Source organism: Equus caballus, chromosome 3, assembly GCF_041296265.1.
Source record: "Equus caballus isolate H_3958 breed thoroughbred chromosome 3, TB-T2T, whole genome shotgun sequence".
Classification (NCBI taxonomy): domain Eukaryota; kingdom Metazoa; phylum Chordata; class Mammalia; order Perissodactyla; family Equidae; genus Equus; species Equus caballus.
The window spans coordinates 76,219,306-76,291,394 of record NC_091686.1 but is presented as its reverse complement, the minus strand read 5'-3'; positions in this window follow the sequence as shown (position 1 = coordinate 76,291,394).

Below are 72,089 nucleotides of genomic sequence, written 5' to 3'. Positions count from 1 at the left end.
CTAAACAAACATCCGAAAATCACAGTGACTTAATACTTGAAAAGTTGGTTTCTTTCTCACACAATATGCCTTCTCTAGGTTAACAAGGGAGCTCCATTGATTTTAAGGATTGCAGGATTCCAAATAACAATGAAAATTATCACATATTCTCCAACCATCACCAAGGCAAGAGAAAAAGAACATGGAAAATTATGCATTAACTCTTAAATACCTTCCCAGAGTGAATAAGAATCAATTTCACTAATACTTATAATGCATGGCCCAAAGAAATTCACATGGTCATGCCTAATTTAAAAGGAAGAGGGAAAGTTCCATCCTATCACAGCCAGAAAGAAGACAAACAGACAAATGTGAACGGCTCTCAGAATACCACTGACATATTTTGCTAGACAAAAGTTGCACCTGCTTGAGCATTCAGTAAAATTGAATGTGTTAATTGATATTTTTTCTTTCTTAAATTAGACTTGAGAAAATATATTAAGACATTTCAACATTTTAGTAAGCACACAGATATTAACTGCTAGGAAATTACATGTGCATTATTCATTAAAAAAACACAGCTAGTTTTAATCTGTCACTGTTAATAGCAGGAGCCCATTGTTTGACAAAAGATGTAATATAGCAATTTCTCATCCTGTTTAAAATTCATGAACCCAGATTCAGACAGACAAATGCTTATTAATTTCTAAATTGCTTTATTGACTCGAAAGACAAAAATGCAGTTCTTGTGGGTTACAATACAGTTACAATTAAAGTGAATTTTCTATTGCCTATTTAGTTGGACAGATAGTTCTGAGTAGATTTACATCTTGCAGATTTTTTTTAGTAATACATTGGATTATTGAAGAAAGCATTCCTCAAGTAAGCACATTTCTCAAGAAAAGGTGCTTTCAGTTTATTACAATACTGCATTATATTAAATATATGGGCCTCTATGTATTGCTCTGGATAATAGGTACTCTGAGAAACTGGGGGAAAAATGTGATAGAACTGTAAATCCTACCCCCATTTCTACCTCTCTCTCTCTCTGTCTGTCTATCTATCTATCTCCTTTGCTTTGTGACTTTGAGCTCCTCAAATCACATGATAGAATCTTCATCCCCACTTCTTAAATCTGGGTTGGACTTGTGACTTTCATTGGCTAACTGAATGTACCACAATTGAAACAGTCCCATTTCAGAACCCAAAAAGTCTAAGAAGCTTTCTGTGCTTCAGCTATTTCTCTTTTAGCTATTTCTCTTTTAGTACTAAACAGAAATAGTTGAAGCACACTGTATAGAAGTAAACCCAGGCTAATATGCTAGTAGATGAGAGACCACATAGAGGAGGGCTGAGTAAATCCAGCCAAACTGCCTAGACCAGCCGGCCTGTATTTCCAAGCTATAGCCAACCCTCCAGCTGACCACAAATGCACGAGTGCGCCAAGTTGAAATCAGTTGATCCTGGCCTGCATCAGAAAAATCATCCAGCTAATGCATAAACTCCTGGGGATAAAAATAAACATTTCTCGTGGAATGCCACTGAGGTTTTGTGATTCTTTGATCTATATCATTAATTGTGGCCATAAATAATTCAAACAACTTTACATGCTTGTGAGAATTTGGCTCTTGGAAGTATTTAGTATTAGTTAATGAACACAAGCAGGAGCATTACCTCTATATGCATTTAGTGAATTAGTGAATTTAGCCCTCCAGTGAATTTAATTTTTATTAAAATATGTGCTTAAATAGACCAAGTTACATGATCTTAAAAAATATAAAGCTTTACGGACAACATAGATATAGTAAGGAGTACTGATTTTATTATATTTCAAGTAAACAGTTTTGTCCTTATTACCTGAGTCGTATTTTTTTGCTTTCCAGGATAATACATAATACGTAATACATGTGCATTATACAAAAACAAACTCTTGATTTACATTAAACCACTGATTTTATTAAATTGGAAGAAGAATGGCTTAATTCTGTGCTATTCTCATTAGTTCTTGCAAGAGTTATTTAGAATGTTTGATCTTTTACTGAGTGTATTTTTGTTTGTAAAGGAACGAACAGGATCATAGAAAAATATAAATGGGAAGATGAGAAGAAGAGTTGATTACTTTCTAGACTCAGCGCATATTTTTAATTGTAAACTTTTTGGAGTTCCTAACTCTACTAATGTCTCAAGTAATATTTGTTGAATGACTGACAATGAATAACTAATGAATAAATTTCAGGAATGTTCATATGTTATAGCAGAGCTGCTGTATCTTTGGAATGATTTCCAATCCCCTTGTTATTACTTAGCTGCAATCCACTTCATTATAGTAATTATGTCTGATATTAATTAAATACTTAGTGTATGACAGCACATTCTAAATGCTATGCAGGCTTATATTGTTAAAAGTTGCCTACTAAAAAAGAGAGAGGAAAAAACAACCTACGTAAAATAATATAAGAGATTTATTGGCTCATGAAATTGAAAAGTCAGAAGTAAAAATGAAACATTGAGAAAAAATGGATCCCAGAATAATCTGAGTGTTCAAATTGAGTTAACTGCTCCCAACCCTGATAGAAGTTATTCTCACCTGATTGACAGCCCCAAGAAAATTACATAGAGTAGAGAAGCAGAACTTCTAAAAGTAAAATAGTCTAAGAAGAAAATATATATATATATATTTACTACAATGTATTTCTTATTTAATCCTTTTGGTAACCTTATGCATTAAGTGTTTTTTGTTTTTTCAATTTACATATTAGGAGACTGAGTGAGATACAATTAGAATTCTGGTCTGCCTGACTCCTAAATGTTGCACTCAATTGAGTTTTTAAGTTATTATGAACTAGTTTTAATGATTGCTATTTCATTGGAAGAATATGGAGAGATTAGGGAAAAAATTTATTAACAGAATTTGGTATCTATTTTAATTAGTTTTGGTACAAATATATCTCTACCAAATATTTTTGGGTAGATGAATATTTTAAAATATTTTTTATACTTATAAAATGCAGAATTTTTTTAAAAACTTTTTTCCTTTGCTTGTCTTTCAATAACCTGCTCTTTGTCTTTGTTACACTAATCCCTTCAGGTAATATGGAGTTCTGTTACCCTAAAAGGAGAAAACAAATATCTTAAATAAGACCAGATGAAGCACTAACCATAAAGAAAAGCAAAACAGGTAAATTAACATACGGAAAAATGAAGACTATTTTTACCATAAAGAGAGTGATAAACAATTCAAAATACCTTTCCAGTACACAAGATTGGCAACTGACTTATTCCAGCAGGCAAATCTGCAAAAGGGACTGAGAAGGAGATGGACAGAACATGTTTTCTCTTCTCTCTCTAGCACAGTCTGTGAAGATGGATCGAGTTGGCTGAAACCATCCAGTGGTATTAACCACAGGACCCCCACACTGAAACAGGAGAGGAAAGGAAAGCAATCTTACCTCTTAGATTCCATACATGTGTGGGTATTGTATGTGTGTAAATACATATATACACGTATGTATACACACACATATTTATATATTTCTCTTAATCCATTGATCTCACTCATTGCACAGGAATATACAGTATATAAGGGATGTCTATGTCTCCTTTCTTGAGGCAATGCCCTTGGATAGCCTCCTGGGACCTCTGCTGAGCCATGTAGACCTTGCCCATAGAAGGCCCTAACAGGGTTCAGAATTGTACCTTATTTAATTTAGATTTAAGGGGACACACTACCCAAGATAAAAATAACCCCTTAATCCTATTTTCTTACTAAATGTTTACAAACATGTTATGCTATAGTACATATCTGAGGGTCTTCAGTGAAGAAAATCATAACAAAGATATTCTAGTGAATAAAGCGAAGTAGGGAAGAAATTACACTCAAAAAATATATCAGTAAACATTGAACAATTTATTTAAGCCAAGGCTCATAGGCAAAATGATAAACAGAATCATTACTTACAATTAATCTACCAGAAAAAAATTTTGAATTTTAATTAATGTTAATTTATAACATAATATCATAAACCATATCCAACTCAGCAAAAGAAAAATGAGTGATCAATAGAATTTACAATAAAAATATAAAGTGATTAATAGAATATAATTTAAAACACTTAACCTCATTATGCAGTTGGTATGGTTTCCAAAATTTTTGCTTGCATCTATCTTCAAGAATTTTTGGAAATTATGTACCTAACACATTTCAAGTTATCTAGATATTTCTCATAACTTGAAATAAGTTCAATTCTTGCTAATGACATATATAAATTATTAAAAATGTTATAGTGGTGATAAGATGATTTATATTTGAAACAAATATTTTATGACATATTTTGATGAGTACATTTTAACCACCTTATTGAGGTAAGCAGAAAGAACTAGAAGTGATTTGTGTAAACATTATACATGAGCTTTATCCAATGTGTCTTGAAGACTCTGGTAATCCTGCAGAACATTCCAAGTATATTTAAAAGAGTCACATCAGATGGTTGCTTTGTTGTTCTCAGTTCAGAGCACTCCAATGAGTACCACAACACTCTGATGCTAATGCTGAGTATCACTCTTTAGGTAAGTACTTTTAAATCAGACAATGATAAAAAGCTTTACGAGTTTATGGTTCTTAATTAGTTATCATAATAGTGTGTCCAAAACTAACCTTTAATAATATCTCTTTGCTTGGCATAAATTTTCACAACTTTTTACATTCCCAAATATGCACTGCATTAAGACTGGAAAAGGATGAGGAAGAGTATATAGATGAAGAAGAGTATGCCTTACTGTGGTAAACAGACTAAGGATGTCCTAAAGATGCCTATGTCCTTATGTCCAGAACCTGTGGATGTGCTGTTTTACGTAGCAAAGGGGATTGGCAACTGTGATTAAGTTAAGGATCTTAAAATAGAGAAATTATCCTGAATTTTCTTGGTGAGTCCAGTATAATCACAAAGGTCCTTAAGTGATAGAAGAAGGCAGAAGAGACAGAAGATGTGATGATAGAAGCAGAGGTTAGAGAGACACAACTGAAGTTTCTGCAGATAGAAGAAAGCCGTGAGCCAAGGAATGAGAATATTCTCTAAAAGCTGGCAAAGATGTGGAACCTATTCTTCTCTTAGAACCTCAAGAAGGAGTGCAGCCCTTCCAATGCATTTTAGGCTTCTGAGCTCCAGAACTGGAAGAAAATAGATTTGTGTTTTTCTAAGACATGATATTTGTGGCAGTTACAGCAGCGATAGGAAACTAATGCACTTCTATTAATAAAATGGGGAATAGACTATTGTGAACAAGGCTAACCCTCAGATGATGAGTTTTAAGAAACATCACATATAGAAGTTATGGATTTAGAAATTGATTTCTCCTGAAGATTATTTGTAGGTAGTGACAGAGTACATTTATCACAGTTTGGAGAATTACTCAAGAGTGTAAAGCTAATAAAAGCACAGAGTCTGTGGTCAGTGTTCCATAGTTAAGTTAAATCTTTGGTACTTTTTGGTTCTGGGACATCTTGAAAATTACCTAATTTCTCTGTGCCTTAGTTCCCTAATTTGTGAAGATTGGGATGTTAGGAGTTACTTGATAATTTTGATAAGATTAAATGTGAAAAAAGCCACATAGGCAAAACGCTTCTAAGAAAATCTGACACATAGCAATCAACCAATAAGTTAATATGATTTTATTAATAATTGAAAGCAATTTCTTAATTATTTATTATAAATATAAAAATATTAATTTTAGACACAGTTAAAACATGAGAAACAACTTTTTCTGCTAAAATTAGAACACAATTATATGCTTACAAAGGACGGGTTGGACAACAAAATCGGGCTGCAAATGTAAGTAAATGACCCATAGTTTATGGAAAATAATTTTTCATTTTGTATCATAGCTTTAAAATGCTCAATTTAGACCTGAATGATTTCAAGAATCTACTTTCGTGAAATAATCATACATTCAGATAAAATCATTTTCATAGTATTTACATAACAATAGAAACATTGTAAATTTCTACAATGAAATATTACGTTTTAAAAAATGCACTCTCAAAGACATTTTTCTTGCATGATTAAAGGATATATATGTAAATAAAATGTGCACAAATATACATTCCGGAAAGAAAAATAATAAAACAACACTAGCAAATATTTCTCAGTCATAGAATTCATGGAAAGATTTTTTACATAATTTTCATAGTTTTCTACCTGTAAATTTTGTCTTTAGCTTTTATTCATTATAATAAAAATTAAATATATTGATTAATAAACCATAAATCTTTTAAATTTCTTAATAGAAATTCGAAAGTGCATACTGGATAAAAACAAGACAACACCTGTGTGAGTAAGGTATATTATCTCATAGAAGAGCAGTAGTTCGCAAACATACTATGAAGTAGAATCATTTAGAAACCTTAAACCAAACAAAAATACAAAAAACAACCAAGTAAAACAACAACAGCCTGGGGCCCAGACCCGGGGATATTGATTCAATTGCTCTGGGGTGGGACAGAGATATATACCCACACTTCCGGTAATTATGATTGGTTCTGTGGAGTAGTTTGTAGTTTTACTAACATTTGTGACAAAACTATTAGTGAGTATTCACATATAAATCTCAAAAAATAAAGTATAAATTTTTTATTTGTTTTCAGTCAGATTTTTTTTTTTTACTATGCATTACAATATTACCCAAAACTTTTCTGAGGAAGCTTTACTGGGAACCACAATAATTTTTAAGAGCACGAAGAATTCCTGAGTCAAAAAGTTTGAGAACTACTGCCAAAGATCATAGTTTGGTAATCTCACAGAAAAATTTTAGTATATTTACTCTTTCTAGTAAAATTCAATTCTGTGAAATCATGTGTTTTAATAACACTGTTCTTGAGGTGAACAAGGTAAAAATATGATGAGTGGGAAGAATGAGAACTAAAATTTATAAAGTAACTAGGTCATTTAACTAGGTAAATGTTACACATTTCTAAAATACAAATGCAGCCAAGAACAGAACATAGGAAAAATCAATAGAAATACTTTTTTAAATGATTAGGTTAAAGAATATAAGCTATCTTATTACTCCATAAAAAGTATTATGAACTCATTGATATTTTGAAAAGTGTCGTTATATCCATAGACGATCAATTAAATAAATATTTAATGTTAAAGAAACTAACATGACAGTTAAACATTGGTACGTTTTCGATGAGCTTTTTGACAGATGCTGTTGATACAGTACTCTAGGGACGTTTTGGAAAATTATTAGCCCTTAGAGTCAGAGAAATTTATTATTCCATTTATATGAAGAAATACATTTGAGTTCTTCTCAGAAACTTAAATACTCTTACTGAGCAATGTAGAAAAGAGAACAAATTATATGCAAGTTTTTCACACAGATGTACTGCACATTTTTGAGGTAAGGTATATGTCCAAGTAACTGTCCTTCAGATGAAAACAAGGGAACAAAATTTTGTCATCTCTTACTGACGATTCCAAACACACACAAGAAAAGGTGACATTAACACAACTAGTATGTATTTTTCTTACATTAGTTATGTAACTTGAAATCTATCCTTCCTTCCTTTCTTCATTCCTTCTTTCCCTCCTTCTATTCCTCCCTTGCTCCATCTGGGCTCCCTTCCTTCTCTTTTTTCTTTCTCTCCTTTCTTTTTTCCTTTTTACCTTTTCTGCCTTCTTCCTTCTTTACCAAATGTCCACTGTGTGCAGGCCACTGTGATGATGTAACAGAAGCAAGATAGACATGCTATCACATCTTTTAGTATCTAGTGTTGTATACACACATTTAAAAGGGCTAATACAAAACTGAGAGAACATAAGTGCAAATAATGTTGGTAAAATAGATAATGCTCAGAATATTCTTTGAGAACATAGTGCCTAACTGTCACCTAAAATTACAGTGGAAATTAACTACATGAAACTAGATGAAGCAGAAGGTGAGGCTGAGGGAGAACAATATTAGGGGGACCACCCAGGCAGAAGGTACAAACAAAAAATTTGAAATAAGACATTTATGATGGGTAATTTTACGTGTCAACTTGACTGGGCTAAGGAATGCCTTGATAGCTGGTAAAGCATTATTTCTGGCTGTGTCAGTGAAAGTGTTTCTGGAAGACATTAGCATTTGATTTAGTAGACCAAGTAAAGAAATCTACCCTCACTTATGTGGGTAGGGATCATTCAATTGTTGAGGGCCCCAGAGGAACAAAAGAGGTGAAGGATGAGTGAATTCTGTCTCTCGCACTCTCTTTGCTTGAAGTGAGATGTCAATCTTTTCCTGCCCTTGGACATCGGAGCTCCTTGTTCTCAGTCCTTGGGACTTGGATTGAATCGCACCACAGGCTTTCCTCATTCTCCATCTTGAGATGGCAGACTGTGGGACATCTTAATCTCCATAACTATGTGAGGCAATTTCTACAATAAATCTTCTCTTGTATATACATCTGTGTATGTCCTATTGGTTCTGTTGCTCTGGAGAATCCTGACTAATGCAACTCTGGAATATCAATGTGACAAGGTCTGACTGAGGAATGAAATGATGGTTAGTGTACGTAGAGAATGAAGAGAACTGTGTTTATGATTGAAATTAGAAAAGCAATGAGTGGCGCAACCATATAGATGCTTAAAATAATACTAAATATTTTTTATTTTATTGTGACAAGGGGTGTAATTGAAAAATTTTGAGCAAGGAAATAACATAGTCATATCTCAAATTCAGAAAGATTCTACTCTGTATGTAGAATGAGGAGTTAATTGGAGTGAGTAAACAGACTAATGGGGGAATTGAGTATGGAGTATAATGGATCCTTTTGTAAAATCTCAGCTTTTTTGTGAATCTAAATCTACTTTAAAATAAAAAGTATATTTAAAAATGTGACCACTAAAAAAAAGTTAGCATTGCAAATTGATTCTAGCCCCAATACATTTCAAATACATTATTTGCCTTTATCTTTCCTCTCTCCCACAATAGTGTGAGAAGCCTTTAATTCATCCACTCATTGCTCACCTGTGTTGATCTCTCATCCTTAAAAGAATTCTCCAAAACTGAGTTCATTTAGATTACCAAAGAAGTTGAGAGGAAGATGTAAGAGATTGATTAGTGAAAGACCTATGAAGAAAAAGCGGCAAGAGACATAAAAGGTAAGGAGAGCTTTCAATGATGCTACCCTGACCCCTGTGAAAGATAAAGAGAATGGAGAAGGTTTGGGTAAGAATATTCTCAGACTACTGCACAATTCTATGAAAGCTGCAGCCAGGATAGTGGAGTCCACAAATCATTCTTCAGAGGAGTCAGACATCTCCCAGAAATGAACCTGCACTAGTATCCCATCGAGCCCAGGTGATTAGCTGGGAGCAGCTCACAGGAAGCATGGTCTCAGTGCCAACAAGGTGCTTTCCCGTGATTTTGCATCCATGCATAGTCTCCCTCTCCACCACTGGGGTTAAATTATTCACGCATCTGTGATGCAAGCCCTGGGATAACCCAGGGGAGAGGCTGGCCGAATTCAATCCATTCCTGGTTGCTCAGTGTCTCCCTCTGTCATGCATGCTCTCAGATGGAAACAAGGATCCCTAAATGTTGTGTGGATTTCCGTAGTTCAACCAACACTCTTCCCTAGACTTCTGAGTTCTCCCAATACAGAGAATTTCCCCTCACCTGATTTTCAGGGCTGTCCCAAGGGATGCCACGGAGTGGCAGCAGTCCATTTCAGCCCCCACTAATATATCAAGCCAACCCATCCCTGAACCAAATTCAGATTTTTCTTTTTACTTTCAACAATAGCTGATTGTAGGAAAACCATAACAATAGGTGTGATTTTACCGAGAGGCGTTGGAAAAATAGATAGGGGACATGTGTCTGAACCACTTATTCTGTAACTTATTTACGCTCTTCAAGTTTGCTCCAATACCCAAAGATCCATTTCACTCATGTTCTCCCTGTTCCATTGATATATATTAGCCAGGCCCTGCAGGTTTTTTGGTGACTGATTCTGAATATGCCATTTTCATTATATGGTGGATTGCTGACATGGCTGTCTGATATTGTGATTTAGGGATTGACAATAATCTAGCACCAGTTAATGCACAGTCAACTTGTTGTACCAAAGTCAGGAACTCAATCTCTACTTTTCATGCAAGAGCATAAAAGTGGTGATTTTTGAACAATGAGCAGATGTCTAATGCAGCCAAATGACTTTGTTCTGGAACCTTCAGCGACTGAGCTGTGACTCTTCTATTGGGATTTGTTAGAACCTCCATATTATCATCATCTGCCACCATTATTTCTATTGTCATATGATCTGCAAGACCAACTGGCTGAAGTGGCAAGGCCACTTAGTACAGAGTTATTTCTTGCTTTGGGCGTACTCAAAATTGGCCATTTTCCAAGTCACTTGATTAATGCCAGAGCAATATTTGCTATACGCAAAATCCAAAGAGGCCTACCAACAAGTGTTCTACCTTTTTCTTGGTGGTGGGAAGGGCAAGGTGCAATAATATATCCTGTAACTTGTGGAGAATATTTTGATGTGCCCAAGAGCAGTGGGCTTTTAAATCATTACTGATGTTGAGTTCCCCTAAATCTTGGTATTTTATAATATTGCACATGAGGCATTCATAGGTCTAATAGGGGCAACCAAGACAACTTGCTATCATTGTTTCCAGATCTAATTTACATGGTTCATGCATTTTTTAAGATAAATAACAACAAACTAAGTGCAGAAACAGAATTAATCTGTTATAGTAAAGGCACCACATCTGGAAAAGCTGCAATAATTGGTAGCACACAATTAAGTTCACAGTAGTCCTTTGGCAGCCACTATAATCCACATGATTATTGTAGGGTCAGACTGGTGAATTATAAAGGCTTGTGATTGAGAGCATCTTCCCCCAATTATTTAAATTTTTAAGAGTGACATTAATCTCTGTAATTTCACCTAAGTTGTAATGTTGCTTCGGATTTTCTACCTTAGGCAGAGATGGAGAAGTTTCAGGAGCTTCCATTTGATATTTTCTACCATAATGACTCTTCCTCATGACGGGGAACTAACTTGGGGGTTCAACCAGCAGTTAAGTATATACATCTTGATTATGTCCTGGGGCCAGTGAAGGAGCGCAGTGTGGGGCTGTGGGCTAATTACTGAGAAATGGATTTGAGTCACTCCATCTTTCATTTGGCTTCTATATGCCCCTATACTTAGTGAGGTGCTATGATATTATTTTTGTTCTGTTATCTTTGTCAGTTTTGCCCTTTATGTAAAAACCCTTGAGAATGTGAGACCTTATTTTCCCCCAATTAATAGTTATTCTGCTAAATGTTTGTGGGTGCCTTAAGAGAATGGAAACACTATCATAGATAGTTTCTGTGATGTTTTAGTGATCTTCCTCAATGGGGCTTAGCCTTCTGTTTAACTCATGTTCTCTCGTCCTGAGAAGTGGAAACTGAATGAGAGCCCGTAGTTTTCTTTTGAGGCAGCTGAAAGCAGACTTGGGTTCATTAGCTCTTGAACAGTTTTCGTTATACAGATTAAGCAATACTCTCACTGGCAGTTTATTTACCTAATCCCGAGAAACTCATGGCCTATTAGTCGTCCTCCATAGATTGCTGTGAGTCATTCCAGCTTTCCTACTTATTGCAGTAATTGTATACATCTTGTCTCTGACAGTTAACTGCTGCTATCAGGCTTCTGTTTTCTGAAATCTGATTATCACTATTAACACTTAGAAGCCTTGTTGCATAACAACTTCTCTCATTATCAACCCTGGTCTACAAAGGACAGAAAATACTACTTTTTATAATGATGCCAGGAGCTCTATCATTAGCACACTGCTTATTGCTACAGAGAAACAAGTATTTCCTGGGCCTTCCAAAGGAACAGAGTTAACCAATAGGTCCTCTAGACTTATGAAATAAATCTCTGCTAGCATGGGAGCAGAGGTCAAACTGAGATTTGACCTCATCCTCGATACCGTGCCCAGGCATATTTTGCATTTCTACTTCATTTACTGCAGATCATTCTCTGTGTCTGCTTGGTATTTGTTTTTTCATCTAAGAATCAAGAAATTATCCAAGCATCTTATTAAGACCAGCGCAAGGATGTTAAATCTTATGTTACAAATGGCTGATCCATATTAGTAAATTTCTCATATTTAGACATATTTGCCTCACCCGTTCACTCCAGTAACCCAAGATCTATTTCCAGGCATATTTTCCCTATCCTATATGCATACGTTAACTTGAACTTGTAGTTCTTTTGGTGGCTGATAACCTTACTCCTGAAACATGTAATGATTGCTGAGTCAGGCCATATTGAGATTTGATTCTATCTATTGACCTAGAAGGTCTTACAGAATATGAAGGCAAACATTGAAGAGGATAAGTATCATTGAAGCATCCACCTCAGTTGAGGTTTCTGCATATTGTCAAGGCATGTAAGAGAGTTTAGAGATCAAGTTTCTCAAGCGTGTCCAACTAAACGTCCCCATCCCAGATGTCAAGGTCTAACAGGGGCTGTCAGAACTGTGTCTTTAGTGAAGGAGAATTTTCAGAGCTTTGAAGAAGCCTCTTTTGCAACTCTGCTCTCTGAAATCAGGCTTTGTGAACTATTTCAGTCAATACGATATAGTATTTTTAAATTCGCTCATAGAGCACTTATGGCTTTCACAGAACTTCACATTTTCGCATAATTTACTGATTTGATGGTTGGCTTCTGCCTGTCATTTTATTACTTGAGTACATCAATGGCACTTAAAAACCAACTACCCTACGGTAGCATCTTCACAACTAACATTTGCATCATTTTCTCAAATGCAAGAAAGTTTACATATGTCAGCACAACTCTTTTCACCTGTATCTCATGCTAATTTCATATATGCAGGAGCCTTAACAATTGTAATCCTACAGCATGTCAGCATTTGTAAACACAGCACTTGCCACTAGAATGTGGTCTTGTTATCATCTTGCTGGCGAGTAATTCAATTCCATAATCTCCTCATGGGTATTTACTTCTTTGACCAATTTCCTGCACCAAATTAGTATGGGTGCTCCCAGAAGCAGACTCTAAGTCAGGTATTCAAGTCCAGGTTCTTTATTTGGGAGGTACAGAAAAAAATTAGTAGAAGAGTAGAGAAGGCAAGGCAGCCAAAACAGATGAGATGTTATTAAACCAGCTATCACAGTTGCTGATGAGCTTAATCTTGGGGTGGGGGTAGGGGCTGACAATTATTACTATTATTATTACTATCAAATAAGATAAAACATAAAAATAATCAGCATATCTAGTAAGACAGATCTGAAAAATTTAAAAGATTTTATTAGTACATTTAGAATAAAACATGAGCCCCAAAATATTGAATTATCATCTTTTATTTTGTGAAAACTGTTATAATGCTTAGTTGTGCTTTATAAAATGGAGCTTTATAAAGTTACTCTCAGCTGACTGTGAAATTAATTCCAAGGTTTAACAAATCTGAATGATAATAGCTCATATTAAAGAATATCTATGACCCTCTGGTCTGGCTCAGTAGAAAGAGGTTGGCATGTAGAAGATAACCATATTTGCTAGTTTAATCATATTAGCTTTGTTTCAGAAAGCATTAAAATTATTCAACTCATGAGTGTGTGTTTGCATTTGTTTGCTAATATGTGTTAATATAAAATAATTTTGAATAATATTTTATTGTAAACACATTAATTTGTTAAAGAGAATAATATTTATGTAATAGTATGTTGAGTATATTATGACTGTTATATTTTGATAAATGTCCCAGGTTCTCTAATACTGAAATCCATTTCCTACTAGACCAGTATATGGCCTCTTGTTCTGTGCTTTCTCTCTCTCTCTCACTTATTCTCTTTCTCTCTCTTTTTCACTCTCTCCTTCTAGTTTAGTTTACTTGCCCTCTTACATACATACAAAGAAAAAAAAAAAAGAATTGCAAGATAAAATTATAATTCTCTGGAAAATTACATCCATGACTGGAGCAAAAGTACAAATAATTATTTGTATGCATTTGTTATATTATAAAAAGAACATATTTGCCTTCCTAAAATAATGGTTATTCCTTTTGCTCATATTTGCATTTTCAATTTCTTAAGAAATTTTAATCTAGTGGTAGAACTTACGATTATTTTTAACATATTATCAAATACTATTTTACATCTCTACATCTCCATCGTTTTATCATACTTCCTTCCATCCATCACATCTTAAGGAAAGCACATATGCTTAGTTATGAGAAATTAAGGGTAAGTAAGCTATACTTAGTCATAAGAAGTTACTTGTAAGAAGTGCCTTTTTTTGGCATACTTAATATATTACAAATGCATCTTTTTTTTCTGTGTTAGAAATAAATACGAACCTGATAAGCCCACTCCATTGCTTTAAAACTTTTAATGGCTCCCCAGTGCTCTAAGAATTGGTTCTAAAATCCTTAACATGACCTACACTACCTGGTATAATGTTGCACCAGCTTACTGCAGCCTCACCTCCCGCCACTATGATTCTGTTTCCCTGGGTCCTAAGCGGTCTTTTAAAAAGCAAAATAAATTAAGCTTGGAAGGCTTTAAAGCCTTTCCAAAACATATAAAAAAGAAAATGCAAACTTCTTGGCATGAATTTAAATACCATATGTGTTCAGTCTTCTGTCGAATTCTCCATACTTTCTGCTCCACATTTTCTCCCATTTGCTCTGTGACAATCACACACAACTTCTCCCAGTTTCTCAAACCAGTTCAGCTTCTGTCGCCACAGGGCCTTTGCATTTCTAGTTCTAGCCCCTCAAGCTCTTGGTATGGATTCTTCTCAAAAGTCTAATGGAACTCAAAAGTCTCTTGTTCGGAGAAAACTTCATTGATCACTCTATTTACTGTGGAATTCCGTTAACCTGCTTTTATTTCCTTCCTAGAAAATAATACTGGGAATAATATTTGTGTGTTATGTGTGTACAAGTGAGTGTGTGCATGTGCATACACGTGTGAGTATATGTGTACACACATACAGGTAAGCTCCGTGAGGGCATAAGAGTATGCATTCTGTCTATATTGTTCACTATTATATAGCCCAGGCCTAGCAGAGAAAGGTACTTAATATAATATTGAGTGGATAAAAGAATTAAAATTATGGATGTATTCAGATGCTTCTCTCTATGCATCGCACCATCTGTTGTATCACCATGTATTGAGATTCATTAAAGCATGATTCTCAAAATATTAAAATTGTCATAAATTGAGGGTTTATATTTCATATTAGTGATTAAATGCAAGCTAAATTATTTTGATTTTAAATCAATAAAGAGCTTTATAGAGTCACAAAATTAATTCAAATTTTAAATTGTATAATCAGAATTAGTACAACTGAAAGTTTATTTATTCGAATCCATTTATTATTACTCAGTTGTTTACAGGAAGAGAAAAATGTATTTTGAGCATAAAATGATTATTCATTAATTTGTAAAGTTAGTCAAATAGATTTTATTATAAGAAAAAAATTCCTGTTAATAAGGGATGGATGACACTTTTGACGACGAACATCAAAATACCCAGTCAAGAGAACAGATGGTTCAATTAACAGAAAGAAAACCCCATACTTCCTTTATTAAATGCATTTTCAAACTACTAATGTGAATTTTGCACTAATTCAGAAAAAGTTATATCCATCCTAAGATTGGGATAAATTGGCAAGATAAGCATTCAGAAGTCTTATGCAGACTTTAGAAGGCCACATCTGTTGGTGCTCTCATGATCTTATTTAGAAAGATTATCTTGCAACAGATGTTCATGTGTATTTCTGGAAAATAAAATACTGCAATAGCATAATGTGTACTTATATCAAAAATTTAGGCCAGAGAAATGTTTAATAGATTGCTTATATGTCTGAAATGTCAATACGATGTGCGACTGTCACCAAATATTTTAGAATGTAGTTCCTACAAATAAGGTTATTTTCTACATAACTACAAAGCAAGTGTCAAAATCAAGACATTATTAACATATCACTACCATCTAATCCTCAGATATAAGTCAGATTTTGCCAACTTTCCTAACAATGGATTCTAAAAGAGAATGTTCCAGGTTAGAATCACGTGTTGCTTTTATTTATCATTTCTATTTAGTTTTCTTCAACCTAAAAAAAATTTCTGTCTTTATTTGACTTTTATGACCTTGACACTTTGAAGATTATAGGAGAGTTACTTTTAGAAAGTCTTTCTATTTGGTTTGTCTTATGTTTCCTCATGATTGCTTTCAGGTTATGCATATTTGGCAGGAAAATCACAGAAGAGAGGATGTTTTTCTCATTGTATCCTAATAGGTGGCACATGTTTTCTATTTCTAGTCACATTAATAGTGATGTTAACTTTGATTGTTTGATTAAGGTACGTCTACCAGTCTTCTGCATTGTAAAATTACTCTTTTCTCCTTTGTCATTAATAAGTAATTTTGAAATTGTGTAATATATCATGGTTGTCATCTAAATTTTAATTCATTCATTTATAGACTCAAGGTATCCTATTATTTGTAATGGGTTATTATCTGTTGCTATCATTATTTATTTTCCTGATGAAGTGCCCTGATTTTGTCAGTGGGAGTCTCTCAGAGTTGGCTTCTGTGTCTTTTTGATATGACCTCATTATTCTTTGTGTATTGCCTTGATATCTTGCATAAAAGATATTCTGGGGAACATATTTTCTCTATCCCAGTCTTCAAATCATACATTTCACCAAAAACCCCTGGTTCTGTCAAGCAGAGAATGGTATTTTGAAACCAAGTTCTAGATACTATGTGTGCTCACTCTTATTAGATTGTCACTGCTCCCAGGTGCACCTGCCCACATACATGTGTGCAAACACATTTATACGTTTGTTTATTTATATCAGTGCTGACCAATAGAACATTCTGTGATGATTTAGAATATGTATATATGTAAATAGATAAAATACAACAATAGAGATGGAAATAAATATGCACAAAAAGCAGTATACCTAATTCAATATGTAGATACGTTTATGCAGATGGATAAACGTTCCAGTTGTCAATTTGTTACTTCTGGCCTCTAAACCACCCTTTATTATCTTGTAATACTGAAACATTTCTCTTTTTTCAACCAACATGATGATAAGATTCATAATTAAAATACGTTGGAGATAGATTGTAGGATGTAGGGGATTTTCATCTGGGTTCCAGCAAGCTTCTCCTTTTCTTGCTTCTGTGGTTCTGGGACACCCAGTGAAACACATCTTCAGCAGTTTCGTGGCACCTCTGCAGGTGACTTCTTAAAGCTGAATTGGATGACAATCCTATGGGAAGCTTCCCAGTGAATTCCGTCAGTGTTCCACCTGGCTTTCTGAGAGTGAGTTCCAGGGGCCTCCCTGCTTGGCTTCCAGGCCACTTCCAGGCAACAGCTTCTTTGAGAGTTCCACAGATGCCCAGCTAGCTTCCTAGAGTTCAACAGCATCCCTCATGGGAGCTTTGCCAGTAGCTTTCTGGCAAATCCAACCTATCCTTCAGCTAGATTTCCAGCAAATTCAGCGTCCGCTTCCCTGTGGACAGTTTCCCAGAAAGTCATCAGCACTCCAGCAGAAGACTGTCTGCCTGTTAGCCTGGGACCAATGCCTGTAAGTCAGCTCATGCTCGGGACAACAGAACAGACTTCTTCACCATCCGGGGGACCATAACTATATCCTGTCCAATAAGATCGGAATTCCAGGCTTGGAGAGCCCCCTACCCCCTTTCTAAGTTTGTGTTTTTCTTGACTGCTCTCCCCCATCCCAGGGTATTGTTTAGAATTTTATTACCTTTATATTAAGCCTTTACCATTCCAGTTACCATGTGGTTCATATCTCCTGACTGAAACCTAACTGATAAAATACAGAAAAAAAAACAACTCATGTCTAATTAGCTGTATTTATAGGTCCATGTATATATGCAAAAACACTGCAAAGTACATATGTACATATATGTATGTTTTTAGGCGTACATATGTGTATATATATATATATATATTCTACACTGTCCAATATACAGCTAACCTCATGAAACTACTGAATACTTGAAATGTGGCTGTGATGATGGAAAAACTGGATATTTAATTTTATTTAACTTTAAATTTAAATAGTCGTATGTAGCTAGTGGTTACTATACTGGAGAGTGCATAGATATATGTGCCACAGCACACCAGTTTACAACTATATTTATTTCTATATCTGTCTATAGCTATGTCCGTTCAACACATGGGGATTATTCTAGACAGCATGTTTTCTATATTTGTACTCCGTTGCTCCCAAAATCCTTATATATTTACTTATTTGGTCAATCTTCTTGTATGTATTCAGTGTCTTATCATTCCTTACTCACCTCAACTGTGCTTTGGAATTTTGCACTGGGTTCCCTCACCCCTGCCCCCTTAACAGATCTACTATCATTTTATGTGGATGCTCTCCTGACTGCGCTGATCCCCCAACCACTGGTTGTATGCCAGTTGGAAGATGACAGGCAAAGAGGCATTAGAACCATTACCTTGTAAGCCTGTCCAGATAGGAGATGCTTTTTCAACCTGGGACCAGGAATGAGAACACATATAAAGCAGACCCAAACACAGTCCCCTGAAATAGAGCCATGGCAGCCAACCTGCAAACTTTTGAATGAGAAATAAATATATAAACTATTGAGAATTTGTGCACAAATTTATTGTAGCACAAATGTCTATATAATTTTCATTTATCATTTTTGTTTGCCCTATTTTTCTGTTTAATTTTTCATCCATTTTGTTATTTTTGAATTGATATCTATAATTCCGTCCAAATAAGAAAATTGCATCCTTAGAATTAATTTGAATGCCACTGTTTCAACTATAGCATAATTGATATCTGTCTTATTAAATTTTGGTAATGTAGCATATATGCTATTTTACGTGATGTCATTTATTTACTAATTAATAAAAATAAAATTAGAACAATATAGAATGCGAAATGTTTGCATTCATGATGAATACTCTTATTTCTAACAGACTTACTTTTTCATTATTTAACTGATAGTTTATCCATTGTTTAACTGCTGTCTAACCTTCATTTTGACACTATATGTATGTCTCAGTGATTAACATACCTACTTCTAGATTTGAACCAAAAATATCCTGAACCTATGTCATCTACTGTAAGCAGTTAAAATATCTCCACAGTTATTCAGTAGAATTTTCAACCTGGAAACCCACTCTGAAAAATAAAAAAGCTACAACAGACTATGCTATCCAAACATTTAGGGGGATTGGCCCCATGGTCGAGTGGTTAAGTTCTCATGCTCCACTTCTAAGGCCCAGGGTTTTACTGGTTTGGATCCTGGGCAGAGACCTAGTACCTATCGTCAAGCCATGCTGAGCCAGGGTCCCACATAGCAGAACTAGAAGGACCTACAACCAGAATATGCAACTATGTACTGGGGGCCTTTGGGGATAAGAAGAAGAAGAAGAAAAAAAAGAAGATTGGCAACAGGTGTTAGCTCAGGGCCAATCTTTAAAAAGAAAAAAAACAAAAAGAAAAATCAATATTGCCAATTACTCATTACTTACAATGTCATAAGTTTTCATTTTAAACACCTATCCTTTAGTATAATTAATTCTGATTATATCTTCCTCACTTTCATTTTAAATAATTATAAGCAGGTGATTCCCATGTTCTTAGTTTTGACGCCTGGACTTCTTAAGCCAAAGAGTAACACTTAACATTACCTTATTCATTCTATAATGAGACTTCTAAAGGGACAATAATAATCTTTAAAACAATTAGTGCTTTCTGCAATATTGTAATAAATGAAACCAAGAAATCTATCAAAGGTACTTGGCTCATAGTTCATTTTAGTTCACAGATTTTAGAATAGATAATTAATTATTGATTTTTATCCTATTTAATAAAACTTGTTTCTTTGAATTAAATAAAGAAGTCATTAATGTACACTGAAGAAAATCAGCTAATATTGATTGATATTTTATTTGTTTTTTATTATAGGACTTTAATCTATATTTGGAGACTTGAGGGCTAAAGACATTTAATTTCTAGACCAGAAATCCTTTTGGCAACTGAGTCTGTAGTCTCTTTTCAGTCATCTTTTCTATTTATGAAAGACACGATTAATGAGACTAGATTTCTTCTCAGAGAGGTTGTGATTTTCCAAGCTAATGGATAGGAACTGCATCTTCTTTTCTGTTCTGTATAAAGCAAACAAAGGAAGAAAAGCTGACAGAATTTCAAAAGTGTCAATCAAACAGCAATTGCAAAATTGAAAAGCACAAGGCAATGGCATTCCTGACAAGCTGACAATATCTACAGCTCTTGATGGAAATCACTTTGAGTCTGGTTGACTAGCGCAGGGTGATGTCTGACAGCTGATTTAAGGAGGCAGTAAGAGGAACGCAAACATGTTAAAGGCTAAGGAAGGCAAAGGCCATAAGGGAAGGGGACGGGCATCCTTGCAACCGCCATCAAAACACCCTCCCAACCGTGTATTTAAGTTTCTTTCTTACATTACCTAAAACAAATAGGCCTGAGACAAAGAAATAATATATTTAGCCATGTAATAGTTTATTTAGTTATTTATCATTTATTATCTCCTTCCACTAGAATGTAATCATCAAAAGTCAAGTATTTTCATCTGACTCATTGAGCACATAACCTTGGACAATAGCCTTTGTACTTAGTAGACACTCAATAAACTTTTTTGAGTGTATGAATGAGGTAAACTAATGACGCAATTGTGCTCAATTGTTAAATCTTTTAATAGAAGTTATACCAGTGGTTTCATTTGAATTTTGAAGACAATATAAAAACAGTGAATGAAAAGTTTCTGTCAGAGTTATTGAAAATTTATAGTTAAGGTGTTAGGGTGAGCCATGTATCATTATCATCCTATGGATATCCTATTAAATTTGTTAATTTGCTTATTTTGGAAATACAGGTTTCTTTAAGTGTAAAACATATTACTCTTATAAAGTAAAGTCTATACACAACAATGTCTATGTCATTCTTACTTCTTGGACTCATGTAAGACTAAAATTCCCAATCTTACCAAAAATCAAGAAGGATCATGTGACTAATGTAGTATTTGTCCTTAGGTCACTGGCTTATTTCATTTAGCAAAATGTCCTCCAGGTTCATACATGTTGTTGCACATAGCAGGATATCCTTCTTTTTGAAGACTGAATAATATTGCTCTGTCTGTATATACCACATTTTCCTTATCCATTAATTCACTGATGAACATTAAATTGCTTCCATATCTTGGCTATTGTGAATAATGTTACAGTGAACATGGGAGTGCAGATATCAGATTTCAATTTTTTTACATATAAACCCTGATATGGGAATGCTGGATCATATGGTACAAGAACTGACATATAGACCAATCTAACAGAATAGAAGGGCCAGGAATAAACCCACACATATGCAGTCTACTGACCTTCAACAAGGATGCCAAGAAGACACAATGGAGAAAGGATAGTCTCTTCAACAAATGGTGAAAACACTGGATATTCACATGCAGAGAATGAAATTGTTCTCTTGGGGCCAGCCCGGTGGCCCAGCAGTTAAGTGTCATGTTCTACTTTGGCGGCCGGGCGTTCACTGTTTCAGATCCCGAGTGCGACGTGGCACCACTTGGCAAGCCATGCTTGTGGTAGGCGTCCCAAATATAAAGTGGAGGAAGATGGGCACGGACATTAGTTCAGGGCCAGTCTTCCTCAGCAAAAAGAGGAGGATTGGCAGCAGATATTAGCTCAGGGCTAATCTTCCCCAAAAAAGAAAAGAGAAATTGTTCTCTTATCTCACATCATACACAAAAATCACTTCAAAATGGACTAAAGGCATAAATGTAAGACTTTAATCTGAGAAACTCCTAGAAGAAAATTATAGGGCAAAAGATTCTTAACATTGCTCTTGACAATGATTTCTTGAATATGATATCAAAAGAATAAGCAACAAAAGCAAAAATAGACCAGTGGGACAACATCAAAGTAAAAAGTTTCTGCACAGCAAGAAACAATCAACAAAATAAAAAGACAACCTACAGAATGGGAAAAATATATATATTTGCGAACCATATATATAATACTGATTAATATCCAAAATGTTAAAGAAACTCCTATAACTCAATATCAAAAAAAAAAAAAATACATAAATGAGCAAACGACTTGAATAGACTTTTCTCTAAAGAAGACATCCAGTCAACAGGTCATGAAAAAGTGCTCAATATGGGGCTGGCCTGGTGGCGCAGTGGTTAAGTTTTCATGTTCCACTTCGGCAGCCCGGGGTTTGTTGGTTCGGATCCCGGGTGCAGACATGGTACCGCATGCCACACCATGCTGTGGTAGGTGTCCCACATATAAAGAAGAGGAAGATGGTCATGGATGTTAGCTCAGAGCCAGTTTTCCTCAGCAAAAAGAGAAGGATGGGCAGCAGTTAGCTCAGGGCTAATCTTCCTCAAAAAAAAAAAGTGCTCAATATCATTAAACATCAGAAAAGTGCAAATCAAAACCACAATGACACAATGAGATATAACTTCACACCTGTTAGGATGGCTCTTACAAAAAAAAAAGATAAGTGTTGATGAGGATGGGGAGAAATAAAAACCCTTGTATACTGTTGATAGGAATGTAAAATGTCACAGCTTATATGGAAAACAGTATAGAGGTTCCTCAAAAAATTAAAAATAGAACTCCCGAATAGTCATGGTATTTACCTTGTGGTGTGACCCAAATTTTCATTCCTAATGGATCTAGACTATTGGTAGTCCTGCCTGAATTGAGTTGCACCAGTTTTCCATTAACTTTGATCATAGGGCATGGTAATATTAAGAGATGCCCTAAGTGATCTCATGTATTTCAGACATATTCTTCCACCTTCATTGTGTAGTGGCAGCACAATTTCCCTTTGGGAATAAGAATTAATCAACCAAGCCAGGACAATCAGAATTTTCTATCCCAATTATACCTTCCAGAACTGCAGAAATAGGCACACGATGTATTCATGAACCCAAAACCTGACCTGATCTGGATTAAAACTCTATTGATTACCTGGACTCCACAAGCCTTTCCTCTGACTGGTGGACCACAGTGACATTTTGGAACTGCTGGAAGCAACATCAGTCAGAACCAGTGTGCAGTAATCCTTAAGGTTTGATCATTTTCTTTCCTCCAATGTACACTCTGTGAAACTCCATAGGTCTTTTTGAGGAAGGCTGGGAGTAAGATTAAAGGTGTAAATTTTGGCAGAGTAGTGGGAACCTTCCTATAAGGACTCATCTACCTCTTTATTTAAGAGGTTCTGGATCTGTAAACTGGCTCAATACTGGGAACTGAATAAGGGGCTGTGACTCTCCTTTTATGATTCAAGTCAGACTTCTGTTCACTGAACTAGAACAATTCTGCTTATACAGATCAAGAAAGAATTTAGTAGATTGCCCATCTATTTCACTTTAGGAACACCGTGGCCAACCAGCCAATACCATATAGGTCTTTGTAATTCAGAATATTTTGGTCACTGATTTGATTCTGTTATCTACTGCCGAGACCAGCTAGGCAACCAGCTGAAGGGGCGGACGGAATGAATGTACAGAACACGTCTATATAATAGACACAACGCACTCTATGTTATTTAATGGGACAGGGGACCATCAGCCTCTAGGACTGAGGTGACACCCCTCTGTTCACCATGTACTTATTTGCAGGCCAAGAAGTACAAGCATAGCAGGAATTCATGCCAGCAGGCATATGCAAGTCAAAGCTCAGTAGTTCTAATCTTCCCCCGTTCAATGTACCCCGGCCCTACACAAGGCCATTCTCTGAGGGAGTATCCTGGGAACAAACAATCTGGCAAGTTATGCAGATGGCATTCCGTTCCTTCAAGGGCCAGCATTCTTAAGCCCCTTGCCTTCATGTTTGATAACATACTACCTTCCGGCCTTTGATTCCAAAGCACAAACAATCTAGCACAGTAATTTATGAGAATCAGCAAGTTGCATATTTCTCAGTCACCCATTTTGTAATTTGTTCTTGCTAAGCTTAAAGCCTTGCGATAATGTTGCTATGCTCTCCTGCAACAGTTATCCATTACAGTAACCATGCCCACCTCATCTTCGGAGATTAAGCCCAGCCACTTGACTCTGAAACCCTGTGATCCAATTACCCCATTGCATTTAGGACCCCCAATTCAGGGGCAGCAGTTCCCACTATAAGACCTGCAGAGAAGAGTGGGTAACAAAGACAGTTGTACAGCTAAGAGTTCCTTGTAGTAAAAGATAATTTGAAAATTAACAAATATCTCCTATGTTATATTTTAAAATTTTAAATAAGACATCAAATGAAAGTATATTTCATGGGATATTCATCTGATAATCAATAATTCCTATAATAATAACATAACATTTAATGTTTAAATATTTTGTGTCCTTTTCTTCTTTGAAATTTTGAAATTGAAATTTGATTAAAATTAAATGCAATAATTTTGTGTCATTTACAATAATATTGCTATTTTAATGCAAAAGTTTTAAGTAAATTAAAGATGTGGAATTCATGTAAGAGCAGAAAACTAAAATTAGAATTTATTTTATAAAGTAAATACCTCTAAGGATGCTTTTTTGGTTTTGAAATATTAAGTATATCTTGTCTTGAAATAGTTAAATAATCAACATACAACATATTAATGGATACCTATGTAAAATATTCTTAAATGCGTGTATGTGTATATATTTATGTGTATAGATATTTATATGTAAAAATGGCAGATTCCATGATAACCTGGTTTCTTAACTTGGGATTTGTGCATGTGCTTCAGGAATTTTGTAAAAATCTTTAAATTTGCATACAAGTACTTGAATGCATTTTTTTTTTTCCCCTTTGGAAAGGGTAATGCATTTCATCAGCTTGCTATTTCCAGTACCAAATAAGGCTCTAAACCATTATTTATAGTATAGAAATACTGATTTTTCATATTTCATACTGTATTAATGAAAACTGTATTAATGAAATCAGTTTGAATTTCTCTTTATTACCTACTGCCATGAGGTACTTTTCTTTGTTCTAAATAGTTTTCTGCCCACAGAGCCATGGACTTGTTTGGGGTGCCATATTTAGTCTATGTATTTATCTCCACAGTTTTAAGCCATGGAAACAAAAAACAGATTGAGAATGTTAAAGGCTAGACTCAGAGAGAATTTCACACTGGAGCACATAAAATGCCTATTGAAAAGTAGGACTCTGTCTCCTCTGAGTCTACATCTTTATAGCCCATAATTATTTCATGAGGTTAGTAGGAATGGTTTATGGTTTGCTGGAGTATCATTCTTTACAGCTGGAAAAATAAAACACTCACAAAAATTACAGAATATTTTAAAGTAGTATATATTTAGCACATGCAAATAGTAGCATTGTTGGTTAAAAGCAAAGAAAACTTTTCCGCTTATAATCATTATTTGAAACCATCTTAATTCTCATGCATATTGGCAGTAGGGTACGTTATTATTGTTACACAGAGCAGAGACCTTTTCAGTACTTATAAATCTAAGAGAGCTAAAGCCAGAGTGATATTTCATGAAATGTGCTGCCACGGGGGAGACTGACCATATTTCATTTTCAGTAGCAACATTGAGTATCCTAATCACCAAGACTCCCAAACCACTATGAAGGTTTTCTGTCATCCATTTTCACCAGCTGTTTGTCTGTCTCTATTCCCTATTCTTCACCAGTTTCTCTCATTTTATTTCTTTCTCTGTCCCTCACAAACACTAGCAGATTTTAGCTTACTCATGTTGGGGATCAGAATTGGTTACTCCAAAATGTATCTTTTTGCCTTGATTATTTTTCAGAACAAAAGACTGAAAGAAAATTGACCTTCCCCACCAAGTACCTAGAAGAATTCAAAATAGAAAGGCTTGTTCCAGGAAGGAGCAAGTACCATAAGATAAGTGTAATGAAATGTAAATGTGTCTCTCAGGTCACATTGTCTGTAGTTGGCCCATTTGCATTTCCATCTCCATGTGAATTGCCTTCCTCCCCTCTGAAATCCCAAACCACTATCCCCAACATCCTCCTTTGTCTTTAGCTGAAGATGATATTTAAGGAGGCAGCTTTGGCCATTCCAGAGTTGCTCAGCTTTCCTGGGTTTCTCCCATGTATACATGTTATAAAGCTTTGTTTGATTTTCTCCTGTTATTCTGCCTCATATCAATTGAATTCTAAGGCCAACCAGAAGGACCTAGAGAAGGTAGAAGATTTATCTTGCTCTTCTACACTTACAAGTTTGGTAAAAATCCACCTTTAATATCACTAATCAAACACTTTCAGCTGAGATTGAAATCATTAAGATTTGAGGAACTTATACTTTTATAAATGATAGTAATAGTATCACATTATTTTTCTAAAATGTTTTCTTTTTTCACATCTAACACTATGTTAGTGCCTTTCTTGCTTTGCCTGATATAATGGTGAATTTTACTACATGGCAAGTTAGATGGACTGCACAATGAAATGTTAGAATTGATAAACATATGTGATAACCATGCTAAAGAGAATATTGCTTTTGGCTTATTTTTCCGAAATGTGATAATCATAAATATGATTTAGTTATAAAAATATGTTAGTACTCTCTTCTTCTGAGCTTGAAAAAATGTATCCAACTATCTTCTTTTCTGTTTAAGGTAAGGCAATCAATTCATCCTTAAGTATTGAGAATTTCTGTTTCCACTATAAATATGTGGGAAGAAATTTTCCTTTAGGTATACCTTTTGCTATGTATTATGAGTTTATATATGTAAGATTATCATTCTCATTTAGTTTTGGACATACTGTAATTATTTTTATTACTCTGCTTTGAATCTTTAGATAATCAGAATAGTGATGATTTGAAATTTTATGAGACCTGCTTTATGAAACTTAGGTCAGTTTCATAAATATTCCTTATGTGTTTAATAAAACAAATGTACCTAGCAAGTGTTAGGTGCAGTGATCTACAGGTATTAAGGGTGTCAAGCTTGCTTATTGTGTGGTTAAAATCTCCTATAATGTGCCAATTTGTATGAGGAGTGTTAAAAAACAAAATTCAATGAGTAAATTTGAAGATTTGGTTGGCTTTATTAAGTGATTCATGAATCGAGCAGCATCCCAACTACCAAGTAGAAGGTGCTCCAAAGAGTTGTACAAAATGGAAGGTTTTTATAGGCAGAAGGAGGGTAAGGTAAGAAAATATTAGCAGAAAAGAGAGGAGTATTTTTAGGCCAGGGCATCTTCTTTTGAGGCAAAGAAGGAATGGCAAGTGTTTTTATCATGTAAAGTGGCTCTTCCTCTCTGGGTGGAGAGGACCTTTGTGAGAGATTACCTCATTGATGCTGACTGGAAAATTCCAAACTGGTTGATTAACATTTACATTTCTGGGAGAGGCTGAAACTGCAATGAGGTTAAGTATTAAATCTAGGTTTGGTATTATGGATTTTAGCACAAGTGATGCCAGTTTGATCTTGAGGTTTTCTTTTTAACATGAGGTACATTGTATATGCATTTTATTTTTCAGTTCCTATTAGTATAGTTAATATGTGACTTTAATAAAAAGACATTTCAGTAAAAAAGTGAAGATAGAAGCCAACCTATATTGGCATGAGGAAGTAAGTAAGAAGAGGTAGTAAGAAGAGAAATTGAAGAAATTTAGACTAAGATTTTAAGATATTTAAGAAAGAAAAAAGAAAGACTACACTTTACTTATTTCATTTTCAGATAAGGAAAATTTGATTTTTTCCTCATAATTTCCAATGATATCATAAATATTCAACATATATTATCTCTATTAAAAATTTTGTGACACTCAAGCGCAAATTGAAATACAAAACCAAAAATACTTATATTTTATATTGTTTTTCCAAATATATATTCCAATGATTACAGTTTGCTAATAGTATTAATTCATGAAATGCAAGTAACATGTAAAGAAATTTTACAGAAATATCTGGCTCTTTCTTTAAAGAAACTAAATCACAATTTAAATTTAAAATAGGTCACACCCTTATTCTTAAATTTTTCACAATTACAGATAGAAATTTTTATATGACATTCTCCATTATAGGTAAAATCTTAGAAGACAAATATTATATTGCATCAGAATATAAACTGGTAGATGAATAAAGGTCATACAGTTATTGAAAATGAAAGATCTATATACTTCTCATGAGCTACTCTCAGAGGTGTCTGTGTTACTGTGACATTATGTTTTGAGACAATGAGTTTTTTCAATTTGTATTACCACCATGGGTAATATTTTTAAGTTAATTTTAAATTACACATTTTTTCATGGAGTCAATTTTATCTCTGAGCCATAAGAAGGTTTGATGTGGTTGATCTAAAAAATAAGTTATATATTGGATAATAAACTGAAGAATAACAATTACACATTTAACTAGAATGGCTATTTGAAATGTTAAAGCTTTTGCTTTCAGGAATATTTTAGAAGCCTAGGATTAACAAAAACAACCTAATACTCTTTGTTTTCTCCTTTTTTGTCAGGTTGCCATTCTAATATCAATGTATATATAATTCTTGTTTTATATAAAATATCTCCTATTCTTATTCACAATGTTCTTTTCCACCCTAATTTTAAGTGCTAACATGTTGATCTTTGCACAATATTGCAATGTGGTGGCTTTTTCTGTCCCAAGAATAAAGCATCACATTTGTCTGAAGATCAAAAAACAAACAGCTAGGGGCTTGCCCAGTGGTGTAATGGTTGAGTTTGATTGCTGCACTTCAGTGGCCTGGGGTTCACAGGTTCAGATCCTGGGTTAGGACCTAGCACCTCTCATTAAGCCATGCTGTGGTGGCATCCCACATAAAATAGAGGAAGATTGGCACAGATGTTAGCTCAGGGCCAATCTTCCTCACAAAACAAACAAATAAGCAAGCAAACAAAACTTTGGCATCTTTTTCCAACTGAAAATTAGTGACTAAAATACCTCTAAGGATTGTCAAAATATCGATTTGAAAGAAAGCATGCTGTCAGCTAAATTTTATAGTTAATGCTCTTTGTAAGTTCTACAGTCTCAATAACAAGTTTGAAAGAAATATGCTGTAAGTATGGCTCATCTTTAGGGAGGACACATATTCAGAAACTTAAATCAATTTACTGAAACAATAGCCCTGTGTTTCCTTATGTATCATACATTTAACTGTATATTTTAGTTTTTGTATTTTGTGTTTTAGGTTAGAGCTCCTTCTTAAAATGTTAATGTATGAAATTGTAATAAGAGCTTTTAGCATAATTGCCTAAATTCCTTGTTGAGTCTGTATAATGTCTTTATTAAGAACAGATTTTTTTAGTCCACTGAGCTGTTTCAAAGTGTGGCTTAGGCACTTAATAGTTGTGTGACTTTAAGCACATTGTCTTACCTCTCATGCCCCAGTGTTTTAATCTGTAAAATAAGATTACTTATTTTAAATCAGAATGTGAACTGATAAGTTTAACCCATAAGGATTGATGAGGTAATCACTTGTAAATGACTTAGAACAACCCCTAGCACTTTATAAGCTAGAAATAATCATGTGCTATTTTGCTATAAGTCGAGGGATTTGATTCTTTGTTTACAGATATACTAGGCATTAATAATCCACTTTTAAAATAAAATGAGACAAAATAAAAAACTGAATGGTACTTTTCTTTAGTGTAATATATGAAATGATATTCAGAAATCTTTTTTGTTTTCTCTCTACTTTGCAACAGTTTAAAATTGGCAGGTATAGCTTATATATTAATGTATCTGACCAACCAAGCTATCTAAATGCTTTACCTTATAATACAATTTCACTATAATTATCATATTTTGAGAAAATATATTTCTAGGCTATTAGAAAGAAACAAATCAAAGTCTAGAGATTCATTAACTCATGAGTTTATTAACAAATATTAATATGAGTTTGCTATTTGCTAGGTAGTGTGTAAGGCACTAAGGATACCAAATTGAATAAGACACGATTGCTCTCTTAAAAAGCAATTGTACTCAGTCTCAGAGCGCAAAGAAATCCTCTAAGAATAATAAAGAAAATAGCAATAGCTCTACAGATAACTACTGTTCTACTTATTTCTTTTCCCAAAATTGTTCTGAATGATTTGGAATTTTGGATAGTGATTTCTTAAGCAGGACTGGACTAACGTTGAAGTCTTGCTCAACTTCAGCATTTGATAAGTTTCTGTGAACCCTGCGGAACATGCCTCCACATCCTCAGCAGAAAACCCGAGTCTACCTCAGTCTGCTTCACTAAATGTGTTCATATTTCTTACCTTTATCCGAGTGTATCATATTCTATCATTCCATTGTCGCTTTTCATAATTTATGAGCTCCTTGGCAGCAAGTATTTTGCCTTTTAGATCTTAGTTTCCCCAATGTACCTAGGTCATTGTGGGTAATTTGATACAAATACATATATATGTAACTGAACACGAGTAAGGCTATCTTGTAAGTGAACATAAGTAAGGCCATCTTGTTACACTGAATCTTAGTTGAAATCTTTTTAGCATGTGATCATTATAAATTGCTGCATGCTTTCATGATTTGTGGCCCTGATCTTACACACGTACCCCTGCTAAGGTACTCTGTTGGCTTTGTTCTTAACAATTCTAATAAATTTTTCCAGGGAATGAGAAAACCTCCAGGAAAAGACAACACCTGTAGAATGTTTATCATTGGCGACAGAAGAAAAGATCAATAAGAGATCCTGGAGTCCATCACGTATATTTATAAACCCCCTCTTTATTGCCCATCTTCCCTATATAACTGCCTCAAGATTCTGTAATCCTTTAAGATGAATTTTTGAGACATTAGTCACCTGTCTTCCAATTAGCTAGCTAATCTGATTTAACTTTCTTTCTCGATCTCTAAGTCGTTGTCATTAATTGGCTCAGATTGCAGCAATCAGAGTGAGCCCATTGCTTGGTATCATATACACATTCCTTGGAAGACAATATGACTGTCCAATGGTGAAGCCAAAATGTATAGGAGGATACGAAAGAAGGAACCAACAGGAAACATGATGTTTTGAAGCTCATATATTTGTAAATGTGAATAGCAGAGTGTTTGAAATAAAATTGGTTTCTACTAAAATAAGCAAAATACAAGTTTAATAAGAAAAAAATTTCTAATTATCAATCTTAAGAAGAAAATTTAGAGCACCTCCGGAAGGCACTACACTTTTAAGGTTGCAAAGCAAAATGACTGGGTAAGATGACATGAGCTCAGAGCTCTCTGAACTCTCATGTACATGATTGATGAAATGGTCAAGCATATATAAACAGAGAAAGTCCTCTAATAACACTGGCAGCTAAGAAAGTTATGCTACTCATTTTAAATGCTACTCATTTTAGAGAAGCTTCAGGGATTTCCCTTTAATACAATTCAGATATAACAAGAATTTAAAAGCTGGTTTCACTGCTAACTTGTCACTTACTGTCATTAAAGGATTCCTTTAGTATTTACGTGGAAAATAACCTTGGAGAACTTAATGAACAACTTTTAATTTGATTAGATAGAACATACAGCAAAGGATGAGCGATAGTGAAAATAGCTAGTGTACATATTGATAATACAAATCAGCAAGAATATTGCATTGAAGATGCAGATTATATGGATGGCAGTCTGCATCAAGGTATGATGTATGGGGGGGCAGGAGTGGAGGTGAGGAAATAGCTTGTTCATAACATAAAGTATCTAGAAATATCCTCTAAATATAGGCAAAGGGTAGGCACAAATAGTAATTGGAAGTCAGAACAAATGCAAGTTCTAATAAACTCTGCATCCTAGCTCAAAAGAAACATTGAAGCACTGGAGAGGGGAAAATCCACTTATGACACTGCACATGGCTCTGATTGTCTCCCTTTCATAATGGGCTACTGAATTAATAAATGCATAATGCCAACTTATGTTAAATAACCACCTCAAGGTTAAAGTCTGAAAAAGTTTACATAAAGAGAGTTCAGGCAGTAGTTTCTTCATGTAGTTGGGTTCTTTTTGTTTTGGGTTTGTTTTTTTTTTGTTTTTTTTTGCTGAGGAAGAGTCTCCCTGAGCTAACATCTATTACCAATCTTCCTCTATTTTGTATGAGAGCCACTGTCACAGCATGACCGCTGATAGACGAGTGGTGTAGTTCCACACCCGGGAACCGAACTCAGACAACCAAAGCAGAAGGTGCTGAACTTAACCCACTAGGCCACCAGAGCTGGCCCTGCACATAGTTGTTTCCCCTTGATATTTGCACCCTCCAACTTTCCCCCTCAAAAAACCCCAGAAAAACAAATGCATCAACAATAAGAAAGAAACAGAAGATCTTGAATCAGAGCACAGAGCTGGCATCTACTCAGATATCTATTTTTCAAGCACCTAACTGAGAAGTGGATGGAATTTTGAAAATTCTCACTAATCTCTTCCAACATGTAGAGAGAAGGAAGGCAAGTTCACATGCTTATTTTGTTCCCATCTGACTATGGAATTTGCTTTCAGGGAAGACAGAGGTTAAATGAGCAGTGAGTTTGACTCATTCTGGGACAGCAACAAAGCACCAGGGATCTGCAATAACTACAAAAAAGAGATCCCATTCACAGGGGCTAGTCCTCCATGGAAATGGTACATTGCCACACTTTCAAGTAGATGGTGTGGACCTCAGAGTTGAGCCGTTACCAAAATCTCAGAAGGGAAAGCAGAGTCCAGGTGTTCTAAGCACCTTTCTAACAAAGCGTATACCCTATCTCAATCAAGATGTGCTGCCCACAGTGCCTCCTCAAACACACACGCACACGCACACACACACACGTGCGCGTGCCCTCACTTCTATAAAAATGTCCAGTCCTCACTGTATAACTCAGAGATAAAAACAAAAGCCTTGTATACTCTATCAGCCATATAAGTTTGCTAGGGCTGCCGTAACAAACAATCTGGGTTACACAAAAAAGAGAAATTTATTGTCTCATGGTTTTGGAAGCTAGAAGTCCAAGATCAAGTTGTCAGCAGGTCAGTGCTCTCTCTGAAGGTGTTAGAAAAAGATCCATTCCAGACCGCTCTCCAAGCTTCTGGGATTCCTTGGCTTGTGGCTGCATAACTTCAGTCTTCACATGGTGTTCTTCCTCTGTGTTTGCCAGTGTCCAAATTTCCTCTTTTTATAAGTCCATGCGGTCATATTGGATTAGGGCCCACTCTAATACCCTCAACTTAACCTGATCATCTACAAATACACTGTTTACAAATAAAGTCTTATTCGGAGGTTATGGGGGTTAGTCCTTGAATGTATTATTTTTGGGAACACCATTGAACCCATAGCACTGCCCAAGCAAGAGCAAAATGGAAACAAATAGTAGGGTAGTTATATAAGTATACTACAATAAATTTATGGAAATTCCAACTTTATAATGCAAGAGACAAATTATGAAGCAGTAGTCTTTGACTTTATAAAAGCTTTTGTTTAGGCAACAAGGGAAGAAAGCCTTATACCTATATTATATATATTGTACTACTAAGTAATATCAAATATTGTGCATGCTTTTATATAAAGATAGTGAAAAGACATCCTCTGAAACTTGTCTTTTATATTCAAACAGTTACATGTTCATGTTCCAAAATGTATCTCTTGAATTAGTTTATTTTTTGCCCTCTTCACTGCTAGATTTCTCTCCCTACACCTTCCACACTAATTCAAGTAACTCCAAGGTCACACGATACCTTTGGTTGGACATTCACTTCCTAGCATATTCCCCATCTCATTTCCAAGTACATGTTCCGATATAGCTAACTAGAGATTATTATATTATGGAAGTAAATAAAGTATTAAAAGTATCTCAAATAACAAATGCTAATGAGGTAAGTATGAATCAAGTTGAAATATAAACTTCTATTTCTTATTAAAGTTTAAAAAGAGATATTTATGACTCAATATGAATTCTCTTCCAATTAATTACCCTAGACATTAAAGTTCAAAATATTGTCTCTTCTGTTTTAGCAAGGAGGAAATTGGAGAGAACCTTGGTCCCTTTAGCCAAAGCAGAACCCAGGGAAAGGTGCTCCCCTGCAGTACACTCTATAATTGAATTAGTCCAACATCAAATTCCTTAAATGTCACTATTTCAAGATTCCAAGTCAAAGTAGAATGTCACAAAATCAAACTCATATCAAACACATTTCAAAATGAAAGAATCCTCAGCATATAAACAATTATGTGATGAAAATATAATTTCCAGAGCCCAAGACATAATACAATCTAGACCCACATTCTTACCAAGTCCTTGTGTTGTTTGGGAGAATTAGAATAGAAGGAGAAAGCGAGAGCATATATAAAAATAATATATATATTTTTTACTTTATATATACTTATATATATATATATATATTTACTGAGAGAATTACATACAGTGGTTGCAAGATATTTAGGGCCCCCATCGTTATGAAATAACTATGAGTTATGTTTCCTGTGTCCCGACAAAAGTCCACCTTAGGATTCTTAGCTTCTTTCAAAGAGCGGCATTGGAGAACTTCCATTAATCTGATGAAATTAAACAAATTGGGGAGATGGCATACCTTAATGTCTACGTCTTACTGAGTCGCCATTGTGTCTCTTATACAAATTGAAAAACTCTTTATTTTTAATTTCCTTTAATTATTTGTTCTTGTCAACAAAGTCCTAAATTGAATGTGAGGTGCCTTTTGACATGTCCCCTGCTCTCTTTTGACCACAGGCTATATAATGAGAAAATATCCAAGTAAAGTAAGACTCAATTGTTCTTGCAAATTTTTATCCTTTGATAGCCTGCTTTCATCTTTTGCCATTGTGATAGTCACTGCCTTATCATAATACCTTAGGCCAGGGAATTTCCCACAGTCCCATTTTATATCTCAGCTAGAGAATCAATACTGGGTCATTGGACTGAAGTTATTCTGTTCTCTGGGAGAAATTCTCTTGCTCATTGTGTCCTTAAATCTTGACTCCACTGTTCAAATGGTTGTTCTTTATCTATTATTCTCCATGACAACATCTTAGGCGGGTGCCAAGGTGTATAAAACATTCATGAACCTCTTCCCATTGCTACATGTTTGGAGATCTACAAGTTTTTTTAACGGCCCATATTACAAAACACCCATAATTTCTATGATAATGTAATTGCTTCCAAAACTTAATACCCTTGTGATCAATTTTCCCCCGTTCAGTTCCGTATGTCAGTCACAACAACAATTATTTTCTAACATAATTCTCAGAACTGACATATTTATTTCCTTATTTAGCCCCGCACCTCTCTTATAACTCAATATTGGCTCTCTTGAGGCCATCAGGGTTTGGGGAAAAGTTTATCAATCAGCTTAGGTTAAGATCAATAGTCATTATATCTGACCTTAAGTTATTTAGGAGACTTTTAGCAAATATTTCATTACTGCTTAAAATGTGATTGATTTTTCAGTGTCCAATATAGTTCCATGACACCAACTCTCTAGAACAATCTATATCTTTGGTGTTTCATAAGATCAGTACCTCATTTCTGGAATCCACTTTTATATCAATCCTCTTAGATCAAGCCATAATGTGCCAGATCCCCAAGATATGAATGGTGTGTAACAACATAGATTTATAACTTACCTGTTTTTCTAATTCTTGTTAAGCATAGTTAGTAATAAGCAAAAATACAATGAAAATTCTTACCCAAATTCTTCCCCTCGAGGTACAGATTCAGTACGTTTACAGTAACAATTACTCCCAGAATCAACATTTATACAAATTGTTTTCTGCCACCTTATCACATAATTCTCTAGTTTTCCAGTTTTCACTATCAGTTTCCCTGCTGCTCGCAATCCAACTGCTAAGCAAGTGCCAAATATTTTATGGTACTTTATATGGCAGAACACAAATTCTGGCACCAATTTTGGTGTTAATACAAGGTAGTGAGAGCTACTGTATCAAAAAACACTCCAAAATAATTATTGACAAAACAAATCAGAAGTATATGCCTCTCACATGTGTGGTATGGTAGGCATTATTCCACATTTGATTTAGGGACAAGAATATTTCCATCTTGTAGCTCCACCATATTTGACACATGGTTTCTATGGTTGTCATGGAAGAGAACAGTACATCCTCTTTTTAACTACAATATCCATATCTATTGCAAAAGTGACAGATGAAATGTGTTTTTTGCTATCTGACAAATCTACATTAATGAAGCAGAACTAGATCCTTTTGAATCAATGATGGACTGACAGTATCTGTCTCTGACAGAAAAAATATACATATGCCAGTTGATCTATTGGTATTTATATTCACATTTATATTATTGACTGACTAAACTCCACTTCAAAGTAACATAAATTCATTTAGAGTCTTCTACATCCAGGACTATATTTATTTTTTTAATGGAAGACAAGGAAGAGCAATTTTTAATCTATATACCCATCAATGGACCATATTTTCTCCTTTTCTTTGGATTTGAGCACAATATTCCATTTACCTAATTATCTATGTCTTTCCGTTACCTAAAATTCTCCTATAATGCCAACCATACGACCTACTCCTTTTCTAAGAACACAAAGCTTTTCCTTGTTTGTCTTAGTTCTAATCTATTTTCAGCAATCAGTTTAGGATGTCATATTATTTTCAAGACGCTTACCTTTAATACCAAAATTTCATTAAGGACCCTACCATACGTATCTATAAATATATGTGATATTTCCAATTTTATTTATATTTTTTCAATTCTAATGATTTGTTCTTTGCTTCATTCTTTCACTAGAATGTAAGTTACTTAAGGACAATGGCAATTTGGTTTACCTTTGTAGATTTCAGAGACCATAAGGCACTTTGGTTAAGTAGGCAAGCGCAATATAAGGTGTGCTTTAAGAACAATGAAAATGTAGAGATGAAAAGCAATCTTTAAACGTAGTTTCTTTTAGAGATAGTACTGTATAAGAATTTGAAAGAAATTTATTGATATGACAACTTGTTTGTACAGAAAGATCCAATGATTATGGTCAAAAACAGCACCTAGCTTTCCTATAAGGGGATTAAATAATATTAACTTTGTTTTTTGATTACTTGAATGGAGTGAACAAGATTGATTTAATAGAAGATAAGATGAGTGATGACACTTTTCATAACTGTGCTTCGCTTCTCCACTAAATTATTGGTGAAGAAAAGGCAAGTTAAGGGTGCTGTAATGAGGGACAACCGTTTTGGAACTTACAGTGCTCACATGTCTAATTACCACGTGTGTTTGTTATATGAATATAAAAATTTAGAAAACTCTTAAGAACAGTTGAAACTGTTAATTAGACTTTGAAAACTGAGTAATTAAGCTGCATGTAAAGAGAAATGAAATACATCTCCCACATCCACAGTGATACAGACCCGGGCAGCATATAGTATCAGAAAATTTTCAAGGAGGTATACGAGGTTCAGCATGTATGCGTGCGTGTACGTGTATGAAATTTCCTCTAAATAGAAAAAAATAAAGCTTTATTGACATTTAATGTTTATGAACTCCATTCATTTGCTATCCAAATAACTAGATAGCTCAATAGAAAATTTTAAGCAAATCGTACTATTTCAATTAATCACATTTAAACGAGAATGAAAATTTTGTTGAGATCAAAACTTGTGAAAACAATAGCAAATATCTCCAGGGTAGGACATCTTCACCTTAATCTCCATCAAAAATGCTAAACAATCGGGGCCGGCCCGGCGCTGCAGCGGTTAAGTGCGCATGTTCCACTTCTTGGTGGCCTGGGGTTCTCCTGTTCGGATCCCGGGTGTGGACATGGACCACTTGTCAAGCCATGCTGTGGTAGGCATCCCACATATAAAGTAGAGGAAGCTGGGCATGGATGTTAGCTCAGGGCCAGTCTTCTTCAGCAAAAAGAGGAGAATTGGCAGTAGTTAGCTCAGGGCTAATCTTCCTCCTCAAAAAAAATAAGCTAAACAATAATAGTTAATGTTCACCTTAGTCTCTACCTGGAATAACTGTTAGTAGTAGATCAAACAAAATATTTTAAAATTTAATATTTTACCCATTAACTCAGTAAAGATTTTTTATTTAAAAAGTTAATAGAGGTTTTCATTTATTGAGTACGTTATGACCAATTATTTACACACACCTTTTGATAATAGTTGTTTTCTACCCCTTATGGAAATGAAGAAATTTAAGCTTAGATATTAAAACAAGTTCACAGAATAATTCAGCTAGTAAGCAGCACAGCCTGAATTCTAATAAAGATATTTCTACCATGAATAAAGTATTTTCCTCACTATGTAATGTATCAGTATAAAATATATTTAATTAAATTACAATTGCATAAGAAAGTATAATTTGGAAGTATAATAAATCTCCTCTCAATAAATTTTATGTTAGCATGACAGTTATTCTTACAAATCCTTGAATAATTAGATTTTTCATATATCATTACAGTATACTTATTCTTAAAAAAGCAGTAAATTGTTCAGATATCTCTGTCATATAAATTAGCAATTATCAGAAACTTCCTATTACAAGGTATTATAAAGATATACTAAAATAGCTCAAAGCTCTCTAAACTTCAAGAGATTTATCATTCTCAATACTCTTATTGGCCACATACAGAAATGGAAAATGAGAGTGGAGTAACTCTCATTAGCTTTGGGAAGGTAGAGAATCATTATGTTCTATTCTAGTTCTTTGTTGCATTACATATATTTATTGCCATAAGAGGTGGGCAGAATTACTTTATTAAATATGAACAGAGCAAGTTAAGCAAATTACACACTGCATATGGAAACAAAAGGCTTGATTTGACAATAGAAATGGGGTTTTAACTATACACGTGAAACTTGGGAATATGAAATTGCATGTGACTACAGACTTCTACAAGACGTCTTTCAGGTTTTCTTCCTCCCTTTAATCAAGAATAGATTTTAGAGCTGTTATAACAGGCTCTGGAGCTGCCTCAAAAAAAATTAAAGGGGCCAGCCTGGTAGCGTAGTGATTAGGTTTGCACATTCTGCTTTGGCAGCCCGGGGTTCACCAGTTCAAATCCTGAGTGTGGACCTACTCACTGCTTGGCAAGCCATCCTGTGGCAGGCATCCCATGTATAAAGTAGAGGAAGATGGGGACTGATGTTAGTTCAGGGCCAGTCTTCCTCAGCAAAAAGAGGAGGATTGGCAACAGATGTAAGCTCAGGGCTAATCTTCCTCAAAAAAAAAAAAAATTAAAAATAAAACCTTTTAAATAAACACCTATGCTCCTCCAAAGGTTTTAGGGTTTGATCGTTATAAAATATGGATTAAACCACGAATCATATCAGTAAGCATCAGGAAGGAGCTATCTGTGTACTCACCTGGACAAGTCTGCTTGCTACACATTTGCTTGAGAGCATTTATTTTTAAATATATAAGGGTATCACTACTGTTCCTTCTAGGTCTTATATTTTGCCTTCTCTGCTCCTTCTATATTTTCCAAGTCTTATTATTATCTTTATTTTCATAAATTTTATCTCTTTCATGGGGAAATTAATCTACACCCATGCCCTCAACTAGTATTATGTTATACACATGAATTACATATTTCTTCAACCTAGAGCTGGTTCACGTCCTCAGAGCCATATATCCAACAGCCTATAACGCAATTCTATTCCGATGTTCTGTTAGCTCCACAAATTCAATGTCTCACAAATTTAACTACTCCTCTTCCTCCCTCAAATCCCCTTTTTCCAGAATCCCCACGATCAGTGAAGACAATCACAGTCCAGGGTCCTTCAAACCTGAAATCAACATCATTTCTCAATTTCTTTTTTAGCACTCCTTTTAGTCAGTCTGCAACCAAGTTTTACTGAATATTATTGCTGATTCCTTCTTTTAATCCTTTTGTCTTTTGAAAGTTTGTTTCCTAGGACTATTTACAGTGTCAATGACTCAATCAATTAGGGTACTGCAGTGTAACAGATGGCATATTCAAGTAGGGTGATTTTAATAATAAGACCATTTACAAAGGTGTAGATAGATATAAAGAGATAAATAAATAAAAAATAAAGAGCATAGCCATTCCAAAACCAGAAAGAGTAGGATATCATTACCCCTCCTGTGCCTGAAAAGAAGAGGGGAATAAGAAAGAAGCAGAACCAGGGCAATGAGAGAGTTTTGCCTTAAAAGTTTCCTGACATGAACTGAAACTTTTGGTTGAGGAAGGTAGCCAGGCCACTGAGGCTCCCCAGGGAGGAAAACTACAGAATAAACACTTCTGCTCCTGCTTCCCATTGGCTGAAGAAGAAAGTAGAACATAAAAGCCCATTAATTCAAATCAGACTCCCAGGCCATACAAAAGGATAAAAAAGGTTGGAAAGTTATCTGGAAGGATTCACAGAAGATCAACAGTAGAATCTTCTATTCCCATGGGAGAGACCCTTCATCTTGCTTTCCAGTAGGATTTGAAAATTACTGTACCGGGCTCCACTTCTTCCCTTTTACAAAGGGGAACCTCACATGGTCTTCCCATAATTTTTCTGCTTCACTATTACATATTAAGTGTTGCTGGGGTTGGGGGCCAATACCGTCCATTAATTCTTAGGCTGTCAAAGTACAAAAAGCCACATGCAGAGTAATGGAAAAAACAGAATATCATCAAGAATTCTTGGGTGCTGACTGACTATGACTTTTGGTTGTCTCCTCTGGGAACAGAATGAGTGAGTTCTGTCTTTGAGAATAAGAGTGGTGTGAGTTTCATTTTGTTTAATTTTTGTTATTAATAGTGATATATATTAATTTAGGGTTTTGAAGAGTTTCTGAGATCAGGCTTCTAATTTAAACTGGCAATTCTTCTAATTAGTTGTTGATAAAGTGAGTGACTTCAAACAAGAGAAAAAATATGATTTAGTAAGTGATTTGGGGAGAAACACAAGGCAATTTAAAAACACAAAAGCAATCTATACTTGACCATACAATAAAATATATGTGCAGAAAGATTTAAAATTTAAACATTTAAATACATTTATAGAAAACCTAGAAGAAAATGGATACTGTATCTGTGTGGAGATAATAGGTGTATACAAATATTTTCTATAAAAATTGAAAACAAAACCTAGATGTAAAATGGTTGACTAAAATATGACCCACACAGATATAACTATATTAAAAAAGAATATATTTAAATATTTCTAATAGATAAACTGCAAAGGAATATGACAAAATTTTAATATAGGTGGGAATACAAGTTTTAAACTAATTGATGACAATTGTCTTTTTTGCTGACAAAGATAAAAGAAAAGAGCATATACATGCCAATTTCCTGAAACCAACAAATCTCTTTTTATAGTAAACCTTTACTGTTAGTGAGATTATGGAAAGTTGACAATTTACATACTGCTAGTGGTAATGTAAATTACTTTCTGCTTTTGATCAACAAGTGTGTCACAATGACTCAAAAGGCACACAAATGCTCATTTCATTTCTAACCTGTTATTCAAAGAGGTAAGAATTTTTTCTAGGAGAATAATTTACCAGAGGAAAAAATATTCTTGAGACAGTTCATCGTTCTCTGGTAATGCAATATCGGAAGCAGTCTAGATGCTGGACAAGAAAATGATGACTGTTACTTTAAGGCATCACTATATTTAAATATCTTTTTATTGAAAATATGATTATGAAGATTGTATATGCAACATGGAACATGCTATGACATAATAGAACCAGGTTTTAAATAATGTTTATTAATTAAACTATAAAACTGAGCAATGTATTTCGAGCTGAAAGATAGTAAAAACGTTCAGGATTGATTGAAAAAAATTGATCATAGTTTTCTTTTATTTGAGATATTTTACAAGGACAAAATGTTTCTTAGTTCTCTTTTCTGTTCTAGTTCTCTGTTCCAACAATCCGTGGTATTTAACAGGAACAAAACAATACAAAACTGTACAAAGAATATATATATTAGGGAAGGAGGAAAAATATTGCACATTGAAGTTATGTGGATAAATGCACCATATTTCTCTAGTATTTTCCCTCTTTTGTGTATTTATCTATAACATTCTATCTACAGACTCTTTCGTAAATCCTGCCTTCCAAAGTGTAGACATATTCATCGTGTAATTCTCAGCTTCTTGTAGAAAAAGGATGCGCCAACAACAAAGACTGCAGACTAAATAGAGGAGAAATCAATCAATTTTAGCTATATTCTCAAAAGCAGAAGGTACAATCTTTTACAAATTACTGTGACCCAAGACAGTAAACCATGTAATACCAGAAATAGCTAGCAATTTTGGTCAGGGAATATCTTTTAAAATATAAAGCTATGTGAGCTCAGTATTTTTATTTGATGGCCAATAAAAGTTCTATTTCTTCCACTTATGTGTTGTTTCTTCATTATTGATTGTCTATTTCAGAGGTGTCATGCCAGTTAATGTTCTATATATTTGGGGGGTGGTAATTCTTTCATAAATGTGTTTTTCTGAAACTTGGCATATGTTGTGAGTGACTTGTGCTACTTATTTCAACAAATATATTATTTTGAACTTTGGTGGTCATATTAGTGAAATATACACCTTATACTGCTTAATGATTTTGGATTATCATTAAAATCTTCTTTTCCACTTTAATCTAATTAAATTAAAATCTAATTGATAAAATCCACACACTCCTGACATCTATAAGAGAACCTTGGTTAGTTTTTCTTTTCCCTACATAAGTTGAAAACCAGGCTCATTTGTAGTCCCACAATGCCACTATTAAAAGAGAGAGATTTCTTAACATTTCTATTTTATTGACCCTATATTTCAGTATGCTCAATACTTTTGTCATTAAAGAAAAATGTAGCAGTCATTTAATTACTAAGTGTGACCATATTACAGGATAGTTTCTACCCATATCCTTAGTGTTTGATTCAATTCAGAGTTATGAGGCGGTCATGAGGAAAAGCCCTATTAGCCTTACTGGAAAAAGAATTAATCAGTTTACTTCATTCTATTGACAAATAGAAACGGCAAGCAATAGGATATATTGGAGTATATGAGGAAGACATTTGGTGTAAACCTAATTCGGCCTGACCTTGTTTTTCCGAAAGGGCCTGACATGGCTATTGAGCACGCATTGTAGATCTGCTTTAAGCATTTCCTATGGCAAGAACAAATGCCCTTAAGATAAAGGTGCAACTTCCCCCCAACATTGGCATTTCCTTAAGGATAAGCATCTCTCCCTAGGCTAGGAACTGACTGCTGTGCTCACCTGTGACTGCACAACTCACCTGTGACTACTCAGCTTGAGACAACAGAACTGCCACCCTGCCGTGTCCATTGAGACAGCAGACCTACTACCTACTGTGTCCATCAATCACTGTGCCAACAGAGCAGTCTCATGTCTATGGTAAAAGGGACATTTCAATCATATGTGAAACATCCCCTTTGTGGGTATATAACCACCCTATGCACCCCACTTCTTTGGTGTCCTTCCTTCCTTGGGGAAGCCAGGCCCTGGGCTATGGTCCTCACATTTTGGCTTAGAATAAACTCACTCAAATTTTTATTTATAGATTGGTTACGGATTATTTGTGTCAACACTATCAAGTGGACAATTAGTACATACCATATTTTCCCAGATATCTTTCAACAGACATGATGTGTTTTCTAATGTTCCCCCATTGAAGAGAAAGTTATTCATATTAGGCCTTCTTTTATCCAAATACTTCAAGTACAAAACACACTAAGTTGTGTGCAGGTCTGACCATTTTGTCATATATTCATGTGTAATATCCATTTGCAATTTCCGTTGAATAGCTAACAGTGAACAGAACGCTGAGAAATTAATAGTAATTATACTTCAAATTTATGGAATACTTTACAATTTTCAAAGCACTTCAACAAATCTGTATCATTCGAAAATTACACCATATGTGTTGAGCCCACTTCCCAGCTAAGTAAGTTGTATTTGCCTAATGCAACATGTTACTACTAATGACATGCAAAGCCCTAGCTGTAGAGCTACCTTCTTGTTCCAAGACGGGTAATGTTTCTGAGATGCACGCACTCTGCTGAAGATGCTGAAACAGAGGGAATGGTGAGACAATTGTTCAGAGAACCCTCAGTTTCAATAAAGCAACTATAGTTAAAAGCAGTACACTTGTGATTCGCTTTAGTTAGTGAGAATGAGAGCACCAAGTGCCTGAGGTTAAGTAAGATAAGTACTTTCTCAGAGAAACTTTTGTTGCTTACTCTCAGGCCCAAGTTCAAGAATAAACCTCCCCTATTCTCGCTCATAACTCCCTATATTTGCCTCATTTCAACTGTTCTTTTTAAAATTCTATATTTGATAGGTATTTGATTAAAGTTTTCCCAACCAAGCAATTTCAAACTTGAGAGGCAAGATAATCACTGTTTCACTGACCATTTTATTCCCAGCACGTGGCAGATTGTATGCAAGTTAAGTGAACATGAAAGTTTGTGTTGAATGAATGAATGAATAAGCAATAAATAAATGTTATGAGAGTACTATTATTCTCATTTTACTTTTTTGTTTCTACCAATACAAATATATTCTGATTCATAAGAACAACGAAAAAACTGAAATTTTCCTAGAATACACAGTGTTATGCCAACTGCAGAGACCAGCATATCAACATTATTACCTGAATGACTCTATAAATTCTAGACCTAACAGTAACTCTGATTTTAGGCCCAAATTTTATTGCAAATTTTGAGATAACTTAAGGAGGCTTTTTCTCCTGCTTATCTATGTCTGCTTTCCATAATTCTATCCTCTCCTCAACTATTACCTCCAAATATTCTGTGCATTTTCAACTTAGTTAATTATTTACTTAAAGGATTACTATTAAGGACCTGATACAATCTGCTGGTTATTCTGCAATGTGCTGGTTACTCTGCTAAAAATTCAATGTCTAATTTTTCTTTTTATTTTGTATCTCATAGTGAACCTCTAGCTGATAAGCTGTATTATTATTTCTTTTATTGCTGTTATAATTACCACAAACTTAGTATATGAAGACAACACAAACTTGTTACCTTACAGTTCATTAGATCAAAAGTCCTACAGAAATGTCATTGGGCTAAAATCCTGATTTCATCAAGATTCCACTTCTTTCTTGAGGCTCTAGGATATAAGTCGTGCCCTTGCCTTTTCCAGTTTCTAGAAACCATCATTCCTTGACTCATGGTTCCTTTCCTCTACCCTCGAAGTCAGTAAAGGAAGCCCAAATCCTTTTCATGCCACATCTCTCTGATCTACACTTCTGTCATTTTCTTTTCCTTTTAAGGACTTATGTGATTAGATTGGGCCCATTCTAATAATCTAGGATAATATCCGCATTTCAATGGCCTTAGCTTTTTTTTAAAGATCGGCACCTGAGCTAACATCTGCTGCCAATCTTCCTTTTTCTTCTTCTTCTTCTTCTTCTTCTTCTTCTGCTTCTGATTCTTTTCCTCCCCAAAGCCCCCTCCAGTACACAGTTGTATATTCTAGTTGTGAGTGCCTCTGGTTGTGCTATGTGGGACGCTGCCTCAGCATGGCCTGATGAGCGGTGCCATGTCCATGCCCAGGATTTGAACCTGCGAAACCCTGGGCCATTGAAGAGGAGCGTGCAAACTTAACCACTTGGTCACGGGGCCAGTAATGGTCTTAACTTTAATCACAACTACATAGTATCTTTTGCCATATAAACTAACACATTCATAACCCCAGGGATTATGAAGTAGACATCTTTGAGGGAGAATTATTCTGCCCACAGCACAACTCATCCTGATTAGGGTTATCAGGGATACTCTGCCAGGCATTGCATATCTGAGAATTTTTTTTTCTTACAAAGGCAACCACATCTGGATCACATATCTTGATATCAGCTGGGTTTTTGTTGAAATTCCAACTACCTGTACCCTAATCCTGCTTATTAAATCAGTTTCTGAAAGTTGTGTCTCAAGGAATGGGAACATTTATCAAGTTCACTAAGTCCAGTAACTAAAAGTTCTTGAAATCTGAGTTCTCAGAATCAAATTTTTTATGTGTTTGCTGGCACCTGTATTCAACTCTGGCCACAGGTAAGCCTCAGTCATTCCTCACCTTCTCTAAGGTCTTGCCCTTGGTCTTTGTTCCTCTCACTGTTTACATTCCAAACTCTTTGTTGGTGATTTTATCTCATTTGCCTTGGGTATCATACTTTTGATTGTAATTAGTGGTTTGACTTCCAGTGTGGTTTTTAATAGAATTCAAAAGGAGCTTAAAAGGAGGGATGCTGGAGAAAATTTCTGGGGTTTGAAACTAGGTTCATCTATCTGTAATGTCATCTTAGACAAGTAACTTTACTGAATGTTATCATCTATAAAATTATTGATTTAGTAATAGTTCCTGCTTGGTAAGCTTTTGAAGATTAAATCGAGTGATACATATAAAGAAGTACTAAGAGGAGTGCACAGAACATAGTAAGTATTTTTTTTTTTTTTTTTTTGAGGAAGATTAGCCCTGAGCTAACTACTGCCAGTCCTCCTCTTTTTTGCTGAGGAAGCCTGGCCCTGAACTAACATCTGTGCCCATCTTCCTCTACTTTATATGCGGGATGCCTACCACAGCATGGCGTGCCAAGCAGAGCCATGTCCGCACCTGGTATCTGAACCAGGGAACCCTGGGCTGCTGAGAAGCGGAACGTGCGAACTTAACGGCTGCGCCACCGGGCCGGGCCAGCCCCCATAGTAAGTATTAAGTAACCATCAAACAAAGTTGTAAAATTTCTCAGTACTTGAAATTTTATATTATCCAGATTATTATTTGGTCAATGTGACTGAACTACTTATAAAGTCTACAGGTTATTTTACAGGTTATCATAGACATATTCATACATTTGCTCGTATTAACCTAAATGTCCCCTAAATCCTCCAACTTGTTTAATTTGATAATATAATATCTAAGGAAAATTGGAACTAATTCTAATTAGAAAAATATTTATATAGGGCAGGGATAAAAAGGTGATTGGGACTCATAAGAAAATATCTAACAATTATAGACATACATACACCTAACAATAAGCCCCTGTATATAAAGCAAAATCTGACAGAATTAAGGGAAGAAATAGACACTTCTATAATAAATAGTTGGAGAGTCCACTTTAAACAATGATAGAACTAGACAGAAGATAAATAAGGAAATAGAAGACCTAACATTATAATCCAGTTAGACCTAACAGACTTATACAGAACACGCCATCCAATAACAACAGAATGCACATTCTTCTCAAGTTCATGTGGGAAATTCTCTAGAATAGACCATATGTTAAGTCACAAAATAAATATTTGCAAATTTAAAAGACTGAAATTATGCAAAGTATCTTTGTCAATCACGCTGGAGTGAAACTAGAAATCAACAGCAGAAAGAAAACTGGAAAATTCACAAATACATGAAAATCAAGCAGCATACCCTTCAATAACCAATGAGTCAAAGAAGAAATCACAAGGAAAAATAAAAATACCTTAAGACAAATGAAAATCAAAATAAAACATACCAAATCTGATGGCATAGTAAAAGCAATGCATGTAGGGAAAGTTATAGTACAAATGATCACATCAAAAGGAAGAAAAATATCAAATAAAAAGCCTAATTGTACACCTTAAGGAACTAGAAAAGGAAGAGAAAACTAAATCCAAAGCTAGCTGAGCGATGGAAATAATAAGAATTAAAGTGTGGATAAATGAAATAAAGAATAGAAAAACAATAGAAAATATCAATGAAACCAGAGTTAGCTCTTTGAAGAGATCAATAAAATTGATAATTCTTTAGCTAGATTTATTAATAAAAAAAGAGAGAAGACATAAATTCCTAAAACCGTAAACAAAATTGGGGACATTACCAGCAATTTTACAGATACACAAAGGATCATAAGATAAAACTATGAATAATTGTATTCCAAAAAACTGGATAAACTAGATGAAATGGAAAAATTCCTAGAAACATGCAAACCAGCTTAGAGAAAATAGAAATTATTATCAACCTATAACAATTAAGGTAATTGAATCAGTATAAAATAACTCCCAACAGGAAAGATTCAGGACCAGATAGCTTCCCTGGTGAATTCTACCAAACATTTAGAGAAGAATGAACATTAAAACTCTTCCAAACATTGAAGAGTAAGGAACACTTTCTAACTCATTGTATGAGGCTAGCCTTACCCTGATATCAAAGTCAGACAAGGGAACCACAGAAAATAAAACTATAGACCAATATTTATTATGAATATGTATGCAAAAAATCTCAACAAGATATCAGAAAATCAAATTCAGTAGCATATCAAGGGATTATTTATTATACACCATGACCAAATGGTGTAAATGCCTGGAATGCGTTGGTGGTTTAACATGTGAATATCAATCAATGCAATTCACCTCATTAACGGAAAGAAGGAAAAAAAATAAACACACGATCATATCAATTGATGCAGAAAAAACATTTGAGAAAATCTAACTCCTTTTATGATTAAAAAAACGCAATAACCTAGGAATAGAAAGAAATGTTCTCAATATGATAAAGTCCACTGATGAATAAACAGCTAACATCATACTAAATGGTCAGACTGAAGGCTTTTTTCCCTAAGAGCAGGATATCCACAGGACAAGGATATCCACTTTCGCCACATCTGTTCAACATAGTACTGGAAATTCTAGGCAAAGCAATTAAGCAAAAAAAAAAGAATAAAATACATACAACTGGAAAGGAAGAAGCAAAAGTAATTCTGTTCGCAGAGGACATGATCATATATGTCATCAGGAAAATGCAAATTAAAACAACAAATTACACAGTTATTAGAATGCCATAACGTGGAACACTAACAACATCATATTCTGGCCAGGATGTGGAACAATAGGATCTCTCATTCATTGCTGATAAGAATGCAAATTGGTACAACTACTTTGGAAGGCATTTTGGCGATTTCTTATAAAACTAAACATACTTTTGCTGTATGATCCAATAATCGTGTTCCTTGGCAGTTACCCAAAGAAAAATTTAAGTTCATACAAAAGAGCTCATACGTGGATGTTTATAGCAACTTCATTCATCATTGCCAAATCTGGGAAGTAACCAACATATCCTTCAATAGATGAATGGATAAATAAACCATGGTATATCCACACAATGGGATATTATTCAGCATTGAAAAGAAATAAGCTATCAAGTTATGAAAAGACATGGAGGAAATTTCAATGCATAGAACTAAGTGAAAGAAGCCAATCTGAAAAGGCTACATATTGAATGACTCCAACTATATGATATCTGGAACAGATAAAACTATGGAGACAATAAAAAGATCAGAGGTTTTCAGGGGGTGGCTGTGGAGGGGAGAGAGAAATAGAGCACAGAGGATTTTTAGGACAGTGAAAATACTCTGTATGATACTATAATGATGTGTACGTGTCATTATACATATGTCCAAACCCATACAACATGCAATACCAAGAGTGAACTCTAACGTAAACTGTGGACTTTAAGTGATTATGTTATGTTAGCGTAGATTCATCTGTTGTAACAAATGTAACATTTTGGTGGAGGATGTTGATAATGGGAGCGGCTAATGAATGTGTGGTGGCAGAGGACATAGGGGAAATCTGTGTACCTTCCTCCTAGTTTTGCCGTGAACCTAAAACTTAAAGAAATAACTGAGGAGCCGGTCGGTGGCGCAGCAGTTAAGTGTGCATGTTCGACTTTGGTGGCCCGGGGTTCGCAGGTTTGGATCCCGGGTGCGGACATGGCACCACTTGGCAAGCCATGTTGTGGTAGGCATCCCACATAGAAAGTGGAGGAAGATGGGCATGAATCTTAACTCAGGGCCAGCCTTACTCAGCAAAAAGAGGAGGATTGGCAGCAGTTAGCTCCTGGCTAATCTTTCTCAAAAAAATAAAAGTAAAAAAATAACCGAGCTTACCAATAAAGTATAGTTTTACCCCTGAAATAAGATATATAATTTACAGTATCAGAGAAATTAACTTTTAACTCTTTTCAACTTTTCTCTAAGTTAAAAGTGCAGAAATTAATCATACTGTTTTTAATCATTTAGAAAATTTAGAATTATGTGAGAAGTCTATACAAAAAATAAATGACAGCTTTTTTAAAAAACAGTTCACTGAGTAGCAAAGAACAAAAGAACATGTATTGCATATGTATAAATGTTAATCTGTGAAAAGGGATTACAACAATAGCTTAATTTATATAATATAAAATAGTACATGAGAGTCATTGTATTCCTTTTGTTTCTGTGAATTTTGTGTACCATTCAGTGATGTATGGAACAAAATGGACAGCACTCAATGATGTTTATAACAGGAGATGTTGTCCCTGCTGGTTAAAATGAAATGGAAATGAGATTATTTATTTTTCTACCATAGGGAAAATAGATACTTATTTTAAGCATTTGGTTTAAAAACCTATAATTGATGCTGTAAATAAATAAATCAGTATATGACTCATTGTTCATTAATAGAAGTCACCTTTTAGAAAATATAATGTTTTACGGTATAAATCTGAAGGTTTTTAAGATGCATGTCTGACGTTTCATTGTCTTAAACCATGGCTCTTTGTTGAGAATCTCATCTAGCGCCTAATAGCTCCTAATGTAATCCTCACTTAACACACGTCAGTCTCCATGGAAACCAAACAGCTAGATATGGATATAGTAACATAGGCTAATGTATTCTATTTTCATAGTGTAGGAGTTCCCCAAAGCTCCAAAGCATTGCTTTTTTGAAATAGGTGTGATGTTAAATCAATGTAATTTTTAAATAGGAAAATCAAATTTAATTTCTTTTACAAGATCTCTTACTATCAAGATTGAAATAATTCACATCAGTCACGATTTTGAGCACCTCCTATCTACCACTATGAAGGAACTTATTTTGGGAAATGATGTTACACATTTAAATTATCTACAGTCCCTGATTTTAAGAAAAGTCGAGAATGAGAGACAAGAAACAAACTGTAATGCAAACGAAATTGTAAAGCACGCAATGTGATGCTAATGCTGGGGGTGGTGATGTATATCATGCTAGGTAGACATAAAAATATTTCTGTCTTACTGATGAGGAAATTAGCCTACAGAAAAGTCAAATTAAAACAAAAAAAGTATAAGAACTGGAAGATTGGGCTCCTAACTATTTCAATGTCTTATTCATAGTAGTTGAATAAATTAGATGCAGTGATGTGGCAGGTACATTTAGTGAATATTTACTATCATATATTTAATGTATAATGAGTGATCAAGTGTTAATTTCATTTTATTCATCAACAGGGAAAAATTCCTACATTCTTATTGAAAAACCAGAGCTTGATTTAATTAAGCAAAGAGGATTACTGTCTAAAATTCAATCACCTCCAGAAAGGTCATTTCAGCAACCAATTAAAGATTATTTTCCACAATACTTTCAATCACATGATTCTTCAATTAATCCTCATGATTCTCTCACTCTAAAGGAAATAGATTTACTGTTATATGTTCACTTTTAACAACAGTATTGCAGATTTTATGAGAAATGGCCAGACTTTTCTCATAGTGATTATACTATTTTTTTTCTTCTACAACAATGTACAGGGTCTTGGTTCTCTGCTCACCTTTCTGGTGATGTGTACTTTAGCCTAATATGGTTTTAATTTGAATATTCTTTTTTAAATTTCTGAGGACGATTGGCCCTGACCTACATCTGTTGCCAACCTTCCTCTTTTTGCTTGAGGAAGACTGCTGCTGAGCTAACATCTATACCAATCTTCCTCTACTTCATGTAGGATGCCGCCACGCATGACTTGACAAGCCGTGCTAGGTTTGCACCTAGGATCCAAATCTGCAAATCCCAGGCCACTAAAGCAGAGCGTGCAAACTCAACCACTATACCACTGGGAGGGCCCCTCACTTGAATATTTGTAATAAGTGATGACGTTCAACACTCTTTTTATGTGCTTATTGATCTTTTCCATACCATCCTTCTCTTGGCTCCAATGTCTTCCGCATTTTTATAGGGTTGTTTATTGTCCTGGTATTAAGTTGTTGGCATAGTTTACATATTCAGACTACAACTCCTTTTTCAGATATATGTTTTGCAATTTGTTCTCCCAGTCTGTGGGATCCTTGTTCATTTTCTTAATGACAAGAAAAGGGACATATTTTTTCTTTTATTTTCATGAAAAAGTATTTAATTACGATAAAGTCTAATATATCTTTTTTTTATTTTACAGTTATTGTATTCTGGGCTTAGTTTTAGAATTTATGTCTACACCCCTGTTGTAACTACATCTTGTTATATTTTCTTCTAGAAACTATAATTTCAGTTTCTACATTTATGTTCATCTTTAATTAATTTTTGTGCGTGTTGTCTGTTTTTATGTCACATGCTTTTCTGTCCTCTTACTTTCAACTTATCTAAACTTTTATATTTATAGTGTGTCTATTGTAGTTGTCTTGGTTTCTCATCAATTTTGATGACTTCTGACTTCCAATAGACCTATTTAATACACATACTTAGATAACTATATTTAATACAATTATCAGTATGACTGAGTTTAGGTGTGTTATTTTACTATTTTTGTTCAATCTTGTTTTGTTTCTTTACTTCTACTTTTCCAACTTCTTTTTAATTATCTAATATTTTCAGTAGATGAGGTTCCCATTTATATATTGGCTTTTTAAATGCCTTAAGACATGGCTGACATGCAATAATTTGCACACATTAAATTGCACAATTTGATAAGTTTTGACATAGGAATGGACCTCTTTAACCATCACCACAATCAACATAATAAACCTACAAATCATCCTCCACGTTTTCATCTTTGTAAACCTTTTGTCTTATCCCCAAGCAACCATTGATTTGTTTTCTTGTTACTCTAGATCAGGATGGTTCAAGAGCAGCAGTGTAAACATTTCGGACTAGATAATATCTTGTGCTGTGTAGGTTATTTTCCAGCACCTCTGGCCTCTATCTTCAAGATGTTTCTACCTGCCCAGGACTCACGTTCTCATTACACTCACAATATGGTTACGTGCACCTTTCTTACCCCAAACAATCAATTCCCTTGAAAGACTTTGATCATAAACAACAGATCAACAAAGAAGGCAATGTGGGTAAGTCACAAGTGAAGGAATGAGGAGAATCAAATGGATACGGGTTCTGGGAACAACATGTTGTTAAAATTCTTTTTTCTATTTGTGAAAAATCCATAATGCAGATCCCAAAACAATGATCTCATTTGATCCACATTTCAACCTAAATAGCCCAGACTAAGCTGAGAAAAATTAAGTAAACAGTCTTATGAGACATACTTACTCAAAAGACTAGATTTAAGATTTTCTAATTCCACACAGTGAACACAGAAGAATTTGTGAATAAACATACTGTTTACAATGCCTTATGCACCAGCTCTTTGAATGCATTTGACTTTGCATTTTATGTTTAAGTAAAACAAAGTATAACTTTTCAAAAGAAAAAGAAAACACTTTTGCAAATACAAGATGGTTTATACTTTATTTAGACATCATAAATGTGCTACCATGTAAACTTTAATATGTGTTCTAGATATTTATTGATATGTAACAAACCACCCATACTTAGATGGCAAAGCACATAAGCAAACAACATTCCTTGGGCGAACCTGCTGATGTAGTGGTTAAGTTTCTGTGCTCTGCCTCGGCAGTCCAGGGTTTGCAGGCTCAGATCCCACGTGCGGACCTACACGCTGCTCATCAAGCCATACTTTGGTGGTGTCCAGCATGCAAAATGGAGGAAGATTGGCACAGATGTTAGCTCAGAGCCAATCTTCCTCACCAAAAATGAAAAGTTCCTTTATTTTTATCATATATCACAGTTTTGATGACTTACTGGGCTCAACTAATCAGTCATTGATCAGTATTTCTCATTTAGACAGTGTCTGGGGCTGGATCATGTAGAAAATTCCTTACTCTCATGCTTGGTGCCTGGGTTAGGAGGACTCAATCAGTTGGGAATGGCTGAGGCTCCTATGTCATCTTACTGTACATGGTCTCCTCAGCCTGGCAGTCTCAGGATAGCTGAACTTCTTACATGGCAGCTGGAGGATCCCTGAGATGTGCTCCAAGAGAAACCAGCAGAGGCTCCATACCTTTTTCTAACCCGATCTCAGGAATCATGCAGCCTCACTCTCGTCACATCTTAATCTCTGAGGCCCTCATGTAGGCATGTCTGGTTCAAAGGAAGAGCACAGTCCCTCCAGGTCTTCGTGAGAGGACTATCAAGTATTTTCAGATGTGTTTAAAACCACAGAACACACAGTAGGCTACGCTTTTCTTTAATCAAACCATAAATTTACAAATCTATTTCTTTATTTAAAATAAAAATGTTATTTATGTCAATCCTGGCCTCATGAATTCCTCATAAAGACTTTGCTCTTCCAAGTCTCCAGTACATTTGATCACCTCCTTTCAGGATACAACATCAGGGTTTCTATCACTCAGATATGAAAGTTGCATCAGTATTGCCCATTTGTACTCTGGTGTATAATTACGGAACCTTAGTTTACAGGATCGTTTCTACCATTTGTAAGCAATCACATGCTCACAAAAGTAGATAATGAGCTCAATCCACTTCTGGTACTTTCATTCCTGCACTATATGTTCACCAGGCAATAAAATTCACCATGATTTTGCACAAATTGAGATATCTTCAGCAAAATGCTATTGTGATATTACAATATCCCATGGCATTTCAACTTTTTCACATTTCACATGATAGAAAATAATAATTAAAAAGTCATTATCTCTTTCCAGAACAATAGTTTGGAGGAACAGGTGCGTGTCATCTCTGTCTCAGTCTGGGGCTCATTTCTGTAAGCTTAGACTGGCCGCATTTTCTAAGACAGCACTATTAGTTGTCTCATTTGTTACAGCCATTCTTTGCAGTTCTCACATCTGTCAAAGTCCATACAAATAGCCCCCCAGAGGAAGCAGATGTTACAAAGTTATAATTTAGATGTTTGTTTTGACTCAGACACAATGTGGACAGCAAACATCCTGGTCTGTTAAGCAGCATTATCAAATGTAAATTGTTGATGAATTTTTTATTAGTTTTTCACTGCTTTTGAAATGCTTATCTTAGTAATTAGTACCAGGAAAAGATAATAATCTCAGAATGCTTAGCCTTTAAATAGGAAGGCAGTGGGGAGAGGAAGGGAGGGAGGGAAATGATGGATAGTCAGAGATAAATAGTAAGAGACCTATTTAGATAGATATTCATATATCTGAAAGCCAAGTGTGATTTTGTTAGAATTGTTGATAAATGTTAAATTTACTTAACAATATGCCAAAATATTTGATTTACCCAGAAAACCTTGCACCACGCATAAAATTTTGCTCAAAATAAAAATATTAAATACTGATTAGTGAAGAAAACAGATAGAGATATACTTTTGAGGACTGTTGAATTATGTTTTTGCTTTTGATTTTATTTTTAATTTTATTTTGTTCATACATCTTGTGCAAATAATACCCATATTATTTCTCAATTATTTATGGTAGATAAACTTAAGGAAGCCTATTAATTTTATACTGTAGCATTTTCATCTCACTGCTTATATATTAATTTACAAAACACAAAAAATTAAGTGAACCAAATATAATTTTCAGTTTGGTATCCTGGCAGACACATTTTCTGCTTAATCCTTAGCAGCCATCTTATCCAACACATATTATGTGTTATTTATTTTATTTAGCATTCATTTCCTCAAACAAGAAAGTATGGTCCCTGAGTGCACAGATATTTGTCTGTTGCACAGAATACTTAAAACCATGCCTCCCACGTTGTAGGTGCTCAATAAACGTCTATTGAAAAAATAAACAAATGAGCATCCTAAATAGTAATGAATGGGGAAATTAGTTTTTTAAACACATTACCCAATTCTAACATAGAGGTGCATGGACTTTGAGAAAACATTCTATTACTACTACTTCTACTATTAATAATAATAATAAGTATTATGATGATGAGGATGACGATCACAACAAAACCAAGAAAATACAAAACACAATAAATAAAGATCAGGACATATTCTATGCCCAGAATTTATTTATAAAGCAAGACTTTGATATATCAATATTCAAGGGAAATATTTCTATGTTTTGAAATTCCAAAATTTATGTTGCTTATGTAACATTAGCCTATATTAATTCAATGAAAAATATTAAAGCTATGCTAAATTATCCGCTCCCATAGATGCGCCTCCATATTGTAGGCTTTGGTGGTTGTACCCCCACCGACCCGAGCACACGTGGTTTGGACCAGATACCATGTAGCAGAGGGCAGCGGTAAAGGGTTACTGTAGTTTCCTTTTTTTTTTTTTTAACTTTGAAAACTCTATCATGAGACAGTCCCAAATGAAATATGAGATAGTGCTGGAAGATGAGACGCCCAGGAGAGAAGACACTCAAACAGTTACTGGGGAAGATCAAAGAACAAGTTGAAATAGCACTGTTGCTGGTGACTCAACTAGACTAAAGCGGGAAGGACAGTAGAGGCTGAAGTGCACAGAGATGAAAGGAAAGTCCGATGCCGTACAACAGTCACAGAACATGGAACGTGAGAAGCACGGACCAAGGTAAACTGGAAATTGTAAAGCAAGAAATGGAATGTTTAAGTACTGCAGTGCTTGGCATTAGGGAACTAAGATGGACTGGAATGCGAGACTTTCACTGGGACAACTACAGAACTCTAATGTGGAAATAGAAGAAAGAGAGAGGCTGTAATCTGAGGCAAGATGGAACTCAGGCAATTAGGTTCTAATGCAAGATCTGACAATAATATCAATCTGTTTGCTACTGAAGCACTCCAAAGAATTTAAGAAGAAGATTAGTCTATGTTTTACGGATTATCGTAAAGCCTTTGACTGCATGGATCATGAAAAGCTATGGGCTGATCCGGAAGAAATGGGCGTGTCCCAGCACTTGATTGTCCTGTGCTGTGGTCAGAAAGCCGCTGCAAGGATACAATACGGAGAAAGAATGGTTTCCTATAGACAAAGGCATCAGATGAGGGTGCAGGATTCTTTGGAAAAAGCAATAATGTGGGGACAATTAGAAGGCAGCGGAAAAAGAGGAAGACCCAATAGGAGATGGGTTGACTCCGTAAAGGAAGCCCCAGGCATGAATCCACAGGAGCTGAGTAGGGCTGTTGAGGACAGGACATTGTGGACATCACTCATATCGGAGTAGGAGATGACAGGATGGTATGTAACAATAACAAAATTATCTGTATGTTCTTCTTGCTCTCCTGAGTAGAAAAAGTGTACTTATTTTTTCTACTAAATTTATAGATGGTAGCATGATTTTTTTTTCCTACAGTAAATGAAATCCTCATTTAGCATTACTTAATTCTTTCAAACTAGATCAAATCCTCTTCTATTACACAAAAATGAGACAATACCATCCACTTCATCTGAAACTGAATAAAAAACCTTATAAAGTTATTTGCAATTGCACAAATTACCAAAAAAAGAATCAAAATTATAAAGTATGTCATGTTTCTATGATGCAAACTTAAACTAGTTATTCATTCACACGTATGTTATGCCCAACAACACCTAATTATTTTTGGGTATTTGCATTAAAACAAAGGTTATACTCTAATAACATAAAATTGCAAGATGCCACCAATAATTATCCAAGCTCTTCTTTGTCTTCCCAAAATCATTAATATGATTATGATACAAAAAATAAGGCTTATATTAGAGTAATTAAAAGTAAGATTTGAAAAGACTTTTAAGATTATATGTGAAAATATCCAACGTATTGTATTGAATCCACAATAAGAACACAAGACTATAATGAGATAGTATTCTTATAAGTAACTTTTAAATATATAGTATCCAATCTTTACAAGGTTTTACTCTCAAATAGTTTTCAAACTAATGTACTTTCCTCAAACCTAAAACATGTTAACATAGAAATAGTTCACAGTAAATTTTACATGATCAGGACCATCTAATCAATTCCATTTTTATAAAGTTTTACTGAGATTATATTTATAATTTTTTTGGATATTTGGTGTAATTAGCTTTTTAAAAATCCTGAAAGTATGAGTCAAACTTTTTAGTTTATTTCTCTAGTAAATCTACAATTATTTAATATTTTCGTTTCATTTGACTTACTTTTGGTAAGTTATTTTTCTAAGAATGTTTTCAATTCTTGTATATTTTCACAATGAGTGCCATAATTCATAATATCCTTTTATTACCTACTTCATCTCTAGAGCTTTTTTTATGATCCATTTTCCATTCCAAGTATAGTTTATTTAGTACTATCTCCTACTTTAAAATAATTATTCCATGTCATGACTTTTATTTTTTTATTTTAAAATATTTTATATTTCTTACAATGAACATAAATTATTTTTGCCATAAAAAGGAGCATATATCTGTTGATATTTATCATGATAATTAGCCATTTCATTAAATATTTTAATACCTGAATAATAAATTATGCAATAATTATAAGTTAATAATCACAAAACTATAAATAGTTCTACAATCAGAATCCTGATATATTTTCATTTATCATTCACATCTCCAATTAATTTCTTTTACTACCTATTGTTAAAGTTATAACATTGAATTAAACCAGCCTGTCTGAAACACCACATTCATATTGAAAAATCGCCATCAGATATATTGTTCTATTTCTATTTCTAAAAATATTTCATAAAAACTCTGACAATTATTTGCTCGTGCTGATTTTTTAAAAAGTCTGTACTAATTTGACCAAGAAATTATGGGGTGTGATTATCCTTTGGTTACCATATTTTCAAGAACTTATTGAACACTTGAAATTCTCCTTTTTTAAATGAATTCTTATTTTGTCCATTGTTATTATAAGGAATTCGCATTTGTCTCACCTGTTTTCAAAGGCTATATTTATAGCATAAGTATTACTACTCTGATTGACATAATACTTATTCCAGAATCACATTGTCTTCTGCATGTTTTTATGGTTGAATTTGGTTTAAAGCATTTAAAATTATTTACATTGTTTATCATATCAGTATTTTATTTGTGATTTATTAGTCATATTTAATCAGTAGAGTCATTTTTATCACTACAATTGCATTTGTTATAGTGTCATTCTCTTGGTTTTGTTTACATTTCTTTAGACAATCATGAATCACACTTTGAAAGATCTATATGTTAAGTTAAATTTATTTTGCTTCCCAATGATAAAAATTTGAGTAAATCATCATTTATCCTCATTTCCTTGAGTAAATGAATTAGTATCACGCTGTTTCAGACTCGTAATTTTTTACTTTGTGATACATTCCATGGAAAAATTCCTTCTCCATTATTCTTTTTAAAAATACTTGAATGCTCTTGTTTAATAATTCTTATGTATGCATAAGTATATATTAATACATGGTGCATGCACATACACATATTTACATATACTGTATGTACTATTTATACGAATAGAATGGCTAATATATAAAAAATAAATGAAAGCATATATCTAATATCCCAGTATAGACTGACTATTTGTGTCCTCTCAGGATTCATACGTTGAAACCCTAAACCTTCCTGTGACAGTATTTGGAGGTGGGACCTTTAGTTGGTAATGAGGGTTAAATGACGTAATATGAGCAGAGTCTTACAATGGGATTGGTGCCTTTGTAAAGGGATGAAGAAGCCAGGCCTCTCCCTCCCTCTCTCTCTCGTCTATCTGAGGATACAACAAGGAGGCAGTTGTCTGTAAACCAGTAAGCAAGTCCTTACCAAGAACCCCACCGTGCTGGCACCCTGATCTTGGGCTTTGCAGCCTCCAGAACTGTGAGAAATAAATTCTTGTTTAAACCACCCAATCTATCGTATTTTGTTAAATCAGCCCAAATTGACCATGACGTATTCCATCATATCAACCTTACATATCAATCAAAGTAAGGAAAATTTGAGGAAATAGTGCAAGTGGGTTTAAATGCATTTTAGTATGCTCTTATTTATACTATAGACCTTACATATGTAAGATTCAAAATAAAGAGGTCTTCATTTTTAACGTTGATTATTAATATAATTTTACTTTCTTTCGTTATAAACTTTAACCAATATACTGTCAAAAATTGCAAAAATACTAGATTACTAGAGAGAAAAAATATAGAGTAGTAAAATATAATTTATATTGCAAATGACAAAACAAATAAATATTAAGCCGAAGTAAAAAGAAAAACCCAATAATGAATATAAATATAATATATATCTACCTGTTTGGGTAAACTAGATAAATATAAAAATATAAAATAAAAAAATAAACCTGGATACATGTTCTATATTTTCTTTCAGGAGGCGTAAACAAATGGCTAATAAAGACATCTGAAAATATTAAAAATATATATTACAAACTCCTTAAAAAGCAAGTGTAGCAGTAGTATTTTATAAAGAGAACACAAGATTGACGTAATTAGAGTAAAGTTTCCTTTTATATCAGTAATGTATACATGCCACTTACACATCTATTTTTATGAGACCAAAAAATATAACATTGAAACATATTATAATAAATACATTGCCAATTGTTTATGTTTTTTTCTATTTTCTTATGTGGAATTTATTATATATAGGTCACAAGTTTACCAGGTGCTACTGTTACATTTGTCATAGTTTGTTGGATGAAGCATAAGTACCTGACCTCGTCCATGAGTATTTTGATGAGCATAATTTCCTTGTGCTCCATGACCAATGACTGAACCAATCAGTTTCTTTCTAAAGACATCATGCCAGCTAAAGGTAAATATTGTAGCTCTGCAATTTGTGGCCAGTGGGGAAGGAGGAATGATGAAGGGAGCATGCTTAGCAAAAAAGAATAACAGGAGAGAGTAGGCTGCATTTGTTCCTGTGTCCTGAATAAGTTACTAGGAGCCAAGTGACATGGTGTTGTCATGTATCTCATGTGTTGATAAGAAAGGCAAATAAATAATGAATAAACATGTAGCAATTAAAGAAGATAGACCAAAAAGGTTATATAAAATTGGGTATAGAATCTCCTCATTTTTTTCCTTATTATATCCCATAATACAATATTGGGTAAAGATATACCTTAGGTAGTTGTTTGTACTCTATCCCAAAATACATTTATACCAATAAGCAAAGCAAGAGCCATATCAAATAAAAATCTTCAAAGAAATACAAGTGACTATTTGCTTATGCAAACAAATTCGTAGACTGAAGATTACTGTGTTACGGTAGGTTAAACATACGACTAAGTCAGCAACATACAACTAGGCTGTCAATTTCACCCAGAATTTCTGAGTAAAGCATGTGCCAGATCAACCTTGAAAGTACCTCAGCAGGATGTTTGGCACATAATAGACGTATGTTGCCTGTTGGTGCCTTTCTTTAGGTTTCATTTTCAAGTTTTCATTTTCCTTAAGTTTTTAGACATTCTAGAGGTCATGAATTGAAACTCCTTCCGAGAGTAGGTGGGCTGTGTAAATGTGTAAAACCAGCTGGTTTGAAGAAGATATGGAGTGGTGAGACTTGTGACAAGTGGAACACGTGCATCATTGTTGCTGCTTTACACTTACCAATGTGTATATAACCTCATGAGAATTAGCAAATCTGTATTTTTATTTAAAGTCCTCAAGTTTTATTTTTTTAATTAATTTTACTTTAAACACTGTGATAGATTATTTGTGGAATATAATCAGTTTGTAGCATCTGATTTTGATAATATAATAAGTTGATCATGTTTATTGTCATGTTCTGTGATCAGCTTATATTACACGCGACAGAAAGGAAGTTTACTTGGTTCTTATGTGAACGTAAGTATTGGCTGATTAAAGAATAATGCTATTGACAATAAAAGAATTGTCAACATGATATAACAGAAATTCAGGATAATAAGATGCTATTATAAATACCTGCTACAATAGTGATAATATAGTTGATTTCTTTGGGGTTCACTTTCCATACCTGAAAGCGAAGGAGTTTGATTGAAAGATATTTAAGACCTATCTCAATTCTCAAGTGAATTTTCTATAGTGAAAATTTGTTCTATATTTTTCTTTAGTGAAAAATAAAGTAATGAGGGGCCCACCCAATGCTGCAGTGGCTAAGTTCACGCACTCCACTTCAGTGGCCCAGGATCTGCCGGTTTGGATCCCAGGAGCAGACCTACGCACCTCTTATCAAGCCATGCTGTGGCAGATGTCCCCCATGTAGAATAGAGGAAGCTGGGCACAGATGTCACCATGAGGCCAATCTTCCTCAGCAAAAGGAGGGAGATTGGTGACAGATGTTAGCTCAGGGCTAATCTTCCTCAGGAAAAATAAATAAATAAAGTATTGAAATTGCTTCTCAAAACTCACCTCTTTATATTAGTAAACCAATTAGAACCAATTGATAGGATTTATACTAGTAATAACTAAGAAACAATCTCCTTGAAGGCAATTACTATTTATTATTTACCTTTATAATTTTGGAACCAAACATTGACCTCTTGAAAAGGTGATATGTTCCATAATATTAAAAATATTTAATTTGATAAGCTTTAAAGTTAAATTTTGCACTGTCATGAAAAAATAAATATAGGAATTTGGGAAATTGTTTATATCTCTCTGCATGCATCATTCTGAGTAAACTATGAGTAAAGCATGTGGAAAGTGAAAGGATATTCTGCAGAGGACATAAATTTTTCCACTAAAGAATTATTCATATTCATCCTAGCTGTCAGCATTGTGTCATGTAAGGTATTTCACATATGAGTGAAAACTAAAACTAAAAAAAAAATCCTTGCCTAATTTTTTCCAAGTATTTTTTAAATAGTGACTCCTAAAACAAATAAACAAATTATCTCTTGCTCTTTGGCAAGTATCTTATAGTAAGGGAAAGATGTATTTTTTATTAAAGTGTAATGATCCTGGATATCAACGGGGAAAACTTCTGTCCCTGAGCATGTACCCTACCAAAGATGGCACAATGATTAATGATAGAAGATGCTGGATGAATGGGTATCATAAAAGCTGCCAAAACTTTGATTCCTTTGCTACTTGCCTTTTATCTTACATAGTCTCTTGATGTAGTTATTCATTATTAATGTAGAAAACTGTTATTTCACTCATGAATAATTTAGGGAGCACACAATGGATGATGGGAAGCTAAGAAAGCAAAGATGTCATTTTCTCTGATCTAAGCTGTACAGAGCACAAAAACAAATGTTAGTCTCAACAATGTGTTCAATAGTTTGCTTTGTAGATTTTAATGCTACTCTGATTAAGCAAATTGAAGAGAGCTCTGTCTTCTCTGCTTAGGAGAGTTTGTGTCTTGTTTCTCCTCTTTGAATTTTCCTATCAGGTAAATTAACATCTATGACGGAATTAATAGCATGTACCTCTGTATTAGGAATGGTTCCTATGAAGAAGTTGATTTACGTTCATCAATATCATAACAATTTAGCATGTATTACTGAAGAGCTTTCTTAATTCTCCAGCTCTGTTTTGCTAATGCGTGTTACATGAAGATGATATATGCGAGAAATGTATGTTGACACTCTTTTTTTTTTTTGGTGAGGAAGATTGTCATTGAGCTAACATCTATTGCCAATCTTCCTCTATTTTATATGTGGGACACTGCCACAGCATGGCCTGATGACCAGTGTGTAGGTCCACACTAGGGATCTGAACCCACGAATCCTGGGCCACCAAAGTGGAGTGCATGAACCTAACCACTACACCACTAGGCCAGCCCCTTGACACTCTTTCTTTAGTGGACATCTAATTCTTAACGTATTTAGTATGGGCTAAGCAGTTAATGGCTAAGTTTAATGTGTGGTTTGAAACAAAGGTGAATAAAACCATCAAATCTCTCTCACAAAAATAATAATGCTTTCCTTTTTTATACCTTCCATTAAAAAGATGAACTAATATGACTGAAAAAGCATTTTATATTAATTTATTATTTTTTCATCAGTGTATTTTTAATGGAACACTTCATGAAAACATCAGCATCATGAAACTTAAACTTTTGATTCTGTTAACAGTGGGCTAGAGCTTAAGACCAACCTCTCTGTTAAGGACACCAAAAATATATATATATAAATAAAAGTAAATAAAACGATAATTGTGATAGGAACATCAAAGTATAAACAACATAGTAAGGGGTTGATGAACCAAATTCTAGAAGGCAAAAAGCCATAGACATACATCATCTTCAAATCCATCTCGTATTTGAAGCAGTTTTTGTGTTGAGGACATTTTCCAATTCAGAACAAACCCATGCAGAAAGCTGAGCTTCAGAATTTGTAGTAGCGAGAAATAGGAACAACATCAGAGTGTATGGCCTGCTTAGCCAAAAAGGAGAGTCTAATATACTTGTGTTTTAATCTTGGATCCCCTCTGGCTACACCTTCAGACTAAGGATGAAACAGAGATAAAAACCACGCTCCTAGAGACCTTCAGCCTGGTTCTGTCTCAAGCTTCGAGCTTGGGCTAAGATTATGCTTGTCTCCTAGTAACTCCTGCCCTCAGGTGTCTGCTACAGAAGTAAAGGAAGCATATTTGCAGGAAATTAATATCATCCTAGGTCTAAAGTTGTTACTACAAATAAAGTTTTAATTTCTAAATCTAGTGCACACTCAGTGAAAACTAGGCACACAAGATTTTAAATACCATGCCTGAGAAGCAAAGAAACAGGAGATAACAGAAGCAGATACAGAAAGACATGAGAATTTGGCATGACCACGTGCTGACCCAATATGTTAAAAAAAAAAAAAAAAAAAAAAAAGACAAGCTTGAAAATACCTCTGGGAAAAAGAGATTATAAAGTCTCATATTAGATTTGAAAAAGAACCAAAGAGAATTTCTAGTACTAAAAAATCCAATAAAAAAATCAAACACTGGACTTAATTCCTGAGTTTGATAACAGGTTAGACACAACTGAACAGAGAAAGGAAACTACTTTGAAGTCAGAATAAACTTTTCAGAATTTTGTCAAGAGTATAAAAAAGATACCAAATACAGAGAATGAAGTGAAATACATGAATTGGGAACATTTAATGTGTCTTTAATCCAAGATGCACTAGAAGAAAGAAAATGGGGAAAAAAAAAGCAATATTCGAAGAGTTAATGGATGAGACTTTTTTAAAAAGTGAAAAAATACCAATCGGAAAATTCTACAGTCTCAAAGAATCCTGAACAAAATAAAAAGAAAAAACCCACTAAATATTTCATAATGAAACTGCAGAAACCGGAAACCAAAAATGCAGGAAATATTATGGGCTGTCAGATAAAATACAAGACCTCCTTTACAAGAGTGAAAGACTATAACTAATTTCCCCCAAACAAAATTGTGTGCCTAAGATAATGGAATCACCAATGCATCATTAGAAAATTGACTCTCTCTGTTATTCTGCAATCCACATGCAGAAAATAAAAGACACTGAGGGGCCTGCCCAGTGGCGCAGCAGTTAAGTTCACACATTCCACTTCAGTGGCCTGGGGTTTGCCGGTTTGGATCCTGGATGTGGACATGGCACTGCTTGGCAAGCCGTGCTGAGGCAGCGTCCCACATATAAAGTAGAGGAAGATGGACATGAATGTGAGCTCAGGGCCAGTCTTCCTCAGCAAAAAGAGAAGGACTGGAGGCAGATGTTAGCTCAGGGCTAATCTTCCTCAAAAAAAAAAAAGAAAAGAAAATCATGATCAATTCTGTGTCAATAAATCTAATCATTGTGATAAACTTGGAAAATTTCTAGGGAAAATATAAATTACTAAACCTAAACCAACAATAATTACCAACATATTTACCCTTTCCATGTTTTTTTATGACTTCCTGTACTTGTACTCTTTCATCTGAGATCATTTTTCTGTGGAGAAATGTGCTAGAATACTCTTTTCAATAGCCGTTTTAGTCAAAGAATTCTAATGACAAATTCTTTCAAATTTGGTCTAAACATGTCTACATTTAGCCTACATTTTGAAAGATAATTTCATTAAATATAGCATTCTAGGTTGACGATCCTTCTTGTTGTTTTGGTTTTGTTCTTGTTATATTTAAAGATGTAATGGTGATATCCTCTCATCCTATTTTTGTCGTTGTTGAAAATGTCAATTTTATTGCTGTTCCTTTGGAAGAAATGTATGTTTTAACTAGCAACTTTTTTGTAATTATTCATTTTTAGTGTAAATATTTACTGAAGTAGGACAGGGTGGTAAATTTCATTATTACTTCCAATTATTTACACTCACTCTTTAGTAAAATCAAATATTCATGCCCCTCAGCCTTTTAGGCTCTTCAGCACCTCCCACGTGACTTTGGTTCCAAGGATCATGGCTGGAATGATCTTTCCGCTGCACTGAGAGTGCACTTCACCATGGGACTCACTCTTCTATTGCATGTGGGCAGACACCAAGTGTGCCAGAGTTTAGTCCAGGACGATGATATATCTTTTAAATATGATATAAGAAGAGAAGAAAATACACACAGACATACTGTCTCTCTCGATGTAAGTATACATACAGATATAAAGATATTGATATATAAATAATTATAAATATGTATAATATCTATATTATATATATGATAGATATACAGTCTATAAATAATATATAATCTAATTATATAGAATAGAATTTGTTATATATAAATTTATGTACATAATATATAAGTATATAATAAATATAAAATATGTATCAATATAGATATATAATTTATAAGTTGATATAGAGAATATTTTTATTTACCCAAATGCTTATCATCTGTTTTGCTTTTTATTTTTTTCTTGAGATTCTAGTTCTTATTTAATGCATTTTTCATTCCTTTAGTTGAAGAATTTCCTTTAGAATTTGTTTTAAGTCATGTCTACTGATGATGAATTATCTACCATTTGAGGGACTGGCCACATGGCATAATCGTTAAGTTTGGCATGCTCCACTTTGGTGGCCCAGAATCATGGGTTCAGATCCCAGGCAAAGACCTATACCACTTGTCAGCCATGCTCTGGCAGCGACGCACATGCAAAGTGGAGGAAGATTGGCACAATTGCTGGTTTAGGGCTAATTTTCCTCAAACAGAAAAAAATAAAATGAGGAGGATTGGCAACAGATGTTAGCTCAGGGCTAATCTTCCTCAACAACAACAACAAAAAAACAACAAAAAAACCCCAAAATGTTTTCATTTTCTTTCTAATTTTGTTGAATAATGGATTGTAGGCATTGAGACATATTTTTAAAGGTGTTTGAGTATGTCATTCTAGAGGTTTCTGATCTCCATGGTTTCTAATGAGAATTCATTCATTAATCATATTGTTTTTCCTTGTATGAAATATACAGTTGTTTCTCCCTCCCCTCTTGTTCTTTTCAGAACTTTCTTCGTTTTTGTCTTTTCAAAAGTATCACAGTGATTTGACTAGGTGGAGTTTCTTTGTATTTACCCTGCTTGGTATTTAATGATTATCTTAGATCTGCAAGTTAATCTTTTTCACCAAATTTTGGAAGAAAGTTTTGATAAATACTGTCTATTTATGCTCTGTATTGACTGTTTTCTTTTTTGAGGACTCCAATTCAAAGTATATTGGACCACTGAATATTTTCTCTCAAGTCTCTGAGCACTCTTAATGTTTTCTTTATTTTTCCATTTGTTTTAATTTCCTTTGATTTAACTGCATGTTCCTTGATTTAATTACTTATTTAGTTTATTTAAATAAATTTAATTTGCTAATTGATTTGCCATTTTCACTATTTTGTTGACATTTAATGAATTTTTCAGTCCAGGAATATCTATTAGGATCTTATTTTTTAGTTTCCAATTTTCTTGAAATAACTTATCTGTTTACTCATTAAGACCACCTTCCTTTTTAATCCATTGAAGGTATTTATAACACTGTACACATATAACACATAAACATATATATAACATATAAATATGCACATATTTATAATAACTGCTTTGAAATGCTAACTTCAATATCTAGAGTGACATGAAATCAGTTTATGTTGACTGAGTTTGTCTCTGATCATGAATTACACTTACCTGATTTTTGAAAACTGTCATGTTAATTTTTGGTACTCCAGGCTCGGTCTTTAACTGGGAGAAGCTTGGGGAAAGCATCATCTCTGGTTGAGTACAGTGGTGTATCCTAAACAGCAGCACCTGGGGGCTCTGAAGTGTGTCCCCATTCAGATGCTATACTGTATGAGATTCCATGCCTGTATATCAGACATCCCATGCCTCTTGGGGGATCTGACATATGTCCCTGTTGAGGTGCTATAGTCTGTGGGATTCCATGCCTAGAGACGAGCCATTCCATGCCCCTTGTATTAATGGTACAGACTGAGACTCTATGAGTAGGAAAGATATACCCAAACATAGAATTGGTATGTATCCTTGTGAGAATAAACTACTGGTCTTCCCAGGAAGAACAGAGCACAATAGAGTCTATTTTTCATCAGGTGACCAGGTAGTTCAGGTAAGAAATAATGCCGTATAGGGTCCTTAGTATTGGTCTCTGTTGTGATACACAACAATTTAACTAGATAGACCTAGTTAAATGGGAGTCCACATTGTTGGGCAAACATGGATCATCTGTCCTACCATGGTGACTCTTCATCTGACCATCATGCCAATGTATTCTCTATATAAACAGTTTTAGGTCAGGCAACTAAGCAAAGTATCGTTACTCTTTACTGGAGCAACTATCTTCAGCCTACTGCACCTCAATTCTTGCCTTTTTCTGGTCAGATATTATAAGTAAAGCCCTGGTTGGCTGCTCAACTATTTTCCTCCTAGGGATGCAATACTCAACTATTTCCAAAACTACCTATGGATCAAGTTCCTTTGCTTTCCCCACTGATCTTTCTGGTTTCTACAGTAATTAAGGTTTTTTGGTTTATGGTGGCTAAGTCTTGCCACCCGGCCATTTCTTTGCTTGTAGGTTATTTTCATGAATAATAATGAGCTCAGCTCTGTGACTGCCTCTCTTATTATTATCTGTCATCTGCAGAAGGGAGCCAATGCTGAATTTATTAGTGATGCTGGTTCCCTTCTCTCGAGCGTACTCACGATGGACTTGGTAAATAGTGTGTCTCCTGAGTCCACCTGTGAAACATATGTCAGGGATTCAGCTGAGCTAGGAAAGAGAGCTGAGGGGCCAGGTGTCATAGCAGCCCATTAAAGCAATAGGCCAAAAATGAAAGAATTAAGCCATTAATCACTTACTGTGATGGTCTAAGCAAAAGTCTAAAATCAGAGAAAGCACCTGTTTCCCCTATTCATTCCATTTTCCCCCCTGGACTGTGCATCGGTCGAGGGTGAGGCAGATCAGCATGAACTTGGAAGTCTTCTCATAGTTGAGGGAATCCAGAACAAAGGGCTCTGAGAGTTTTATGGATTCCGGCATGGGGGAATAGGTCAAGTTAAAGAGAGAGAGTCAGGAGTGGAAATGTACTGGGTACTGAGTCAGAGTAAGGAAAAGTGTCTTCATGTTTTCCTGATAAGGAGACTTTCAAATGGAGACACCTGGGCTATGCAACTCCCTTCAGAGACTGTAATATACTGACTGACTGCGTATAAGTCTAGTGTGGGGAGGGCAAGTTTCTCCCTTGAGGGCTACCAGGCAAAGCCTTTATAATTGTCTATAGTCAGGCCTGAAAAATCACATACAGCTTTTTAACCAGAAACTGAACTCTTCAAAATCTTTTGATGCATCTTCTTGATACATATGATGATAAATTCTGGTGTCCTTACTTCTCTCACATTCTTTATTCATTCCTATACTGACTTCCAGGCCAACTTCAGGATTTTGACTTTGCTTAACACGCGCCATTGCTTTCTTCAGGCTTATAGCAGCCAGTCTGACCCATTTCTTAGGTTCCTCACCAGGGAGTTGAATTTCATATCCTCAGACTGTGCCTTCCCTAGTCCATGAATTCTTGGTTATCGAGTCTTATGTCCCATCTCCTTTGAGCAAGCTCCCTCAAAATTCAATCTGTGGTAATACTCCCCTCATGTCTTCTAGAATATGAAGGACAATAATTTCATGATTTTTGATGTGCCAATACTTTCTTCCCTTATTACACACACCATATTTTTGCTAGAATATGCTGTGATTTAATTCTATGTATTTAACTAAAAGCCAGGAGTGGAGATGCAGGCATCTCCTGAGTATGTATAAGGGTCTGATTTCTTCGAGGAAAGAGGAGTCTGCAGTATCTTTTAACATTCAGGAGATGCTGTCTTTTATTAGAGAGATGTGGACCACCTCTACAAACTATTAGCATTCAGGGGAGTCTGAAGGGCTAACAACCTCAATAGTGTCTATCTAGGTTTCCCCTTGTAGTTTTCAGACTCCAGGTTTTCCTAACAAGGGCGCTGACAGACATAATAGTAAGGTTTGGCTAACTAAGCATGTAAATATGGCTGAAGCACTACAACTCCAACTACCAAGCTGGAGCTGATTGCATAGTAGTTTCTACTGCTTAATTATAGGATACAAGGATCTCTTTGTAAGCTACTAAAGGTACCCTCTGACTTTCATAATTAGCCTTTATGTGCTCCTAAATGGCCCTTAGTTTCCCATTATCCCTCTGCAGTGTGTCAATGTCAGCTTAGCAATAACTAGCCAACTCAGCAGTCATTGTAAAAGTTACTTCCCCAGCCCCTTCTTTTCTTTTCAAATATCACACCTGCAAGGGGGTTCTTCCTTATCAGCAAGTTTTCTAAGTTTAAACAGTGAAATCTTCAGCAACCAGGCTTTGCTCTACATACCAGTCTCCGTGGTATCCTTCTTCATGACTGTGAGGGAGCCAGTCCTGAGGCCCCATCTTACCGCCTGACTTTTCAGACCATTCCTGGTACCGCATTTTTAGGTCCTCTGGGAAGCAGACAACAAGATGGATTTAGTTGTGCACAAGATTTACTGGTCAAATTCCCGTAAAAGAAAAATGGAAGGAAAAGTGAAGCAGAAGTATGCAGTGGGAGCATTCAGAACACATGCAGGTCTGACATCAGTGAAAGTATATGTGGAAGGAAGAAGAATTGTGCACTGAGAGTCTCAGATTGAAGTGCAGTCCTCCGTTTGTTTGGCTAGGGCGATGAGGAGTCCTAAGCCAAAGATACCCATCGGAGGAGTTCCGCTTTCACAGGTATATGCTTCCATTAGTATCCCTGCCATGCTCAAACATTGGCTAGGAGCAGCCCAAGGAGAAAATGGCATAAGTGTGATGCAGTAGTGGATCTAGTGGGATGGCAACAGGGGCTATCAGTCAACTATTTTCTTCACAACTGTAGACTTGAAAGGCATGTTTTCATGGCCACCACAACTGGACATTTTAGTAAATGGTAACAATGAAGTGACTGTTTTCTGTTGTATTCTTTTCTCTATGTTGATTTTTATGTCTGCTAAGTGATTAAATTCCCTACACTCATACTGCAAACTCTGCCTTCCATACAGTGTCCATCGCTTGACACACCTGCTCAGTTCTTTCAGATCCTGGAGGCTGTTATTTTAATCTCGCCCCCTTGAGGGTCTTGCCAGTGCCTGTTTCCTTTAGTAGTCAGCCAAGGATTTGACCTGAGTTTATTTTCATATTTTATAGCTCAATACTTCTGCAGTTCTCTTGTTCCTGATGTTCACCTCTCCCCTAAATTTCCAGCTGACCTGGAAAATCAGCCCAGAGTTCCGTACTCTGATATTTTAAGCTGTGAAAGTCTCAACTTGATGCTGTCTAACATGAATTCAGGATGTGGAATTGAATTCATTATAAAAACAATAAATTCACAAATTCATTTGGTGCACTTTTGTCTTCCAGATATAGACTCCTCACTGCTTTCTGGTTGCTTGTTTGCAAAGTTCCAAGTGTTTCTCCCATTCATTAATACTTTAGTGGTCAGCCAGGGATTTAGGTAAAGTTAGTGTTCAGATTTGGGAGTTTACCTTTTTCATAATTCTCTTTCCATAAGGATCACACCCTCCGCTCCAACCTCACTAAATCTCCAGCTTGTGTGACAGCCCTGACATTACATTTCCCGCAAATTTGAGTCAGTAAAGTTGTGGTTTTGTGGAACCAGTGCTCAGGGAGTAGGAAAGCACCATCAGAAAAAAACAAAACAAAACAGTCATTTCATGTTTATTGCATTTGTCTCTTTACAGGG